Source organism: Centruroides vittatus, unplaced genomic scaffold (assembly GCF_030686945.1).
Source record: "Centruroides vittatus isolate TY-2023 unplaced genomic scaffold, ASM3068694v2 contig_754, whole genome shotgun sequence".
NCBI classification, from domain to species: domain Eukaryota; kingdom Metazoa; phylum Arthropoda; class Arachnida; order Scorpiones; family Buthidae; genus Centruroides; species Centruroides vittatus.
The window spans coordinates 4144404-4216492 of record NW_027122490.1 but is presented as its reverse complement, the minus strand read 5'-3'; the positions used below and the strand labels follow the sequence as shown (position 1 = coordinate 4216492).

Sequence of the window (72089 nt, the reverse complement as noted above, 5' to 3'; positions counted from 1 at the left end):
GCTGTTTTAGAATTATTCGTTATTTCGTATTAATAAACAGTTAATCTGAAAAAACGGAATGAACGTGGTGACTGTATAAACAGTAGAACATATGTCTGTCATAAGGCATGTTCTAATGAAAACGATTTTTTCTTTTTTTTCAGAACAGCGCTATGATTAATAAAGATTGAATACAACGAAATACTAAGGGTCCATTATGATAAACAATAACACCATGCATAAGTACTATGTTCTTAAAATACTCAAATTGTCTCAAACTATAATCATGAGATATATTTTTTAAATTAATATTTGCTTTCATCAATATATTTTGATTATACAGTTATAATTTTTTATTTGGGGTTTTATATAGAGATGCTTATAATTTGTTATAATGATGTAAAGCAGCCTTATCTGAATGCAGGCCTCAAGAGAAGTTTGTGGGCTCCGGGCAGGCCGCATACATTTTTCTTATTGGGTTTCAGGCTAAAGTCGGCTGAGTATCGACATACTGTACTGTATAACTTTCAGCAGGCTAGATACTAAAATAGTACAGTAGTTCCTCGATATATCGCGTTGTTTTTTGGACCCCAAATTTTAAAACCACTCGAGTCAATAAATTTTAAATTACCAATTGACATTGAATTTCTTTTTGCAACGAAATACGGTATTTTATTCCTCCCATTTTTTTTGAAACTACAACTGCAGGTGATACAATAAATTCGTCAAGATAGGTGGACATATCAATTATCATTTATGTTTCCTTTTTATATTAAAAGTTGTTTATTTATTGATTTTAAGTACAGTCTCTTCATTTACAAGTTTCTGTGACATCGGAATTTCATATCTTTATGTGAATTGGCAGTATTGCGTAGTATTGAGTATTGCATCTCAATTCACACAAAGACGTGAAAGATCGAATTCACCGGGTAGAGTATAAGGAGTAGATTTCTTTATTTCTGAACAGAAAGTTCTAAAATTTTTATACAGTAGTAACTTTATTTTGCTTTTTAGAGAATTTTTACTCTGAAATTTTATAAGTTTTGATGTTGTGTTATGTGTTCAATATTTATTTATTTTTTTTTTTAAATTTTCAATTACTGTATTTATAATTTTTATTAAGCGATTTATTATGAAATATAATACAGTATAATAAAATCGCTTTATATCGCTTAAAATATTTGTTTTTATATCGACAATATTTGTCTTTAAATGTCATTGTTAAAGAAACAATAACGCTAAATTGGCATTCATCGTATCGATGTGTACTTAAACGTCAATTATCAATAATATGATATAACCACGAATAAAATTCAATATTGCAAAACTAAGCTTATTTTATATCATAAATATTTGCTGATGAAAGAATAGAGGATGGAGATTCCATAGCATGTATAATTTGTTTAATATAAGCCTAGAAGTTTCAGTACTCTGTTAAATCACGCCGCTGGATATATCGCGCTTTTTATTTGTCTCTCGACAAGCTCGATACAGCAAGGGGCTATTGTATATGCTAATGATATACAACTACAGTAGTAATACATATTTTATTCTGTTCTTTTCACTAGTCGAGTTTAGTTTGAATATTCTTCGTCACGAATATAGACTTAGTTAGGATCGAATAATGGCACGAGACAGAAAACGATAAAATGAAATTACGTTTTCAAAGCCCAGGGGGTCACAGGTTTCTGGTAACTGGTGTAGAGCTTAAGGGTCTAGGACAAAGAAAAGAAGATAGTGAAAGGACGAGAAAAGGGTACGAAAGACGAAAGAAGGTCCCAATACGGTACTGAGCAGATAGGGTAGATGAGAAAATAATAAATATATCTTTTCGTTGAAAACATTTTTATGTTTCTTGTAATGAGTAACATTTAGGTGTATAACAATGATTCTTCTCTTATTGCCATATTTTGCTTTTTATCTACAAAATTAAAGAAAAATTAATGTATAAAATATACAATCATAATGGAATTCACAAAATATTGTTTAGTATAGATTTAAAGCCAACAATAAAGATGCACTGAATTTAAAATTATAGGCATAAGCTGTTTATAGATTTAAAAAAAGTTTTTAAACTTGTGCTATCTACATTACCGTATAGGCCTAGTAATGTTCAAAATAACCACTCAGTCGGTTTGACGAAAAACACAAATTTTATATTTACAGTAAATGTACAAAATAATCCAAATTAGAGTTACAATTAATTAGGCACAAACACTAGTCTGAACAACAACCGACTATTCCCGTACAAATTCGTCGAAAGAACTCCTTACGAACAAACAGACTTGTAATTAACAAAATCTCCGAGTCAGGAACAAGTTCGTACACAAACACGTAACTTCCAACGAGAGAGTTAGTTAGCACCTCGATAACGACGATCTCCCTTGATCCGATCCGATCCGATCACCTCCGATACGATCACACGATCCCGATACGAACTTCGATCCGAGCTTAAATAGTCGACGGCGTTCGAACCCTGCTCCAATCAAATTTGAATGTTCCCGCAACGGCCGCCAACGGTCACTTCCCGCCGGCCAATCGTCCGATGGTCGACGATTTGAAACCTAACGGTTCTTCCCACGGAAGTTCCCAACGGTCGTTTCTACCGGCCGATCCCAACGACTTTTCCGTTATGAAAGTTCGTTATAACAAACAGGTAGGAATCGCGCGTCTTGGCGATTCCATACCTTACAGGCCTATATTTTTCGAATATATATTGCTTTCTGCAGAATTCTTTCTTTTAATTAAAAATTTATTATTAAAAACATGAAAACAATGTGAAAATAAATGTTATTACATTAAAAAAATATATTGTTAGAAGAAAATAAAATGATTCTTATTGGTCGAGTGTAAGATGAATATCAATAAATTTTATATTATAATTATCAAATACTCATATATAATTTACTTCTTTACGTAAAAGAATTTAAGTGGATTATATAGACCAATGGCGCTCAACCTGTGATAATTTTTATACGTCATGCTGAGAAAGCAGATCGAAGCGACTTTTTTAAATTTTAAATTGAGCAAACAATTCTACTCTAAAACTTCTAGAAATAATTGGATTTACTAATTTACATACTTTGCGGAAAACATCTGAAAGTATTACATTACCCGTATTCATCTATGAAAGATTGAATAAGGAATGAAAATGTTCATCCGTAATTCAATATAACCACAAATAAACATTTTCATTTTTATATTAAAAATTGGAATTACAAATTTTTAACCAAATTTTGAACAAATATCTAAATATATCCATTATTGAAAATAACCACAAATGATTAAAAATCAACATGAAAAATTCGTTGAAAATATTCACAAATAAAAGACAATACACGAAAATAAATTCCACTGCGATGTTTACAATAAAATACATTCATATAAAAAGACGTGTGTAAATCAGGCAGTAGCAGTAGATTCGAGGCAATACGCAAATTTTTAAAAATAAGAACAAAATGAAAATTTAAAATGCAATTTTGATAAATCATGTGATTACACGCGATGCCGAAGTCTTTATATTGATAAAAGAGTTAGCACCAATTTGGTAATTGATAGAGTACTGCGACAAGGCCTTATACTCACGAACGTATCAGTAAAATTTTCGGTTAATGTTACTCTAGGTATACAGAAGACAGGGAACTGGGGACGCACGTTCTAACCTAACCTAACCTATTCTAATAATTTGGTTGCTAATAATTATGGTAATTTATTAGAATAGGTTAGGTTAGGTTAGAACGTGCGTCCCCACTGTTCCCTCTCTTCTGATTGCTGGGATCGGAGACGAGCCGCCATTTTGTATACCTAGGGTAACATTAACTAAATTTTCGTAGCGGTTTACTGTAAAATGATCATATATTATGTACGAGAAACAGCACATAAATTCCACGAACGCATTCCAGCTGCACTAAGACCTACACATACAACGATTCTGAACGTAATACGCCGCTTGTAGTTAAGGGTCGCGGTCCAGTTCACCCTCATCTTCATGATGTCGAAGTTTTAGCATAATTTCACGCATATCCGCATACAAGCATGAGTGAATCAGCCAAACGATGTGGGCTCGTCATAAATACTCGTATATTAGGATATATTTTACGTTGCCATGACGTGCATTCATTCAACTGCTAACTGCATTCGGCACAACATGTAGGGGATGACGTACTGCAATTTGAATGGTGCAACATGATGTTAAACTTATGCCAGGTCTAATCAGTTATTTGAGCATATTTTATTAACTGACGAGGCACTTTTTTCCGGAATGACGTTTTTAATTGCCATAATGTGCACTATTGGGTACAACGCGCTTCACAATGCACACGAAATATGCGACATCGGACACGTTTTACACTAATAGTATGAAGAATAAGCAAGTTTTTGGTCTCGTACTCATACGCGACACCCAGACTAGTGACCAGTATCTTAGTATCTTGCACACGGTGGTGGACGAATGGCTCGATGACTTGCCGTTAGAGCAAATACGGCAGATTTGGTATTAGCAGGATGACGCGCTGGCTCATATCCGGATTGACGTGACTTACAGGGCGGTTCGACAATCGATGGATAGGACAACGCTATCCTGTTTTGTAGTCACCACGCTCTCCGGACTTGACCCCGCTGGATGTTTTTCCTGTGGGAAATCTAAAGTATCAATTTACGATGCGTAATCTTGACAAGCTTGAGAACGTAATACAAGAGGCTTTTAGGACGGATATGCCAGGTATGTTACATGTGTTACATGCCAACCAAAACGCCATTCTGAACTGTCTACATTTTTACAGTGCCTCTGAATATGACTGCTTTGAACATGCACTGTACAGTACAGTACATTACTATAGCAAAATAAAGTTAACTATTGTGTATTGATTTATGCAATGTTGGTCGTCGTCCTTTAAGATCAGGTATTGCTTGTATGTTATGCTAAATGTTCTTAAAACCATTCCATTCCGCCACCCTTGCGCTCGGAAGAGAAGGAAAAATGTATGTATTGTCTTCGAAGTACCGAGCAGTTTCCACGTGTTCTTTTTTTGAATGACTAAACGTCACAGTGAAATTAATGCATTACATGCGTACTAGCAGGCGCGCAGCGCAATCACATTGATAATACAGTGTATATACATGATACAGTCTGTATTAAATTCATTTTGTGTTTCAATGTGAATTGTTCTAGTAATCATTACAGTTAGATAATTATAAGGATCTTCTAGAATTAGTATAAGGGATAGTTTCATAAATTATGTGACAATATTTTTGTAATATTTTTGTACTTTCCAACTATCATCCCCGTAACGCTCTATAACGCGTTGCACACATTTACGCAAAATTACGTTACGCATAACGCATATCTTAGATTAATCTTATAACTTTACTAAGGAATAATGTACAGCACAATTACAGAACGTTCGTTAATTACCTGGAAAAACGTAAAAAAGCAGTGATATAAACAGTACGGTTCAGAAACAAAGATGAATCACAAAAATAAAACTTCAAGGGTTAGGATCCTAACATTACCTAACGTTTATATAAACATTGCATTCACTCCCTTGTAACTCGTAACAGTTATCCGCATACTCACCCACCCATATCTGCGTGACGTAACTTATGGACTATGTATATAAAATAAAGAATAATTTAAAATTAATTGTGTTGCTAGCGAGACGGATACTTGGAATAAAAAATTCAATTATAAAATGTAAAAATTTTACTTAAAAAATGACTAAAAAAATTAAGAAAGTAAATTTTAAAAGATAAAATAGAAACATTACGACGAAATCGGATGTCGCCAATTTATCGTCCTGGATAAAAATGATTTTCGTCTCAAACAACTATAAACAAGAAAATAATTTAAACGGAAGTGAAAATATTTAATTAATAAATATATAACTAGTCTCAAAATATATGCAGATTATGACCAAGTTTGAACTCAAAATGTGCTGTTAGTACTTAAATCTTCGTTAAGTTTTGAAAGCAAGAGAGAAATAATGGCGACACTTCCGGTTTGCTGGAGTGCTATGTTAAATTTCTATGATTGGCAGACCACGTTTCATAAATGAAATTCTGATTCTGATTAAATATATATAACATTTTTCGATGTTTATTCTTTTATACACACACACACACACACACACACACACACATATATATATATATATATATATATATATATATATATACAAATATATATACAAATAATAAAATCTCGTTAAGTCGAATTTGAAGGGATAAAAGTTCCGATTTCGAGTTAAGGAGTTTCAAATTAACTAGTTTAATATCCGATTTTCTCAAATTTTTCTGTAGCTGTAAATTACCCGTTATCAAGCCATTTCTAAAGAATCTCTTCACAGGATGATTACAAAATTATATATAGTTTATCGCGTTTTTGAGTATGTTGTCATGGTACCCTCTTGTATCCCAATCAGAACGTCGGTAACACTGTTATTAGTAAAAGGATATCTACGCCAGATTGTAGTGGCATGGTGTTATGTTCGGCATGGAGCCAAAGCGTTTGTTTATCGTAATCGTCTGTATTCACACACAATATGAGAAGAAATGGATCTAACAAAGAGTGGAGGGTACATGGTAAAATAAGCTCGAGTTAAAAGTACCGTCAATTTCGACTTAAAGAGACTATATTATATAGAAAATGTTATGTACTGTGCCCGAGACCTGCAGACAACTTCGAGTTAACGCAGTCGACTTAACCAGGTTTTACTATTGCTGGAAAGATCTTTTAACACCAGGAAAAAGGTTAAAATAATTATCTTGTATTTTTGTAAATGGGCATTTAAAAACTAGATTATCATATTTAAATAATTTTGATAAAATATGAAAAATGAATAATAATAGTGGCTACAAAAAATGTAAATTTTCATGTTTTTGTACAGTACATAACCTAAAAACAGTAATATTTCTCTTTTTGAATACAGGAAGAATGTGGAGATGGACACTACTGATGTAAATTATGATAAAGATAATAAATAAAATTTTAATTCTGTAATTATTCCTTAAAAATCACTAATTAAAAATTTCAATAAAAATAAAAGAATTGAAAGAAGGTAATTAATAGAAGTTCTAGTAATTCGTATCTATTTAGATAATTAGAATATTGAAAGATTATTTGACATTTTAGAGAGGTAATTTTCTATTTATTATACTTAAAAGTAGAGTATGAGTATGATATAAATTTCGAATCAGGAAAATAATAATAATAATAATAAATAAATAAATATACAGTAAATGAGAAAAGTATGTATAAGCCTTTACTATAAAAAATTTTAAAGTTTTAAATGAAATTTAATATAAATATTTTAATTTTTTAACGCAAAATAAATTAATTGCTATATTAAATAACTGTGATGTAATTGAAAATGCTATTTAATGAAAACTAGACTTATAAACAGGCCTATTTTTAAATTATCAACTCAACACGTTATTTGTATATTAAAAAATTCTACGTTTTAGTATATTATTTAAAAAATTGCGATTTATATTTTATGATAATTAATTTGTAAGGAACTTGTAATAGAATATAAATTAAACGTTTAATTTCCTTTGTAAACTAACATTTGATAGAAAAGTAAAACGGTAATCTCTACTAATTAGAGATTACCGTTTTACCGCTCAACCGAAAATTTAACAACTGTTTAATTAAATAATGAACATTATCAATTAGCAATTTCATTAGATCATTGATATAAATTTATATATATATATTTTTTGTTTTTTAAGAGTAAGAAATAGGATGATCTCTTTGTGTGTGCTCTTTCAGCGATAAGAGATATGTAGCATAAATAGCATAAAAATGCCTAAATTGGCTCAACGAAATGACTAATGCATCAGTTTATAATTATTAAATTAAGTTAATTGTTAAGAATTAAATAAAGTAAATAATCCTATCTTTATTTGACTTTTTAAAGAGTTTTTCTAATATTAGAAGTAAGAGAAATACTACGACAGTTACTATATATTTTTTACATATTATTCAGATGAAAATAATTTTCGAAGATTTGTAGATTATAAAATGTTGTAAAGCGGTGTTCACAATAATAAGCATTTTATTAATTACAAACTTCTAAGAAGTAATTACAAGGGCGTATTATGCGGACCACATGCCACTTCATGTTTTAATTTCGAAATAACTAAGCACAACTCAGCTTCGCTCCGTACTATAGAAGGATTCAACAAAAGATCTTAAGAAGATAGGAGTTTATATTTATGAAGAAATTCATCATTAATGAAATAATCAATGAAACAAAATTATTTAAATAATTTTCCATGGCGATAGTTCGAATGAGAGATGATTTATGTTTAAAAATCTTTTTGAATTTATTTATTAAATTCTAAACATTTTTTTTAAATCATTAAAAAATAAAAGAGAAATTTGTGGTTTTTAAAATAATAAGTTTTTTCATCTTTGCAAGTATTATGATAAGATCTTCAGAATTTTAAGTAGAGTAACAAAGCGCTTTGATTATTTATTCAAAGAAAATAAATTTTTTACTTAATTAATTTTTATAAGTTTATATTAATTGTTGAATCAAAATTGCGCACGAAGTATGATTATTAGAAATAGAAAATATGTGAAAATATTATGAATTAATTCTAATTTACTTCCGTATTTTGGGAATGATCGTCGATGAAACTAAACACAGGAGACAAATTAATATTCCGATGATCAACAAATTTCTCAAGAGAACGGGGTGATTAAATCGAGGAAAATTGGGTTGTTTACGAGAGAAAATTGGACGATTTTATGATAAGATCAAGGGTGAGACAAATATGAATTAAATTAAAATTAGAACAATTGTCAGTTAGGATAGAAGAGACAACGGTTAAGTTAAACTGCTGACAATTCAGTTCTTAAAATTTAAAGTAAAATCAAAAAAAAAAAAAAAAACTTTTATGAATATGATTATTGACAAAAATAAATTAAATTAGAATACAAATCAAAATATTTTAGCACTTCTTTTATTAATTTTATTATATTTAGTTTTATAAGTATTTTAAAAAAATGGCTTTGGTTATAAATATTGTGAATCGGTCGTAGGTTTATTTCTAGAAATTAAATCGTCATTTTGAGAAAAATCTAAATGAAAAGACCAGTGGCTGAATGAATTATATAAAATATCGAAGCATGTATTGTTTCGATATTGTATAAAGAAATATGTATTGTTTCTCTTTATAAACAATGTATTGTTGATACAGAGAAAGAAAGAGAAATTATTTATAAGAATTACTTATAAAATGAGAGAGTTAAATTTGTAACTCTCTCATTTTATAAGTAGGAGAGAGTTTGTAGGAACAAATGAGTACAGAGGAAAAAAAAACAATGATATTAATAGAGCCAATTGTTATTGTTGCTGTACTTTTGATAGTAATGATAATAAATAGATAATTAACTTCTTCTAGAAAATATAATAATAGTTTCCAAGTTTTCAGTAAAAAGTATAGAAATATATATTTTCTTATTTGTTTCAATTTATCATATTCTAGGAACAAAGCTGCGTTGTTTTATTATTAAAAGAGGAAGTGGATTCTGTTATTTTTTAAAACATAAAATAGAAGGAATTTCATTATATATATATATATAGAACTCTTCAAATCTCAAAATGCATCTTCAACCATCAAAAAAATAAAAAAATAAAAAAAATTGAAACATTTCCAACAAATTCTTCCATTATTAATTTTATATATATATATATAATATAATATATTTTATATAATGTATATATAATATATTTTATATATTATATATAAAATTAATAATGGAAGAATTTGTTGGAAATGTTTCAATTTTTTTTATTTTTTTATTTTTTTGATGGTTGAAGATGCATTTTGAGATTTGAAGAGTTCTATTGACGTTATATAAGTTGAGATCAGATGTGGAAAAACTTTAAGAAATTTTAGCTATATTTATTTGTTTTTATCTTGCTCCTGTCTCTTTTATGTCGTTAAGTTCTACGCCATTACGAACAGAGGAACCATAAAATCAATCAAAAGAAGATAATCTAATGAACAGACTAAAGGAATAATAGTTATCTCTATTTACTTTTATATTTATATATGTAGCTTAAATATAAATCCATAGTTATCTAAAGTTATCCAATTAAATTTTAAGAAAAAAATTTAATCTTTTAAGGAAAACGAAAAATTCTATGTGATTTTTTTTCTAATATTGAATTAAAGATCACTTAGTTTATAGCTCTTTGTATTATTTAATAGAAAGATTGAGAAAAGCAATGAAACTATTTCATACAATAATGCAAGCTTCCAAAATTTTGCGGAAACGTTTATTGAATCACACAAATTACAAAATTTGAAGATAATATTTCAAGAAATTGGAGAAGACAAATATTACAGAAAACAGCATAGAATGAAAATGAAACATTAGAAGAATTGCGGGTAAAGTATTTATTGAGGTTCATATATTGTCGTCGCTACGTGGTGTTGAATATTCTATATAGCCTCTTTGTTCACCCCTTGTAGGGTGACCTTCTGTACTGGCACGTGTGCGCTCTTTCCTCTTTGTTACACTTCGTCTAGTGACCACGTGCTATGTACTGTACAGTACTGTACATATTACTCTGGATGTATTTTAGAAGTTAATAAACAACAATATCAGTAAGTAAACTGCTGATATATTAAGGATATTACTATCAAGAAAAAAAAATAAACAACACAAATATCTTATGTACTCTATTAATAAAAAATAAACATTTTAAAAAGCATATTATTAAAATTTATAATAATAATCATATTAAAGTTTCCTTAAAATTTGACAAATTAACTCAAAGGTCTACATTGATTCAAATTAATTTTGTTAATTCGTTTTGCTTCGAAATATGCGACTTCTTCGAAAAATAAATAAATGAAAATTCATATCGTGTATCTTCTACAGAAAATATAATAATAACATTTCTGTATGAATTTAAGCTTAATCTAATTTGCTAAATAAAAGAATATTATAGCGTGCTTTTTATTACAATATCGTTAATAATTAGTTTTCTACGTCATAATATATGTAAGGATATATAGGTAGTCCATAGTTACGACCGGGTTTTACTCCTGGTCGCCTTCCTAAATCTAATTTGTCGTAAGTCGAACATAAAAAACAATAGCAGGAAGGTCATAGTTTCAAAAGCAGCGCGTGTATATAGCCTATATATTGAATAATACCGTTTATGTATACAGTCAAATCTCGGTACAGCGATTATCGATATAACGATAAATTCCTCCACAACGATAAGAATCCTACTCAATTCGTATTGACTGATATCCTCTACTGAGATAAATTTTTGTTTATGGAGAGAATTTTTACTGTAGTTGTAAAATACGCAGTATTCTCTACAACAATAATAATGCAGTAAATTAAATTTTAATTTAGCTTTTGTTTTTTTTTAATTAAAAATATGGTACTTTCTTAATACAGCGATTCTGTCACGAACGAGACCTGCAATCAGTAGGCGTCAGTATAGATTAGAGCAGAGTCGCTAGATTTAGTGTGTTTTTGGTGTTTTAAAGTCTAAACTTTTTGTTTGGCGTTTAACGTTAGTAGTTTTTTCACTTCTAATATTTTTCAAGAAATTATAAATTTTAGTAAACCTGTACATTACAGTCAAAATCCGAAATCCGCCAGAATCTGATCTTACTGGGTAAGAATAATTGTAACAAAGCTTCTTTTACTTTTAGAATTAATGTAATTTGCAACTCTAAGACATCCCTATACAATTTCTGGCGGAACTTTGTCACGTTAAACTCATTTAACATGATAACATTCTCTTAGAAAGTGTACAGAAATGTTTTAGACCAAGAGATTATTTTCAAAGCAATTTCTTTTTGTAAAATAATTACAGAAAGGAACTGCTTTGTGTAATTATTTTATTAAGTGCATTCTTCTTAAGAAATTATATTTTAGAATTAGTTTATTTTTTACTTAGTTAATTTTTGCCTAAGAAGATTCATGTGCTGCCTGATTTTGGATTTTGATATTTAACATGTATTATAGAAATATAATGCACTAAAATTACTTAAATCTTGTACTACAGGAAAGTAATAATACTATGTTTTCTGCTCTAACGTTTGTCTTTGTGTAAACAATACTATTTTAGATCTACAGTGCCAAATGAAGAAGGGGCTACTTTATAAAAAAAAACTCGTTATAACAAGAATAATTTTTTTCTGTTCCACTAAATATCTCTATACAGGAATTTAACTGCAGTACGTATATTATAACTTTGAAGAGCGCTCATTTTTACTTATTTAAGGATAAATATTTAAAGATACGTGCTGAAAGAAACAAATGTTTAAAGCCACAGAATCATACCGAGGAATTTCGCAATCACCTTCTGAAATTTATTTATTTTTATTACTATAAATAACTTTAACATACAATTGAGATTAAAATGATAATTCCGGACCGAGCAGTTCCACAAAAGATTAGTTTCATTTTTGTTTCATTAGCGCAATGACGTTTTCAGTACAGTTAAACTCATGAGCGTACGTTTATTGTTGCTGTAGTATAGTACTACCGTACTTTTAACATTTGATAGTTGTACCGTTAACCAATGCAATAGATTATTGGGCTCGAAAATAACTATTTAATGAACTAGTTTTGGCTGTTATAAACCGGAAAATGACTGTACAACATTACATACCCTTATATTCTCCTATTGTTTTAATCCAAAAAGTTTCATTATGGTGATTTACTGTAGTTGAATAGTTACGCGTTTTCAATGTAATAAGGCTTTAAATATAACGATATTTTAAAGTGTATAAAGTAGTATAAAATACGAATGACTTTTAGCTTTTGCATCGTAATGTTCGAAATCATAAGAAAACTTTGCTCGAATTTACGCAATAAAGCTATCATTTTATTTATAGAGTTAATTATTATTATTATTTTTTTAAATTTTCAGTTAATATTGAGAAAGATGTACAGTACAGTACGTTATACCTTAAAATCTCGTTTATTTTTGTGTAATATTTTCGTAAATAACGAAACCCATGGCTTGTTTATTCAAAATGTATTTTTAAAATCTACAATACTTTACAATATCCGCCATTTTTATTTATTTACCAAGTATCTATCTTTTAATTTGGCAACTTTTTAAAGCTTAATAAATCTTTAATTAGTATTTGAAACGCTTGCACTATTGTGTGAAATGTTTTATTGAATTTTTCTCAATATTTTTCAATTTATTTTCTCAAAATTCACATTGACTTGAACTAAAGACTACAAAATTTAAGCTGTAGGAAAGAGAGCAACTCTTAAGAGGAACAATTACTTTCCTGAGATTTGGTTTTTTTGAATGACAATTTTATAAAGCAAAGGAGTTGATAAAGTAAATTTACTTTAATAGTCGTTACACTAAAGTAACTTAAATCCGCGCGCGACTGACTCTTCTTCTAGTTTTCATTAGAGCCATATTCAGGTGTTACGCTACACATAAAGTCTTCTAAACAGTATCCTAAAAATGTAGAAGTTTTTTAGAGTGGTTAGTGTTTTTACTTGTTTATTACAGATAGATGAAGATAGGATAAACCTAAATAAACCTGTTTAAGAACATTACTTTAGTAAATCAACTGGTTGATTTATCTAAATTGCATACGTTTTGATCGTAAGAGAAAATCCTGAGGCATTCTTGCTCAATATTAATAAATGAATACAAAAATAATGAAATCAGAAACATTCTGTAAAAGCATTTTTTATTTACGATTAAATTTGATTTGTATGAATATATTATACACTGCTGATTTTTAAAGTTTGAGCTATTTAAAAGAGGCTTAAATTTAATTGAGAAATTTTTATTCAATTTTTAAAATATATTCATTAATATTTTAATAAAAATTATCAAATAATTTGTTAAGTTTAATTACAGTACACGTAGATAATATTCTTTTGTTTCGGTTAATTGTATAGGCTACTTCCTTCCGGTTAATTGTTATTTTTATCTATCAAGGTTTTCTAATACATTTTTATAAACTTATTTTTTGTTCACGCTTTATATTTCCACTTGTTACTTGTTATCCTTAATTATTTTATACTATAAGTTTCTTCCTGCTCTTTAATTAATCCTGTAAAATTTTTTAAGGTAGCAGCATTTTTCACTCCCCTTGTACAGAAATTGTAAAAATCAGTAAGTTTAAAAGTTTAAGTTTAAGTTTAAAGTTCAGTAAGTTTAAAATGTAATTTCTGTGTTAAAAGTTTAAGAAAATATTCTTTCATATATTCGAAATATTTCATGCAGTTTCTATTCTTTGGGTACTAAGAAGACTTTTTCTATACTCATTATGGATCCAGCCAGGCCCAGCAAGTAGTAAGGGAGAAGCCCATCACATATACTTACTACCTATGAAAATTTCATGAAAATGATTTCCCACATTCGATCCCGGATCCCCACAGCGGTAGGCTGACGTTTTAATTTTAATTATTTTATTAAGTAATTAAAATAAATTAATTAAGTGTTTAAATTTTAATCATTTCATTCTTTTTCATTCATCATTTTATCATTCACTCTTATTGGGTTAAAGCAATTAAGATGTTGAAAGAATTTATTTTTCTTTAGGTATTTGGATAGATTTAAAATGTTCATTTTAAGCTACATTTTATCCAGAATGGATAGCATTTAATAAATTAATTTTATTACTTTATAATGTGTAATCAGAATGGAAGAAAATAAACAACGAGTATATTCAATTTAGCAAAAAGAACTTTTTTATTACTTTATTCTATTAAATAATTTCTTATTGTTTAGCGTATCGTAACTATTGCATAAATATTTTTTTTCTAATCGTATGTTTTCTTTTTATCTCATTACTTATAAACTTCAATTTGAAATGGTTTTTGAAAATCAATTTTTCTAAAGATTTTTCGATAATATTGATTTTCAATATATTTTTTAAAAAAACGAAACAGTTTATATAAAAAACCAAACTTTCGATATAAAATAAAATAATTTGATTTTCGTAAGCGAAATTATCTCAGAAAATTTTAATTAATTTATTACATATTTTACATAATAGATATTCAGTTCGACGATTTTGACAATGTGATTCTATCTTATAAATACGGACAGACAAACAAACGGGCGACAGTTGAAATTTGCCCAATATAATATTATTATTATTACAATGTATGAAAGTAAATTACGCAAAAATTAAACGAGATACATGAAAATTTTGTAATAAGTTATCATATGGCTATTGCAAAATATTGCTTTATATGTGTGACAATTGTATTAGTTAATACATGAAAACAAGACATTTTATTTATTAAATGAGATGAGTAGTCTTAATTAATTAAACTATACGTAAAAATTCACGCACTCTAATCCTACTTAAAGAGAGAAAATGAATGTGATTAATGTTCTAAAAACCAAAAGATATTTATTCTGCTTTCTAATAAACTTCTAACTTTATTTTTCGAATAGTTAATTACTTCATATATTATGTGCTTTGATGGTTAAATTTATTAATAAACAAAAAAACACTGTAAGTTTAGTATACAAATCATTTATCTATAAGAAAAAGTCTCGAGACAAACTTATTTTTCTTACATTTCATGGTTTTATTTTTTGGGCAGACATATGGTTTAGACATCGAAGTTTATACTTTAGAATTTAAAAATATCGAAAAATAATTTTTTTAATCAATAAATAACATTTGTTTATTAAAAAACGTTTTATTTTCTATTGACGTGATGGCGAATTCGATGAGAACATCGATGAATAAACTATCTCAAAACAATGAGAAACAAATAGAATTTTTATCTGGAATGTTTCGACAAAAATTCTATATTTTTTCCGATATTGTATTGAAAAAATGTCTAGAATTTTGGCGTATTTATTTTTTCTATCGAATTACATGTATTTATATAGATTTCACAGAAACATATTTGAATTTGCTTGAAAAACAAAAGGAAAAAAAAAATTGAATATTGATTTTAAATATAGTTAAAATTCTAAATTATATGTAATCACTATAATTAAACACTTTGCTTTCTTATTTAAAAAAAAATGTAAAATAAATCTATAAAAGGTTTAAAATAAATACAATACATTGAAAAACTTTCAAAGAATTCACACATTAATTTAAAAAAATACCTTTCTATGGATAAAAAATATAAAATGTATTAATGTTAATATGAAACTATAACACATTAATTCAACACGAATTCATAAAACGTAAAAATACATTATACTTTAGGAAGTGTTTTAAAAAAATAGGTTATGTACTCTTATTTATTTATTAGTTTCATAGTTTTTATATAAATTTTCTTTATAAGTTTCAGAGAAAAGTTAGTTGTATAAAAGAAGAATCTGTAGTTTAATACGTTGTTTCCTGTAACTTATAAAGGAGTAATTTTGAAATAAGAACATTGTGAAAACTTTCTAGGAAAATCAATTAGAATTATTAAATGATTAAAAATTAAATTATGGCACAATGTTTAACGGATAGTTTCATCCCTTGTCTTATTTTGCAAAAGTTTTCATTTTATTCACAATAAATCATAGCATTATCAAGACAAATTATAATTAAAACTGAGCTAATTCACCGTGAAAACAGAGTAGAGATATTTTTGAAACAAAATGAATTTATAAAACAGAAAGAGTAATTTATTCGCCTTTTTGAAACATTCTACTAAGATCATTTATTATTTTATATTTATTTTTTCGCATTAATTTTAAAAAAACTGATCAAAAACTAATTTTATGTTAAAAAAACATAAAATTCTTAAAACAATTTTTATCGTGTAAATTTCTTTTTAAAAAAACGTTATTTATAATTTAAAGATGGTAAAATTTTAAATTGATGATAAAAATGTAGGAATACATTAATTAAATTACAATGTTATAAATTCTAATATTTAAATTTGATTAATGAAATCGTTTTTTCTTTAGTTAAAAAATTATTTTTTTAATCAACACTTTTAATCAACACAGAAATAGTTCATTAAAAATTGCTTCATAATGGAATACGTAATTAATAATGTAACGTAATATCGTACAGATCATGTAACGTTGGCTTGAAAAGTTACAGAGCTTGAGTCAATAACATTTAAATGATCTTTTATGGCAAAATTACCACACGTTTCTTTTGGTGACGTCTATAACTTTCTCGGGAATGACCTGAAAGCGAACAGCGAATAATAAAAATATTTAAATACAGTACCTATGAAGTAACTTCCAAGCAAACGATAATTACAGTAAAAACTCGATTTAGCGGATCGCGATTTGAGTTTGTTTAATTACACAAACGTATCTAAATAAGTAATAACGGATAAACTAACTAATTTGTCAATTTTTTAACATACGCATTGGAAAACCTACTTTATATATAACGGACTTTCGACTTTAACGGAAACCCCGTCGACTAGTCCGTTAAATCGAGGTTTTACTGTATCTTCTCTGTAGGAATCAAGCAAGGGTGAAGCATTGTTTTTAGGCTTGTAAATTCTTTCGACAATCTTTTTAGTAACATTATTTCTATTTTTAACTTAAAACATGTTTTAAAAATAATGTTATAAACACGAGACTGGTCCCGGAAACATTTCAAATAAATATTTTGTGACTTGTTGAAGGTTTATAAGATTTTAAAATTGTGTAATTGTTGTATTGTTGTACATACACTACAATGAAGGTCTTTAATATAAAAATACATGCAATAATATCAGTAAACTTAATATTATAATATACTGTATTTTAAAACATTTAATCTATCTATCTATCTATCTATGTACTGTACTGTACGTACTACTAAAAGTATGAGAATGTTTGGTTTGTTATAATTAAAAATACAGAAAAACGGCAGAAAATACCATCACATTTTTAAGAATTCCATACCCCAAGTGAGAATAGAAGACAAATAAAAAATAAAACAAGTTTCGTTAAAATCGGGACGACGGATTACCGAGTTATCGCCATGTTTTCTGCCACCCGTTAACGTCATTTTGTACGACATCACTTTTTAAAGTTGCCGATTACTGTATCATAACTATACATAAATCGGCCGACGGCTTAATTTCGGTGCAATATTCAAATTATCTCGTATTCTCTACAACTTCAGAGTATTACGCGACCCAACGGATCGTGGGTATAGTAGTACAAAACCATAGATTTGGTTATAACTTGGATAAATTATATAAGTTTTAATTATTTAAAATTTATCATTTATATACATAAAATAAAATGGCCGTCTGTTCTCTATACCCTTTGACCGATACGCATCCATTTTTATCCACCTTGCTCGCGAAAAAATACAAATCGAATGTCAGTTGCATTCGTATAGAACAAAGATTTTTCAACATTCTAGAATAAATATTTCAAAGGTTGCTAGCTGAAATTACGAATGAATGAAAATATAAAGATAAGTGTGTGTGTAAAACATATATAAAAGTAATAATAAAAATATAAGAACAAATAATGATAGCTGAATAAGTGCGTTACCCCAAATGCACATTCTAAGAGTTAACGTAGTGTTACTTAGTGTATATTTCAAAAAACGTTCTCGCCTTCTCCCGCGAGTCCCAGATGATCCGAGGTTTATTTTTAGGGGAAATCTATAAAACGAGAATCCCGGAGACGTTACACGCCTATAAAACGCTACTATTACCTATTACGGTATCTTTTATTCTTTATAAATTTTAAATAGTTTGTGTAATGGGTCACGGGTGGTCTAGTAATAAATAATAATAATTTTATTAATAGAATTCCAATATTTATGGATATCCCATTCTTCGGACATTCATCTATAAAGCTAAAAATATGAAAATAAATATAAGTATATCTATATATTCAGTTAATATTCAACATTATTACTAAGTTCTATGTTATTTATATAAGATATTAAATTTTAACAAGGAATATCCTTAATAAAATTTATTAATTAATCACAACTAAACGACATTTATGAAACGACAGTTCTAATTTTGTGTGGTTCGATATATTGCAATGACATAATTCTTTTCTAATTCACAGATTATGTGAAAGTAAATAGTTGACAATGTAATGAAGGTCATCAGATACGGCATTATTAATTATTACAGCGCAAGAACTATGGTTTATATTAAGATGTAACATACAAAAAAGAAGGAATAGGAATAGGCAATATAATGCAGATCTACTGAAATTTTCGTAACAGATGCCGAATGTAACTGAAATATATGAGATAATGGTTATAAGATTTTCAAAAATTTATTTTTTACATGTATACTTTACAATAAACTCATTTTCCATTATCTTTGTGAATAATTTAACAATTTTAAACAGTATATATGGCTTATGTTGTGCATAAAATCATTAATATGAATACATTACCAATAAAAAGAAATAATGAAAATTTACATATACTGATAATTTTATTAATTTTTCAAAGCCAAGTATAATAAAAAGATGAAAAATAATAATGTATGTTATAAAATATAGATTTTGAACCATTTATTAAAGTATAGTTTAAGTAAATACGTTATATTTGGTTTTTAAATGTGATAAAATTAATAAAATATAAATTTTTAAAACGCTTTTAAAACAAAAAATACAAAAAAAAGGAAAAAGTTTACTTTTAATGTTTTACTCTCTCCCTTCTTTATTAATTGATAGTAAGCAGCTTAAAGACTTCTAACGTTTAAAGAAAATTCTGTTTTCTTTCAAGTAAACTTTATATGTTTTATCAACTTTAATTTATTTTTATATTTTTAAAAATTTACTTTGATTATTTTTAATTTTTTAAAGATACTGTAAGTTTATTTTAGTAATGGAATCTGTCGTTTATAAATATGAAAAATACATTTAATATTTTAACTGAAATGTTTTATTTTTTAATACATTAATTTCATTTTTAATTCTTTTATATCTTAAAAATAGTCTTATAATCCTCAAACAGAAAACATCTATTTTAATAAAATTTTAAAAATAATAATTCTCATATTGATATTGATATAAACGAGAAAAGTTTTTCAATTTTCTAGACTAGTATTATCTTATAGATTATAATAATTATTTTCTTTATTTTCAATATATTTATATTCTACATTAAATTAAATTTTGGGATTTTATTTTATTCTTTATTCTTTAACATATCGATATATCAGTAGCAACTTCTATCAACTAATCTAATAATATAATCGAGATGAGTCGATATAATAATAATAATAATAATAATCGCAAAGTTTAAATTTGGTACACGGTTAGGATACGCCATGAGAATGCACACTAAGAAGAGATTTTTGGAAATTCTTCCCTCGTGGGGGAGAGGAAGAGGGTTAAAGGTTACCCTGAAGAACTCGGCTTCTACTGTACTATTTTAGATGGGTTTTTTGCGTTTTTGCGGGAAATCGAACATATTTTCCATCTAAAAGTTCTCTAATTAGCCTCGAAGAGGGGGTCTAATTCTTGCGCCCGGTGAAAACGGTTAAAATAACCTTTGTAGTTATACAAACCAAATTCTATATAATACAACAGAAGGGTTAGAAGTACGAAATTACCTAATCTTATTTTTTGCCCGAGTAACGCCGGGCTTACATGATAGTATTATGATAAAATGGTAATCTCTAGTGGATGTTAAAACTTTTAAAAAAGGAATAAAATATATAAAAATATTATAAACAATCCAAAAATCTTTAGAAATTTTGCATAAAATTGAAATGTAGGAATAACAAAAGTAATCAGACTGTAAACATCAATAGCTACTATTCTTTTTTGATAAAGTACAAGATCCAGAAGAAGAATATGGAACAAATCCCAAATATCTTATACAAACTTTATTTAATCTAACTTTTGTAGCATTGATATTGATTATGATAATAAGTTATTGCATTCAAATTCTATTCTCTATCTATTCTTTTGAAAATAATAAATCTATATTAATTTTTCTTTCCAATACGTAATATACGAATAGAAAGAAAAAAAATGTGAAAACTCATATAATAGCATTCTTAGAAATGAAATTTTAATAATATTTATATAAATATTTTCTAAAACAAAAACTGAACCGAAAAATATATATATTAAAGTTTAATACGCGTGTTTTTAATATTTAAAAATTTTTAACGCAAATTTTCTTTTAGTAAAAGCAGAGTTTAGCTCTCTTAATATTAATATTGAAGCGCTTTACGCTATTCGAATCAAAATTCATTTATTAGTTATAAAAACAGGAAATTTCTAATATAAAAAATGATTATCAAGTAATTTTCGTCTATTTTAAAGCAATCTTTTGCATAAATTGTATTGAATTTACATTCGATAATATAGAACATCTAATGTATATTTTCACTAAATTTTATCAATAAAGAAATTGCTTTATAAGATGACGATAAGAGGAAGATATGAAAATTCAAAAATAATAATTTAATTATCCGTAAACACGTAAAAGTACTTATACTTTATTAAATCAAATCAATTTAACTTATTTAAACTTTGAAATTTCATCATTTGATTTATCATTTATTCGAAATATTGAAGAGTGATCATTAAGATATATGTAACTTATCAATAATAATAGCAATATCAATACTTTTAGCTTAAGGATTATTCTAGAGAATTTAGTAAGTGGATCTCAAAGAACGACGGATTTATTAATCGTTAAATCTTACATTCTTTAAAACTGAATTAAATTTATTATCTCCAAATGTTTTCTAATATTTTATAGTGTATTATTTTAAAAGATATTACTATAAAATTTGCTAATGCTTAGAACTTTCCAATTGTTTAATTTATTTAAAGATCGATAAATCTAAGTTGTAGAAAAGAAAATAAGTTTTTTTATTTTATTTTATTATTTTTTTTTAATTTTTACGTGACAACATTCATATGGATGATTCATAAAGCGTACACAAAAATGGCGTGATGTATAAGACAAAGCATCAGGTGATATTAATCAAATGTTATTTGACGTTATGTTGCAAAGAAAATCTTTTTATAAAGAAATATAAATAAAAAATAAACTTTGCACTTTATTTACAAAAATCTCATATTTTGGATATAATATTAGAAATCCCTTAATTATACAGTTTGTGTGTATATGTTCATGTTATAGTATTATACGCATAAATATAAATTTAAAAATGTTAATTAGAAAATATTTATCATTATTTTTTTGACATATTTAATAATATTAGAATAATTTTTAATTTATATTTCAAATATATACATTACAATTTATTTTGCGAACAGACGTTTATGTTATTATCAAAAATATTATTTTTTGAATTATGTATAGAATATTGAACAATAAAGAAAATATAAGTAATTTTATCTTATCTTAAATAGTATTGTCGGGTATAATGTCATTTATTTTATTTTTAAAAAAAGGTTTTTACACAATTGTTGTAGAATGTTGTAAGCCTGCTGAAGAGGAGCCTTCATATCCGAAACACACAAAAAGAGTGTACAGGTGAAAATAAAGATATTTTATTCTGACTTTTGACTAAGACCTCCTCTCTTTGCTAATCAGAAACTACACCAGTATAATAAGTCCTATTAATAAACAAGGTCCAAGTAGACAATATATACACAATATAGAAATGTAAAACAGTAAGAACATATAGGTAGAAAGAATTAATATAAATAAAATACTTTTAAAATGTCAAACCCTCATTTTAAGTATATATTTAGCATGTTTACAACTAGAAAACATGCTAAAAATGATTAAAAAATATGATAAAAAACTCAAATTGAGTTTGCTACAACGGTTTCTATGTGAAAAGTATTGAACACTATCCAAAAATCAAAGATGTCTTACTACAATACCTTCAAAAATAATAAATCTATTTAAATTTGATATCTAAAATACGAATTCCAATAATGTCATTACAAACATCAAACACAATCAAAATAATTGAATAAATTAAAAAAAGTAATAATAATAAATTGTCATAAAGGAAAAGAAAACTAAGTTACTATATAACACACCTGAGTTATTTTTAGTCGAAATTTAAATTAAAGAAAAAAGAGAAGAAACGAAACTGTCAATCACTCAAATAACTAAAAGAAGAATGACATATAATCCGAAAGAGAACTCTTCAAAGATAAATAAATAAAAATTCTAGAAATGAAATTGAAGTGTCAAACGTAAAATAGTCTATATTTAAAATAAAATAAAAAACCACTAGTCAGGTCACATCGCCAAATTACATGGTATATTTGTCGAAATAAAAAGCTCACTGGCCTATCATTCGAAAAGAAAAAAAGTTAAAAGATAAAAATAAATAAACTTTCAACAAAACTGAAAGATTCCTTTTAAAGTTATTTTTGAAAGACGAAAAAACAGCCAAGTTAAACTCCCAAAAATTCTATAAGTGATTCTGTTTTTTACTTTACTCTTAGTTTTATCAATTTAGAATAATTTTATCACTCAGACTTGAAATTCGTAAGTAAAAAAATAATTTATTTTTTATTTTATATTTATTATTATATTTATTACTGTTATATTTAAATAATAAAAATATCTCCCATCGAAACTATAAGGTAAATTGACACAATATGTTATTAAATCAAAATAGCAAAGAAAGTAATCATTAGTTTTGTTTGCTGAATAAATGTTACTGCATATAAATTATAAGTTACTTTATAATAATCCAAAAGTATTAATAATATAATTTCCGAGTCATAGAGATTTTTTTTTTCTAAAAGGAAAACAGAATAGCTATCTTCAATTAAGTCACAATAAAAAAAAAACAAATATTATTTAAAAAAGAAACAATAGATTTTAATACAATAAAATAAGTTTATTGAAACCTTGAAAACTACTGAAGTGATATTTTTCTTTTTAAATAATACACTTATCTCAATACATTCCAGGAAGTGGCATTCAGATCACACCTACTGCCAAATATAATAATTACCGCACTTAATTATTTAAATTACGTTTCGTAATTCAAACGCCAATAATTTTTATTAAAAATTAGGTGGTTCCAAGACTTTTTTAATATAATTAAACTAATTGTTTTTTGTAATAACCTTTTCATCTTAAAGGTTGTTTCGATATCTTTCACCAGAATATTTACAAATATTTTAATGATAATTTATGTATTAGTAATATTTAATTTAAAATTCACATTCATAATTCTTGAATTATAAATATGATTTTTAAATTAGATTATATTTAATAATTTATCAAACGAATTAACAAATAAAATAAAATTGCCACTAATTATTCACTAATTATTATTTAAATAATTTAGATATTAAATTATTTTTAAAATGATATTTATCATATTATATTTTTTTTAAATTTATAATTTTAGAACAAAAAACTATTAAATCCATAACAACGTAAAGCGATAAAACATGAAAAGACCTTATTAAGATATAAAAAATTGGTACACAAGACGTTATTAAATACAAAATAAGCATTTAAACTATGTTAAAATATTTTTAGTTTTATTTCTAATATAAACAAAATCTCATAATTTTTATGTAAAAAGTATTGTTTATACGGTATACGAACAATTTTTTGCTATTATATTTACAAATTTAAGGCGTTTATTTGTATACTAAACGTGACAGAGATGGACCTTGATGTGAATAAGCAAAATAGATCCCGGTTAATTCCCTCCCTTATCCAACCTAATCTGAATTCAGAAGTACCAAAATTAATTCTTTTACATATGATATAATATATAAAAGATATAAATTACGATTTATTATGATTGTTTGACTGATTTTATTCATATATTTTTATAGCAGAATGGAGTAAAGTGACACATTTGTGTCTTTTCCGGCTCTCACTTTCCTCAAACTCTGTTCGAAAAAAATAATTAATAATCAACATTTAGGTAAGACGTTGTCAAAATCTTGGCGTAAAATATTAAAATCTAATAGTATATCAACGAATAACACATTATACACGGTTTTTTTTTTTAGAAAATAAAGACTTAAAATTAAAGCCCCGTGTTATAATATAAATTGAAATAGATATTTTTCTATTCTTATATAAATGCATTATTTTATTTCTATTTAATTTAATAAATGAAGCATATTTGATAAGATTTTTTAATAAAATTTAAAGAATTTTTAAAGTGTAAATTTAGGAATTTATTTTTTTAATAAAAATATTTTGTTTATTTAAAAAAAAAATTGCCTTAAAGCTATTTCTTTTGGTGAAATATCAAAGTTTATTTTAGCAATATAGTAAAACTTTTCCGTAATGATTTTGCCTGTACTATATTTATTCCATTCATTTTAAATAAATATTGAATTAACAATATTTGATTTTATAATAATATGATTAAAAAAAATTTATTTTGATAGATTTAAATGATAATTTTGCGATTTTTTCCCATGCACCCCACGGGAAAAAATAAGTTTTAGATACGCTATCATGTGAAAAATAGCATATGCAAAGAGTAAATAACAAGTAAAACGTATTTTAAATTTTATTAGGAGGCGATTAGAAAAAACATTTAGGAAAAAGTTCCTTTAGGAAATGATTTGTGATGCATGCTTGAGAAATCTGATTTAAAGTGATAACACCACGTTTGCTAACGTCAGGGATGTAGTAAACATACAATTTGTAATCAAGGATTATTTTTATGAAGGCAATTAAGATAATCTTGTCGCTGTTCATTGGGTTAGAATTTGTAATATTTTTAAAATTAAAAAAAAAAGTCGATATGATTGTAATTTAAAATAATTTTTTCTCTTCAGACAGATTTTAATTACTCGAAAGAAAATAAACTCAGATTTTTAAATGTAGAAATTTACTTTTTTAATACTGCATAATAGAAAGTCGAAAGAATAAATAAGTTTGTTAATAAATAAATAATTTTCCGTTTTTGTTGACACATTTTCACTTCAATGATTTTTAACTCAGACTGGTTAAAAGACGTCTTTTATTGTTTCTTTTTCTACATTGCCATTTTCGTATGATAAATACCGAAATATATAAATAAAGAATAAAAAGAATATCACTAAATAAACATTAAAGTCAAAATTTATCTAATTAATTATATTCAAATTTAAATAAGAAAAAATATATTTAACAAAAATATTCTTAGGATAGAACTTTTTGAAATTATAACAATTATTGTTTAGAATATTCTTAATATAATAATTTCATCACCATCATTAGTATACTGAATGTAATAAGCTGACCTGTAGATAGAAATGTCGATACATAAATTTCTTTTTATTTTATGAGTTATTAATTCTTTTTAAATGTATTAAGTCAACGTTAGTGTATGAAAGAAATGGTCAAGGCTAAAGGTAGGGAAATTTTCAATTTAAATATTTTGTTGAGTCAACAAGGTTGATGTTAAAAGATCTTATAGGAAATTTTATTCATCTTATTTTATTCAAATAATATATTTATATTAATAGACAGTTTTAAAAATGATCATTCTAAAAAACTAATTTTATTCGAACAGATTCATTAGCATAAATAAAATTAATAAGATGATGAATCTGTGAATCAAGATGAGGAAATTTAATATTTTCCACGAATTTTGAATAGAATAATGACGTGTATTTATGTTAAATGATTAGTTTTATCTACTAACAATAAATATTATAACTTATTTTTATTTAGAAAGATGAAATTAATAACGTTATCTCATTCGATTTTATATATTTTTGTTTCTAAAAATCATCTTTGTTTGTAAATTGATCTGGTCAGAAACAATGAAAATTGATTAGATTTTATAATGAAAGTATTTTTAAAATAATTTTATTACAGTCAAGTAGATTATTTATGTATACACTATTTATAAAAGTTCAAGAAATACGCTGATAACTTGAATAAAGAAGTTTTTAAAGACTTCTGTTTATAATATTGAATACTATTCAGATATGATAATTATTCTTTTAAAGATTTATAGAACTCGATAATGGATTCTTCGAAATCATTTCAAACTTTGTTGAATAATTTAAAATTAAAAGAAAAATTCTATTCGAAATTTTTATTTATCATGAAGAATCACATCTCGTTAAATGATATTTTTTTGAAATTGGATTGATTATTTGCATAATAAAAATCCATAAAAATTGCCTGAAGTTATTTAGAAAAAAAATCAGATATCAATTGCTTCTAAATAAAATATCTAAATATTAAAACAGTCTCATCTTCGTTAATATGATGCCTCCGGATTTGGACATTATGATTAATAATGCTATTTACTGTAAAATATTAAGTTCCACATACTTTCTTATACAGTTGCAATTATTTATGATCAATTATTTTATACAAATTTGTATCAGATTTCAACTAAAATTAATTTTCTTTTAATATAAATCTTTATGAAAACAAATAATCTATTTTGTTCCATAGAAAAAAAGATTATTTTATACCTAATTCACGATCAGAATATTTTTTTTATAAATTAATTAATGAAATGTTTACTCGTAATTAAACTTAATCATTTTTATAATGATTGCTTGAAGTAAGTTTTAAAAAATACAAGTACGACGATTTATAATTTTATATTTTGCAAAAAAGTACAGTAAAGTATACAAATTATTTAATTAAAATGTATATTTTTCCGCGTTTTAGATTTTATTAAAATTAAGTTTTAGTTTAGATACTTTCTGAAGGCAGTAGTAAGTATATCCAAATGTGATACTTGTTAAAAAGTTGCGTATGTTTTCTACTTCCAAAACTCATGTCCATCATACCATTTTTGATGAGGTTATTACAGTTATAACGATAAAATTTATAGTATAGATTCTACGTATGAAATAAAGTATAAGAGAATCTAACAATTTTTTCCCGTTGGGAGCGAAAAGGAAAGGAAATGGATACAACATAGCAGTTTGCATGTACTAGATGTTTACGGGAGAATATTAGTATTACAGATATGAAATTCCCTAGATATATATGATGGAAGAACTACAAAAAAATCTAAAAAACTGATCAAACATTTTTAAAACGTTGAAAATATTGTGATAAAAGTAGGTAAGCAGAAAAATTCCAACTTGTATTTCTTCTTTTCTTATGCACATATATTTTGGTTTGAAGAAAAGAAGATCTATACTTTATTCATTCTAAAAACTATTTAAAAAAAAGAAATTTATCGTTAATATATTTAGTTAAATATTAATAATTTGTAATAAAATTAAAATATAAATTAACGATACATTTAAATATTTAAATGAAGGCCGTGTACGACTATTTATCAAATATTTATTTGATAAAGGAAAGCATATATTTTATAGCTCACAGCATATGCTCGCTTTAATAGCCTATAATTTAATCATATAAAAGATGCTATTCTTATCTTTAACATCGTTTATTATGAAGGTTGTCGTTAATGATTGTTGAGTCAACTGGGTTCCATTTTAATCTGGCTTTGTAATTTACTTCCTATTCGTTGAGCCAGATTAATGATCTTTAGTTAAATAGAAATTTAAAATGGGGAGGAAATTAACAATTGTTAATCTATTCCTGATGAAATGTAAACATTTAATTTGCAGTATTTGTAAAACAAGTCGTTACTTTTTATTACCATGCACCAATTAGAAAATGTAGTTTAACACATTATAACAAGTAAAATCCTATCATTAAATTAAATGTGTTTAGTATTATTTTCTTTAATTTATTTTTTTATGATAATAAAAATTTTATAAGCAAAATTTACAGAGTAAAATTAAATTTTAAAGATTGTAAATGAATTCTGTTCTAGAATAAAACAAAATAATGAAGTTTCTTAAAAGATAAATCGATATAACTTTTTTTAGTTACTCTCCATCTACTGTATCTTGACTATATAAAGTTGTTTGAGTAGTTAAATTTACTTCAACTGCATAAAAAATTCATCAAATAAATATCAAAGTTAAAAAAGTTTTACAAAGAGCTTCATCACTTGTTTTTTTTATTGGTAAAACTTCCCAAATTTTTTCACACACTAAAGTATTCTATTAATGATTGGAGATGCTCTTCAAGATTTAAAGATATAATGAAATACATAATCTACTTAGGGGCATAATTTCTTATGTTATATTAAAAAAAAAATTTCTGGACTCTAAAAATGAAAAAAATATATATATTTTTTATTCGTCGTTATAAAGTTAATATTTTCATAATTACTTAAAATAATAAATATATTATTTTACAATTTAATTCATGTTATGTAAAAATTAAAGATGTATAAACTTGTATTCACTACATTTGAATGTGTAACCTCGTTACTTTTTACTGAATAAGGTATTTTTTTTCGGAAATTGTATACGCACTAGAACTATTTATATAATCTTCCATCTAAAAATAATACAAAAAAATATATAAAAAACAAAAATATATATAAACATGTCTTATATCACGTTTGGGATTTTTATATAATTTTGTGAACAATGATTAGTTTTTTGTTTTATATACGAGTAAATAAAAACAAGAACGCTTAAAAAATTCTTTTTTTTACTTACAGTAAATATGCCACAAGAGAAATATTTGTAACTATATTTAATTTAATTATTTTTTATATTAAAACTTAAGTAAATATGAAAATTTTTTGCTCATTAAATAATTTTAATAAAAGTTAAAAATTTTTCTATATAAAAAATTGAATAAACAATCCACAATTTTCTTCTATAAAAAATCATTAAAAGTGAAATTAATACACTATAATTATAAAAGCAGGTAATTAGTAAATTTGTCATCATTAGAAATTATTAATAAATTAAACTTTTTAAACAATGATATTTTTTAAATTTTTCTCTCAACTTATTCGTATTCTGTCCTTTTAAAAGCAGTACATCATGCAGATATAATACTTTAAATGTCAAAGATAAAAGTTATTGATAAATAATGAACCAAATCACCATTTGAATAATAATTATTATATATATCAATATTAAATGTATATTTAATTTGGATATAACTTATGTCTCTTAATAACATTATTATCTCAGAAAATTAAATAATTTATGGTACAGTTTCTTATAGATATTACAATAACAATTATATAGTTTAATTTTTCTTTATATAAATAAAATCATTTGTTACATATGAATTCAACAATTATTCACTTAAATATCATAAGATAATTCATATGAATATTTTATTATATAATATTTTATTAATTGATTATCTTCTTCGTCGTATACTTTACATTAATCGAGGTTTAACACAGTAATTCTTAGAGAATAATAAAATATTTAATTCCACCAAAATAATAGTTATTTTATAATAAACAGACTTTTTATTATTTAAAAAAAATCTAATTAATAAACATTGTAAAACACGCAAAATGTTAATAATTGTTTTTAAAATGTTTTCTGACGTTTGAATTGATAATAAAATTAATCTTCTATACCTTTGTTTTTGTATTAAAACTAATAAAAACTCATTTATTAATTAAATAATGTACTTATTTTATTAAATATATTTCGTGATAAAATTATTTAACTTACAGAAAACTAATTTATATAATTAAAAAATTAAAATTATATCGATTTTTCGATACTTCTGTATAATTATAATTAATGCATATATACATATATATAATAAATAATGTTAAACTTAATTAATAAACACATCACACACACACACACACACACATTAAATAAACACGCAAACTGTTAATAACTTTTAATAGTATTTATTTAATCTATTATTTATTAAAAGTAAGCAGAAGGAGATAATTTTAAAAATATATTTTTTATGTACTATTTTATAAAAATACAAATTATAATTTATTAAATGAAAATTGATAAAATATTTGCAATTTTTTTTTCTTTTCAGAAAACGCAATATTGTAGAACATTAAGTATTTTATTAAAAAGAAATCATTCGTATAAACATAAATAGAATATTATGGAAAATTTAATTTTTCTGATCATAACTTTAAATTATTCTTTCAAATTGAGCAAAAAAAAAAAAAAAAAAACAGTTGAATAATCTATTAAACAACTTATAATCAATTGAAAATTCAATTTAAAAAAAATCGATTGTTTTCTGTATTTACAACTTTTTAATCTATAGTTTTCGGATGAAGATCTATAGATTGTCGTTCGTCTGTTCGTCTGTCCGTTATTCGTTAATTACGAGAACGAAGTTACATAACTGAAAATAGAGACCAGATAGGGAAAGCTTATTTTTTAAATTAAAACGTGATTAATTTAATTGCGGCAATGTCACAATAATTACTCGTTAATTTTAAACAATTATTATTATTTTTTTTTCCTAAATTTAAACGTAGCATAACATAATTTATGTAAAATGAAAAACAAAGCGAATGTGTTGCGCATTTTAATTAGTTTACAACAGAATAGTTAATTTATATGATTAGAATGTTTGACAGAAAACTCCTGAGGTTAATTTGTATTATTGACCTATTCGGTTCATCATTTATTAGACAAACAATTTAAAATTATATCTTTCATAAATTCAAGAACAATAGTTGTACCAGGTGTAACGGGTAATAGTAAAGTTTTAGAAGCGATAGCTTTAAATATTAAAATTAATTTAACTTAATGGAAAATTCAAAATGTAATTAATGTGGATTTATGAATATTTACAGTATAACATTTTATTCGCTTACTTTGGCTTTAACTAATTCATGAAACAATACTATAATTAATAAGCAATCGCTATTAAAATTCTCATTTAAGTCGATATCTTACGTTTTATAATTATTTATCGGTTGTGTTAATGATTATATAAGATTTATCGTTAATTTGAAAGTAAATAAATAGATAATTTAAATGCGAAAATGTTAAATATGAGTTTAGTGTCGCCATCTGATGCGGAAAAGATCGAACAAAAATGTTTTAAATTCTAAAAATCTTCATTAATTATCTTCCTAGCGCTAATTATTACTCATAAATGTAACTATTAACACCTCATACAAAGTGTATACATTATAAATAAAATATTCTTGAAGAAAATAAATAAGTGAAGCATCTAGTTAATGAATAATTACTTGTTGTAAAGGTAGATATTGATAATTTTTTCTCAGAATATATGGGACCAATTCATTATTCAGTTCTATATTTGTCTGGGTGATGAGTTACTGCCACAGCTGAGTGAATGTGTTTTAATAAGAATTATCGCAAAATGGGACAAATATCGTGTAAGATGTTTATTTTAATTGGTGATTAATTCTATGGATGGCTTTTGCAAACTTTACGTCATTGATTCCCTTGACAAATAATAAATCATTGCTACTAATATTATCATGGAAATGGTGTTAACATTATTGGAAAAAGAATCTTAGTAATTAATATTAAAGAACTAGAAGTAATATTCATAAATTATCAAATTTCTTCTAGTATTATTTATTTATAACTTCTCTTTGACAAATTTATAATCCCAAAAAATATTTGTTTCGATGGTTACAGTGAAAATCACTATATATATGTATATATATTTTTTTCTATTATTGATTTTAATGATTATAAAAAACAACTTCTATAGAAAATCCAACTAAAGACAATGTTACTGAATATAACAATAACGAGATTCGTTAAAAGAAAACTCTTAATGGATGTTATTTATGAAAAGATTGCATGTAAATAGCAATTGCATGTATAGTAATGTAATAATCAACTCAAATTTCGTAAGAAAAATAATCATTGTATATTAAAATATCTTCATATATTATTGATAAATCTCTTTAGGCAATTTGTAGCAAATCAATTTATTTTAAAAATATAATAATTCAAATAGAATATTTGATTTTTATATTTATTATTTAATAAAATTAACAACAGAAAAATTAAGCAATAAGCGAATTTACTTCTCACTAGAGAAAAGAGTTTTATTTAGTAGAATTTGTGACTAAACCACTTAGCATACAGCAAATAGGATTATACTTGTGGGAATTACCAGTGTTTATGTGAAGTTTATTATATGAATTTACAAACCCCGTAAAAATTTAATGCGTTTAAAGAGAACAAGATTTTTGAATTATTTATTATCTATGTAATTTCAATAGCATTAAATTTACAACAGGTAAATGTCAATAAACATATTATTAGAAGAAAAAATTACAAGGGATTTACATTTATTGGTTTAGAATTTAATTTTTTATGGCAAAATATGAATTTCAAAATAATTAACAAATAAAAAAAACTATATTTGATTTGAAATATAAGAATTTTAGATTTTGTTTGGTTACTTTTTACATTTATTTTTAAAAATATCAAAAAATAGTTTAAGGAGAAATTAAAAATTTACAATAAGATCCGTTCGCATGGACAATCTGTTCTAGTTGATATTGTTACTAGAAATATATTTTCTATTCCTTTAATAAATTATATTATTTTTTCAATTAAAAATCTACTTTGTTAAACTGATCCCTGTTCATATTTACTCCCGAACTACTACTGGTTATGGCAAGTACAGTAAGACCCCACTTAACGCGGGAGATGCGTTCCTAGACGACAAAGCGCTAAGCGAAACAGCGTTAAACGAGGTCATTTTAACATAGATTAAATAGGGATAGGTGAACACTCGACCAAAAAATAAACAGATTTTTAATTTTAGGTTATTTTTATATTAATTTGCATAATAATATATGTTAAATAACACATTAACATATGCACACAAAAATGTAAATTTCATTTTTTGTGATGAAGGTCTGGCTCTTCTGAAATTCTTAAGATCGCATCGAAAACGCCTCGTTTTGTTTTTGCATTCCTTTCAGAATCTGGATCATTCGCTACAATTTGATCAATGATTTCGGTTATCGTTACGAAAATTTTACTAAGGAAATCTGTAGAGAAATTCATTGGGTTCTTCGTTTTCAGAATCTCTATTTTCCAGTTCTACACGAATTCCTTGTTCTGCCAGTTCTTGAAGGTCGTCGTTGACAAGGCTCTCACCAGAAACCTGTGGCAACTCCTCAATATCCTCCTCGTCTGCATCTCTTAGTCCTGTTGTATATATTAGATTGACAGTTTGGTCAACCTAATGATACAGCGATAGACTCTTCTCGTTGAGAATTTTTGGATACCTTCAGCCATAACTCCTTCCACCCTCTGTTCACGCATTTATCAGTTAATTCTTGCCATGCCAAGCCGATATTGTCTACGGCATCCATGATGTTATATGTTTTCCAAAATTGCCCCAAACAAGCGGAGATTTAAAGAAAGGACACCTTTTTTAGGCTTCGAGCAGACCGCGTTATATCGAATCAGCGTTAAGCGAAGCAGCGTTAAGCGGGGTCTTACTGTATTTAATATATACATACTAAGTATCGCAACTAACTTGTTTTATGAATTTCGGAAGTGATAATGATTTATCTAAATCTGATTATTATTTTATCAATTAATCAAAGCTGTAACAATAACCACCCGTGATTATCAAAAGATCAAAAACTAGCACCGTCAATCAATCATCTACGTGTATCTCTTTCTATTACTATCAAGTTATCTTTAAAAATGCTTCTTTGTTCGTGAGTTCATTGACAATAACAAAGAATAAAAATTGGAATTTTATGAATGGGTAATCCAACAGCCCACAAAATTGAACAGAGAATAATCTTTTCGGATGAGGTCATTTTCCATCTTTCTGGAGTATAAGCCGATAAGGCGTGTATTTTTCATTTAGATATTGATCCGATGAAAATCCACATTGGATAGAGGAACACTTCCAACAAGACCCAAGGGTGATGATATGTATGGAATGCATTACAAGAATGTCTTGTTTTTGGCCAAAGCTGTTCCAAAGATTCTATTAGTGATTGCATTTATCTATAAAGACGGATTCAACCACTAATACATTCACTCACTTCCGGGAAACATTTCTTCATAAAAATATATAACTTTTGGTTTAAATAATCGTACGAAGATTAAAGTAAAATTATGCAACTAAGAAGTGCCATGTTTGATTTAGTTTATTCTTATTTTATAATTACTGAATACGCATTTATTTAATTGAGGCATTCACGAACAGAATAGAATTCTCCTTAAGATGAAAGCAGCAAAACTAAGCTCTCATTTAAATTTGAATTTCTAAAAAAAAAAAAAAATACTGAAAGTACATTCAGATTCTACATAAACTATACCAACAGCGTATGTAGTATATGTAATTTATTGTATTATAGTTCAAAGTTTGGTGTGATAGGAAATTCAGATAAGTCTAGTGATTTCAATACGTTACATCAAGATATCCTTATTGCTGTTTCTGAACATTTGATATGCCAAACAACAGACTATATTAATGCAAATATTAATTTTAATAAGTGATTTCTATAGAGATATTGTCCATATCTGTAATTAGACTGTTTTCATAGTTCATTTGCTAAAATTTATATTTTTAAAAATTATAAACAGTCTCTAATACATTAAACAAACTTTTTATTAATTTTTAATTGTATATGATTACATATTTTTATATTTAATTAATTGTTATAATTACGAAATTTGAATTGATTTAAATCTAAACGTAATAATTAAAAATATTTAGATTTAATGATAGTTAAAAATTAATAAAGAAAAGAGAAAACTCTAAGAAATATTAATTCATTAGTTCCAAACGTAAATTTAAAAAAAATTATTTTTATGTTATAAACTTTCTTCAAAGTTGAATTTAAACAATCCTTAAGAGCATCATTATAATTGGAAATATACGCATAACAAATCCAATTAAGTGTTTGATTGATAGATAAGTAGAAAAAATTGTATCAAATTTAACAGACATTTTTCTAGTAATACGCAAATCGTAAACGTGTTTAACCGAAGGCGAAATTTTCATAAAGTTGAGAAAGAAGAGAAAGTGATGACAAAAAACGCTCTCGGTATTGTTCATCCACAATTGGATGCTTGAGGCAAATTCCAAGAGAAATGGATTAGGAATCAAGTCATGAGTTGTTTTGGACATCATATTGACAGCTTTTTTTGAACAGAAGCAAAACGTTCTTTTATTCTGAAGATATTTCAAATGAAAGAAGCAGAAAAGGCATTCACTCTTCCATAAATTTGACTAGAAATTTTGTATCTTCCAGTAACAACGTCTGATTGCTCTTTAAGGAAGAATAAAATATGTTACAAGTTTATTTTTTATTTAATTTGATGATTCGTATGTATTTTGCTGATTCTGACGAGATTTAAAAGACTACCTTTTTTAGATAATTTAACGTTATAATGTAGCTATACTATATAAAAATTTAACCAATAATCAAATTTTTAGATAGTTTTATGATGTTACAGCGTCATTAATTTTATTTTTCTCTACATCTGGGAAAGAAAATTACCACATGACCGGCTATAAAGAATTATTTTTACAGTGATAATGTCTGAACAATCGTTAGTGAATAACATCGTTACTAGATAACGTAATTTATGGAAAAAAATATAAAACAGCAGTACACAACTCATAAATTACAAACACGTTGGGTTTAAAGTTTGTTATGTATTATTAAGCAAGTGATCCATTAAATAAGTTATAATAAAACCGGTCTAGAGAGAAGAGACTATTAAATATTCAAAAATTCAATTTAAATGATATCGTCGATCACGTGTGTTGCCTGTCAATAAAAGCAGTACTTCAAAATTATATTATTTCCAATTTTTTAAATATTAATATCGATCGTTAAACTGAATTATCCTGCAGAAATATGTATACAGAATATACTGTATACGACGCGTGTAGCATCTTCAATAACATAACCCAATACCGTGTTTCAGTAAATTTACTTATTCAATGAGATAATGATAATTTTCATCAACAGATGGCGAAACTGTAGATTAAAATTTATTTTTGTATCTTTTATATGACACAAGATGAGAAAAATATTCTAAAAATAATTTATTGTAATGATAAATTTAAATATGTAAATTTTTATAGAAAATAATATTAAAAATATAATTTTTAATGTAATAAATTATATAATTGTTTAAGCAAATGTTTTTCTAATAGAGAAACTTAAGGGGTGAAAAGAGGGGAGGAAAAGCATTTAATTAGAAAGCATTTGGCACAAGGAAACAATAATATTGATTACAATTTTGTTTTTTTTTCTTTTCCTGTGTTCGATGCTGTTTTATTATTTAACGATATAAAGTGCAGCCAACATAAATATCTAAAAACAATTAAGAATATTGATGTCTAAAGAGAACAAATGAATTAAAATTTATGTATATATTCTGTATATTTATCTAAGTATAATGCTATATAGTATTATACTTTATTCCACTTTTTAGATATATATATATTTTTTTCTATTTTAAAATATATTAAAATTAAAAGGTTCTGTTATCTTATATAATAGCTATGTATAATAAAATATTTTTAAAATATCGGTTTTTGCATAAAATTTTATTTCTAATTAGCTAAAGTTAAATTTTATTACAAAGCATTTTATGAAATATTGTTTTTTTAGAAAATTTTCAAGTGAATTAAATTTTTCGAATGTATTAAATACATTAATGTTCGAAAAGAACGATTGTAAAATCTCCTTGTTATCATATAATACATAAGATTTTATTCAAATAACATTTAATGAATAAAATTGGTTTTATTTTCCTTCAGAAATTGAAGGTTTGATGTCTTATAAAGTTTGATACTTATTAATAATACCATAAAACAATTACATATTTTGAGTTTTTTTAAAAAATGCAAAAACTTAAAAATCTCCCCACTTTTTTTCCGGTGTTTGCAGATATTAAACATTGTTTTTCTTTTTTTGTAATGAAAATTGCAATAAGTCTATTAACAGTTTTACTGTATATAACACTTCTTTTTTTTTGTTGTTGTTTTCTGTCATAAGCTATTTTATATCTTTCTATATTTTTATATATTTATATAGATATATTTTTCTTTTTTTTAATTTTTTTTGTGAATGAATTTTTACAAAATGCCAAAAAATGTTGAGCTCAACTGACACAATATGATTTATTTTTTTTATTATTATGTTTTTTGTATAGCTTGAGTCAGTCCATTGTCGAAAATTTCACTTGTCACAAGGCATTCGAGGAGATCCGACTCCATTTGTGTTGGAACTGAAGTGGGCACAAGTTTCCTGAGTGTGCAGGAAGCATTACACTTCATTTCAGAAATTCTTTCGAACTTCTGAATTTCTCATCTCTGAGCCTATTATTATTATTTTTTTCATAATTTTTAATCTGAAAAGTTATATAAAATGAAGTTAAAATTCTCATTAAATAAATTTAATAGTTTTTTTTAAAGTTAAAAAAATGCATCGTTTTACATAAATGAATATAAATTTGATATTGAAAAGTTAAATTTAAATATTTTCGAAATTCTTTTTAATAGAAACTTACTTTCATACGTCTGTTTGTCTGCTATTAACGAATGGTAAGTATACTGATGTACAATGGCCAGATTCGAATTCTTTTAACGAAAGAGGTAGGACTTTCGTTTTTCTATGGTCAGGTGTGTTACTTACAGCATTCTGGAACGCGATTACTTCCGATGTATAATTGTCATACACTCTGTTTTGATTAGATGTGCATTCGCTCTGAAAAAGAAAAAAAAATAAAGAAAGAAAGAAATGAATTTCAAAACTCTTTTCCATTTTTAGATTTTATTATAGTTTTTAAATTGAAACGGCAGCTTACTTCTTTTTCAATCAAACTATCTGCAATTCTCTCCTTCCCCGATAAACAACTAATCTTAGTTTCAACAACTAGTTTATTATCTTTAGCTTCTCTTTCATACATATCTGCTTTTATATCTGAAAAGAATATTTTATGTTTTAAAAATAATAATTTTTTAACCCCGAGGTTTATAGATTGAAAATAATTACGATCCGTTAACGGTCGTGTATTTTTGTAGGCTAGTAAATATTTTTCTCTTTAAAGTTGTTCGAAATATTTTAAAATTATTTTCGAAACTCTCTCTTACTTGTTTAAAGTTAAGGGATTCAATTTAAGGGATTCCCGAAAAGAGGGAATTCAATTTAAATTTTGTACATGGAAGAATAGTAGAAATTCGAATTCAGGATGATAGTTGTTGCTACTGAAATGTTTGCAAATCATTAGGACAATGGTTGAACAAGTGCAAAGCTGGACGAAACAGTATGTTCTCTGATAAGGACAGGTAGATAATGATACCACAAACATACAAAACAACTCTTTACAATGTAGAGCAAATCAAACACTAGATTCCATTTCCCGTAAAATCATTGAATAAAATTGCAAACTTTAAAGTGGCAATTTGAAAGATACTACTTCTGATCAAGTTTTTGATATACAGAACATGATTTTCAATACATTTTGAAACTGCAGATGCAATATTTTACTAGCATGTAATATATTTTCCACCGCTGTAACTCTATAATGTGGTTATATATTTTATTGATTTATTTTTTTAAAGTAGGCCTTCAATATCCGAATAAAATAACAGTAAAATTCGAATTGGACTACATTTTAATTTTATTAAATTTATAAGTTATATCAAGTTTTTAAATAAATTATACAAGTTATACAAGTAAAAAAAACTAAATATATTCTGTAATATTTTACTCAAACTGTTTAAAATAAAATATTAATTATAATTAATAGTAAAAAGCAATTACTTTTAGCTTTTAAATTTACTGTTTATTTTTTTCTATTTTATAGCATAATAAATTAAATTAATATATTATTTGTATTTATTTTACCTGGTATGATATCAGGACATTTTTCTTCTCCAGTTTCTTTGTAAACATCTTCTTCTTTAGAAAAGAGATTTTGAAACCTACAACAGAAACATTTCAGAAATATTTTATTCAAAAATTAATTATTTTTACATAAAATATTCATTTGTGATTTATGTAATCTACATTAATACTAACTAAAAACTATCAATATAACTCATCTCTTTTCTAATATTATCATTTCTGTTTGCTTTCATAAGTAATTTAAGAAGAAAGATAAATTATATATTATTATTTTTCTAACTAATAAATAAATTTAATCGAAAAATAATAAAAAAAACAAGTTTAAATTACATTTAAGGAAGTAGTTTTATTGAATTGTATAAAAGAAACCATTGACAAGAGATATTTAACAAAAAAGGAAAAAAATTCTTGTTATCTTTTATGATTTAAGATATAGCTTTACTTAAATTCTTTTTTCTTTTTGTAAATTCTACAAAAGAGACTTCAAGAAAAGATTTACTTTTATTGAGGAATTGAAAAAAAATTACTAGTAAATCGCTAAAAACTTGTATTATAGAGATTTATTTTCTATATATTTTTTTAGAATTATATATATAAAGATTAAGTTTTAAAAAAATCTACTTACTTATAATTTTTTCTTCTAAGATTCATGGCTAAAATTAAAGTACATATAATTAATGAGATTAATATTTTAAAATAAAAGTTAATATATAAAAGGTAAGTAACATAAAACTAATAACTCTATAGATAACTTACAAATTTGTAATAAAAATTTTTATTATAAATTTAAAACAACAAGGAAGAGAATTACGAACAGGAACATATATATATATATATATATATAAACTAGGACTTTCATAAAATAAAATACAAAAATGAATTAATCAAAAATTATAAAAATTTATTATTTGGTAGTTCTCATGTACATGAATGAGAGGCGAGAAATTTTTCCATGTTGTGTGTGATGGAAAAGGCAGAATGATTGATTGAGAGAAGCTAACTGTGATGCATTTGCTGGAAGACGAAAGGTAACCAGGTGTTCTAAACATTCCAGAACTGCTTAACCATCAACCTGCTATTCGTTAGTTCGTGAACTTATCCGCAGAATGTTGATTGGAATATAAATGAGTAATGTAATACTAAAGTGGGATGGAAATGTATTATGGAAATAAGTTTCGAAACATAGGTTAATGACTAATGTTGTGCGGGGAAATAATATTTTAGAGATCTTTCTAAAGCATTGCTGCAGAATAAATTATTTACCGATACATTTACATAATTGATTTTAATTACTTACCTTCTTCCGTGTACGATTTCCTCCTCAGTTTTTTAGCAGTGTAAATTACGATAACGACCAGAAATATTCCTACAACAACCGCTATTAGAACTATCAGAATGGGGCTCAATGCTAACGTCCAAATATCATCTAAAACGTTAAAAAAAGTAAGTTTTTAAAAATTGTTAAAGTTTATATGATTTTTTATTGTGTTTAAACTATAGTTTAAAACTAAATTGATTAGAACAGTGTCTAGGACAGAGTTCTGATAAGATTAATGATCTTCAAAAACTTTCTGAATTAAAACTAAATAATAATTAGTTAAAAATGAATAGAATTTTTTTTTAATAACTTGCCAAATTCAGTAAATTATGACTTTTATTAATTTATTATAAACCATGATATAATAATACCAATAATTAGTGTATTGAAAAATAATTCTACGAAGAAAATTCAAGATTATTATATACATATTTCTACATTATTTCAATATAAATCTGATTTTAAAATTTATTTATTATGATTTTTATGTATTTTTTAACTAATTCTTTAGAATTTGCTATAAATTTTACCTGCTAGACTGTTATTTATGTATTAGTTGTATCGAAAGAAGAAACTTGATAAACAATACTTTACATTCATTCCTTTCTATACATTTTATTTTATATTTGAGCATAGGAAGGAAATTACCAATTCTTCTATTCTTTGACTCTAAACAGTCGTTATGGGTTCAAGAAAACAGTTTTACAATACAAAATGTGACAAAGCTACTGATCTGAATTCAGATTATTCAGCAACAGCTAAAATTTAGATAGAATATATTTGATTGTAAAGGAAATCTCCTGTTTATTTTTATATAACTCCGACTTATTTTCGATTCTAAGAAGCATATCCATTTCCCGAAACTATTTTATCTACAATAATAAATTGATAGAGGATTTTATAATTAATATATAAAATCTCTTAAATCAAATTATCAGAACTCTGCCGGTTTTAGAATTATTGATTACTTAAATGTGTTACAAAAATCGAGACTTATCTAATTTTTAAAGTTAGGATTACAAACGATAGGTTTTTTTTCCCCTTCACTTCCCCAATTTCTTGCGATCGGCTTTCTTTATGATATTCCCTAATTCAATAAAAAAAGTAGTGTCGAAAATCGTATCAATTTTATAGAAGTTTCAAGAACTACGAGGTATTGTTTCTGAAGCCTTTGTAACAATTTTTCGGCAATTTCTTTTAAGGGAAGTTTCAGAAATATTTTATTAAAGTTACTTCAAATTTAAGTGAATTTAAGTTTCCGTTACCACAGAGAGGCAGTTTCTTATTTTTGTATGTAATTACTAAAGTTAATTAAATTGAGACATTGTAAGCGTCTAGATCTGATTAATGCAAATTACAAACTAAGTAAATCACGGAACTGGATTCAAAAATACAAAACTTTCTTAAAGTTTTAAAAATATTTCCTTTTAAAAATTATAAATTTTATAAATTCTAAAAGTATGATATTGGTATATATAACATAAATTTCATAGAAATAGCTGTTTTAAAACGTTTTGTATCGTATGCAATTGCAAAACATTTAAATATATTTATTTTGCCAGAATTCTTTTTTATATAGACATTGGTATTTAACATAGAACAAAATTTCTCAAATGGAAGAAAATCATTCGTTGGAAAAGAATACATTAATGGAAAGTGACAATATTCACTTGATGAACATTTAAGAAAAATCAATCAAACTTAAGTCAACGTTTCGCTTCTCTAAATATTGATGCCAGATGTATTTTTAAAAAGAATATCAGCACTCAAAAATTCAAAAATTTTGAAATGTGCATCGCTAAAATGACACAGACAGATTTTTACCGATTTTATCGCATTAACGAGATAACCTTTTCACGAAATTTATGAAAACGAATGCTTGATAGTAAATTCATGTTTCGGAGAACCGCACTGATAAATAATTAATTTCTAAATTTCTTTTTATTAATAATGCATTTAATTGAATTAATTATTTAATTACTGATATAATTTCTACTATATTTTGTATATTATAAAATGAGATAGTAAAAAAATTTACCTCGCCTTTCATTAGATGCCGGTGGCGTTAATGTTACTGTATGCAAACGGACTGGAAGGCTCATTCCTTTGTCGTTAACGGAATGGATAATGAGTAAAAGATTCGCTCCCGGTAATAATCCGTGGGCAAAGAATATAGGAAAATCAGAATTAACACTGGTTTGAACAACTTCTGAATCTGCATCTAATACATCCATGAAGAATCGCTGTTTAAGACCCCCATCGTATCCTTCAATGCATTCTACATGAAGGGATTCTTCAGTTTTATTTATAACTGTACAATTTTGCACAGATTCTGGAGGACCTATAATTTTGAAAATAAATTATGAATTTAATTATCAGTAGAAGATATATAGTATCGTGTGGATCTATATTTCATTATGTTTAATATATTATTAAGATAAACCTTATCTAAATTTCATTAGTACAAGATAATTAGGATTGAAACAATTAATAACATTTTCTCTTCATGTGATTTAATATTGTTAAAATTAATAGTGTAAAATTTTATTAAAATAGTTGTAATAAATAGGCCGATAGTTATTTTTAACCGTTTCGCGAGTGAAATAAAGCATAATAAACATAATTATAATTTCATTATGAAGTAATAATTATATGTAATGTTTAATAATTATTTGATTCCATCTTCAATTACTTTACATCAATATTATCGAAGGGAGAACTGAGTTAAAGCTAATTGTTCGAAATTGCCTTTAATTGAACATTTGGAATATATAAATTCTATAATAAATTGAGAAACTATATAACCGTAAACCTCTAAATAGAATATAACAGTGCATTATTAAAATACAGAATAGACAATTAATACAGTATGGTGTATCCTATATAACTTTGTTTTGGAAACTGCTACCATTATTAAAAGGTCAGCTATAAGGCCCATAACATTAACTATCGGCTATTAAACTCATTACGATAGTATAAGAATGTAAAGAATTTTTAGTCAAAGTATAAAGTATTAATTATTTATTTTAAAATATCATTAATTGTAAAAATTTTATTTTCTACTTTATTATGTAATAGAAAGAAGAATATAGAATGATTTCTACAAAAATAAAAGAGAAAAAAATACTTGAAAATATATACCTGCAGGGAAAATAGTAAAGACACAAGGTTCTTTCTGACTTCCAACTCCATTTTTACCCCAACACAACAAGGAACCATAATCGTATTGGGAATGAGGAGTATAAAAAGCAACACTTCTTGTACCTTCCACCGAAAATGCCAAAATTTCTTCCAATTCCAATGAGGTATTAAACTCCCAACGGAATTTAACTTCGGGCGGATCTGCTTCTAATTCGCAAGAAACTTTTACGATTTCATCTCTAGCTGCTCCATAGAACTGTTTTTGATCTGGTACACATATAGGAGCATCTATAATTCAAATAATTGATTATCGAAAACTTTAAACGTAAAAACTGTTAAATGCTTAACAAAATTTCTATGAACTTATTCATCATGTTGTCATTAATCATTTTCGACATTACTTGGAACGGAGCCTATTATTATTTAAACCATTTAATTTTATTAAATGGTATTATCAATTTGAATGATTAATATGTTATAAAGTTAAATTTGAAATCCGTACATAAAAACAAGTTGACTGGTTAAAGTATTTTTTTTAAATAAAAAATAAATATAACTATTTCTTACATTGTACTCTAAGATGGATGGGGTTACTTTCGCCTTCTCCTTCGGTATTTGTTGCCATACACGTATACCTTCCTGTACTGATACGTCGAACCTTTTGTAAAACTAAGGATTGATTACTAACGATTATTCCAGCAGATATGTTGGTCTGAATCTGTTGCCCTTCCAATCGCCAAGTTATTTCCGAAACCCACGGATTGGCTCTGATATTACATTCAAAATAAACATCATTTCCTTCTTGTATATGAGTATGCCTTAATTTACTTCCCAATTTCATTGTGATTTGTGGAACGTCTGAAACGAAATGGTTAATAATCCTGTACACTATATAGGTCAATTAATTATTTTGAGGTTAGTGAAGATCATTTTTAATTTACGTGAATAGCTTCATAATGTAGTCATTAACATATCTTACTCTTATTATGGACATGCAAGCAAGATTAATATTACTATCTTTCTACCCATTTATAATATTTCTTTTAAGATTCGATTAAAATAGTTAAATTACTAATGCTATATTTAAATTCGTCTAAACATTTATGTAGTTCGTTAAAATACCAATTATATAAAATTGTAGCTGTTATCGATGAAAAAGTACATAATCAAAATAAAGTACCTGCAGGAAAAAAACGTTAGAAAAAGATTGAAATTACTTTTATTATACATTTATGTTTGCAGATTACTTTCGACGTTTTATCATACATAATATATTCTATAATAATGGGATGGTACATCGCCAATTACATGTTTGAAGTCCATATGATGAGTTAATATCACAAGCGTGAATTATAGATACGAAATATTTTTACTTTATTTTATTTTTCTTTTATAACAACTGAAATTTCTACACTTTTTTTTAACTTTCTAAATAATGTAATGAAACTAATATAAATGGAAATTGTTATAATGATTAATAATTAAACTTTCTGCTAATCTTTAGTTTAGGAATTTGAAATAATGAAATTATCAATGTGAGCGAATTCAGAAATATCAGCCATCTTCCTTCGTTCATCACGAACTAAAGGCATAGCTATGGGGTGTTGTGAGAACATTGACTTTATTACGTTGCTTCCAGTAAAACATTTATAACTCTTCGCACACAGCTTGAACTGATGTGGCCGGTAGCAATCAGCAATGAGAACAATGCTATATTAGTAACTGGGAATGCAGCTGTAGTTATAATTACTTTTCTCCCGTGATTATGGTTCAGAACCGGTCACAAACCAATCACAAACTCACTTCTAATCTGAAATGACCTTGTTGGGAATTACAGAAATTGAAGTTTTGTAATCGAAGCTTGACGAAGAAAAAATTGTCGAAAGATAGATAAACAATGTAACCATAGAAACCATTTATAAAAATTTTTATAAATTATTAAAGTATTTTTTGAATGATTTACCTATTTTACAAAGCATTTATTGATTATAGTTATAAAAGGGAATTTGATTTATATATATTTATACAATGCACATAGCATTTTGAATTTTTAAATATTTATAGACATTTCTGACCAAATGTACATCTGTAGACTTATATAAAAGTTTTTGTCGTTTGATATACATTTACTTATGAATTTATACATATTATTGATGTGAAAACATAAATACTTAAATCTCTTTAACATTTTACAGAGCGCTTAACCTAAATTTTTTTAAGTTAGAAGAATTATATTGAATATTTTATTGTTAATAATAAACAATGTTGAATATATTAATAATTTTTAAAAATAAAATCAAAGTAAATGTTTAAAAATTATAAATTCTATTCGCTACTTCAGCCGATTAAAACATATTTCCTTAAGCTTCTAAATTTATAATTTATTAATAAACTGCATAGAACATTAAACGTTTAATAAAGATGTAGATATATTAAAAATAAATTAAAATATTTATGATTAGATTTTACTCTAAATATTAATTTTAAAATATTTAAGATAAGTCATCTGTCTAGAAAAGTAAACAGCTTAATTTAAGAAAAATGCTATAAATAATTTTGCAAAGTTACTTTATGAATTATAAAATTAGGATATTTAATATTCTTTGTTATATTATTAATAAAGATAATACAATAAAGATTTATAAATATAATAATTTTTGTTAAGTAAAATATACTTTAAATTTTATTTATTTATTTATTTATTCAAAGTTTATTCGAAAGCCAAATGCAGCTTTTAAAATGTTAATTATTTTCTCTTCTTTTTTAGTCTTTTTAAAAATTTAAAATTAGAATTTAGTTAAATTTTGATATTAAATGTAATTACAAAAGATTTTTAATAAACTTAAAAGAGGAATAATTTCGCAGTTACCTACAGTGGACCTCCAACGTCCACCCATCTTCTGTAGCACTTCCAGGAATGTGCGGATTTTCAGCTCGGCAAGACAAATACTTGCCATTATCTTCTAACGTTGGTGTAAATGTTAATATACTTGTTGATTTAGAACCGTCTAGCGAGAATCTATCTCTAGTACTTGTCATTCTCGTACTACCCTTCCACCAAGTGATAGTAGCGGCGGGTCGAGAACCTTTACTATTGCATTCAATTTCGACTGGTTTACGTGCTGACACAGATCGAAATTCACCTTTGATTTTTACTTCTACAGGTTTAACTAAATCGAAACAAAATTTTACTTTCAGATTTAATGTATAATTGTAAGTAATGCAAATACAAAAATCGATTTAACTGTGTTTAAAATCAATGAATAAGTTCATTTGATAATTTAATCATAACAAACATCAATTAAATATATTTTCTGGAATGCGAATAATTTATTAATTAATTTACAGTTTTAAAAAGTAAAAATTAATCGAATAATTCAGAAATATTTGTTCTGGTTCTTTATTATTATTATTGTTATTATTAGTGTTTTGTTAAATTTATTTTTATCTGTAATTAAATTTTATATATTTTCTAACTGCAAAAGTCAATCGATATTTACACGTCATATGACAAATTAAGAAAATAATAGAAAGAAACAACTCTTTGTTATACAAAAGCTTATAACTATCCACTTACAGTTCATGTCAATAGTTACTGCAGTTGACAGAGGGGGCGTAAAGTTACTGTTGGCAGCTTGACATGTGAACATGGCCATCAAATCGTTCCTCTGGAGTACAGGTATCTTCAGTTCGTTTCTTACAACACCGTCACTCGTCAGTTCGAAAGTGTCGTCTAATAGAACAGACTCTCTCCACCAAGTAACCGATGGCCTAGGCTTTCCTACACAAAGAGTACTTGTAAAGTAATCCTCTTTTCTACTTTTCACAAAGTATAACAAAACACTGACTCACCTCCGTCTGCTTCACAGATTAATTCTAGTTCACTACCTTCATTATATGGCCCAATTAGACTCTGTAACAATTCACCTTTCTTATTTGTTATTATCGGTTTTTTTGGTGGAACTAAAAAAATAAAAGTAAACAACATGGTAAATGCTTTAAACTTAATTAAACGCGTAAAAAATAAAATGTACTAAAAGCAATATATCTAAATAGCTGAAGACGAATTACCGCCGATACCATTTTGTGAAATTGCCTGTTTACAAAGACATTTAGGATACTTTTGTATCACAGTGGCTCGTCCTTAATGTCTTTCTTTGTCTCCTTAAAGCTATTTGTTGTCTGTCGATATCGTCGATATCGTCGATATAAACGTTTCCAGAAAATTTCATGAATGTCATGAAAAATTTTGTTTTTTTACCATATTATTCTATGAAAGGTAAACGAATATCGCATCTCATTTTAAATTAATTTGTGAAAAATATAAATAATCTAGCAACAATAACGGGGTATTTGCTCTGCAAACATCTAGGAAAAAAAAGGCGGAAACACACATTTGCATTTTTTGAATAAACTCTGTAATAAATACACAATGTTTATCTATTACAATATGTAAATTATTGCGTGCCTCGAATGAAATAAAAAAAATTATTTAAAATGATGAAGTATGAAAATAATTTACAGATGCTTTTAGAAGATTTTAATTAACTTTCTTTTAAAAGGTTACTAAAGTAATTTAGTTTTGAATATACTGTTTAAAGGAATGTATTTGCCATTAATTCCTCATTGTTTTGATATTAATTACTGTAATGTTCGAGAGAAAAATGTTTGAATATGCTAGAATAATTGAAATGATAGCCTAGTGTTAATTTATTTTTAGTTTAAAAAATTTATTTTCTTAACGTATAACTTAAGAAGCGATTCTTTACTTCACTATTAACTTATGTAAGCTAAATTAAAACATTGAAAGTACTTAAGTTTCAAATATCTTGAATAAAATTACATCATGATAAAACTGCATGGCAGTAATTATATTCACAAATCATTAATTTTCATTAAGACTTCGCTTTTTAATGGTAATAATTTTATAAATTTCAGAAGTATCATAAATTTAATTACATTATAATAGTTCGAAAGAGATGTTTAATTTTCTTGCAAGAATTATATAATTATGGTGATTTATGCATTTTCGCCTATTTCAAATTGATTTATGCATATTTTTCATTAAACTTTACAGCAAAATATGTATATATGAGGTGATTACAACAGCAATTTTTGTCTATAAAAATTTTAAATTTAAATGATAATAAAATAGAAATTTTCAACTTTTAAAATTAATATACAGAAATTTCAAAATTTAAATTCTTTCACTCTCATTATTATTAATTTATTTTACAAATATTTTTCGTGGTGACAGAATAAACTAATTATTTATATAATTTCTGCAGAAAATTGCTTTCTTTAAATAGTCCTGAATTTATAATAAATAAATATGTATACATCTACAGATAAAATATATGCATACATTTTACCAAACTATACTTGATATTTAAATATTAAAATTTAGGAGTACCAAAATTTTCCTGTTTTTAAATGAAACATTGTATACATAGAGTTTTGAATAATTAAATTCCTTTAAAAAAATCTAAAAATTTTACGAAAATATAAGAATATACTTTTACAAACACGCTTCTCTATCTTTAATAGATGCATTAAAATAATGACAAGTTAGAGAATAAAAAATTACTAGGTTAGTTCTCTGTATAATTGATTAAATTAACAAAACTAGTTTTTGAAATATGAGATAAAAATGGTTGAAATGCCACCGAAGTTAGAGATAAATGAATAAAGATGTAATATGTCTCTATAAAAGGATCCACCTAGTTTTTAGCAATAAAAAATCCTTTCAGTTGTAGTAAAAAGATGAAAATAGTTTCGTCAAATAAAATACTTACAACATAGAAATATTAAAACTTTTTATTATATGTACCCATTATTTGGTGAATATCCAAAACAGAAACGTTAAAAATGTAGTTAAAATATTCTCTCACTCAAGATTTTTTCCATATGATTAAGGAAATCTTAAATATTCTTACCTATTACTCTGAGTATTAAATCGGCATTTCTCGTTTGTGCTTTCTTAAAGTCTACTCGGCATCTGTAATGACCGTCATCCTCTAGAGTCACTGGATTTAGTTCCAACATTGCTGGTTTGTGTCCGATCGACAGGTAAGATCTGCTAGCAATAGCATCATTGACAGCATGTCTAGCTTGACTCAGCCTCCTTCGACGCCCGTCTAGACTGTAAATTGGAGCCACAAAATCGTCTTTATACCAAAGAATAAGCGAAACGTCATCATCTGGCGTCGGGGGGGTTATATCACACGGGAGTTTGACTTTTTCTCCAGCTACTCCAATGATGGTTAACAGATTCCCTAAAAAATATGCAAACAAACTTTATTAGAATTATAGATCTTTACGCATATAAACACGAATATATATATATCTTAAAAGTTTTGAATAATGATAGTTTCGAGAGTTTTGAAGATATAATGCTTTCGCCTATTAACTTTCATTGTGAAAAGATCCGATCTTGCAAGATATTCTAAAGCACTCTCGAAAATGACTCTGTGGAAGGATGTTTCGGAATGACCATCTGGACTTTAATCGAATTTATTGCAATTTAGTGTCTTTTGAAAGTTCGGTCGTTCACTTCAGTCTGTGGTTTTATTCTTAAGAATTTCTTTTATTTACATTTTTAGCTTTCAACGAAAATAAATTTCATCGACTTACTACTAAATCCATTTCGATCATCCGAAGGATTATGGTAGTTAGCCTTTGACAGTTTGGAATATATTTCGTTTCGATCTATACCAATTTAGCTAAAATCCTTTTTAATTAAACAGACTAAAAGTATTTAGTAGCAAAACTTTTTAAATAATAAATTTTTTTCTGTTAGAAATTAAAATATTTCACAATCTAATAACTTATAATGTATTTTTTATCGATTACTTGCAACTACTTAATGTTTTCGGTGCCATAAAACAAAAAAATACTATAATATATAAATTAAATTGCCATGGAGATTTTTACTTAATAATTACAATCTGTATGCCATTTTCTTTTTCCAGAAAACACGGTATTAATTTTAAAAAAAATTAGAAAGACATTAACAAACTGTAGAAAGAGCATATTTGAAACCGGTTTTTATTCCACAAAACACAGAAAATGCATCTATATTAAACTACAGAGAAGAATATTGTAAACAAACTTATGTGGAGAAATAGGTATATCGTTTCGAAAACCTATATAAAAGAGAAGATTTTCAATTTTTACATATCTTTTTTCTCACATTTATACGAGTAAAGGACTAATATAACAAATGCCTATACAGAAGAGGGTTTTATGTTTAACTGAGCATTTCTTGAATAAATAAATAATAAAATTGGTAATAACAGCGTGCAATATTCTATATGCATTACGCTATTAAAGTTTTAATAAAATCACCCATATAATTTAACATAGTAAATTTTTATTATCGCATATTGGCCAATGTAATTTTCTCGCAACGACCAACCTATTCTGCATTTAACCTTATTATCTTTAGAGTACCGATAACTGTTTGATAACGCGAACTTTATAATGGAGTAAAGATAATTATCAATTTCTATAATGTTATTATATAATAAATTCAACATATAAATGTTATATATTGTAATAAGCGAAATCGATAAAATAAAATTAAATTTTTACAATTCATTAATTCGTAATAACTTGCTTCGTTATTGTAAAATATTTATTTACATTGAAGTTTTAAAATTTCAAATATTTATGTTTAAAATTCTTATTTAATAATTTACAGGAACGTCTTAAGTATTAAAATAATTACTGATAATATTTCATAAACAAATCAAATCTTAGTTGCACTTTATAAAATATTAAAACACCTTTTAAATTTTTATTTTAAAGTATTATTTGAAGACATAATTATATTTTACAGCGTAAAATGTTAAATAAATATGCATTTTTGTATTCAATTTTGTTTAAATAAATTATTTATAAATGACGATTTTTATTTAATCATTTTTTAAAAGTAATTACTTTGATGTCAAACTGCATTTGAAAAAAATTAAATATATATATAAATACTTAAATAATTTTTATTTTAATTTAATACATTTTATTTTTTCGTAATTAAATAAAATTTGCATTAACAAGATAATGAAAACTTAAAAATAATCATTGAAACAACGCCTTGATATGGAAGGCAATTCTTACTTTTGGAACAATTTACAAATAAAAATAAAAAATGTTAAAGATTGTATTGAGACCAGTAGAAACGCAAAGTAAATCTTCATAGAATGACTGTTATCTAGCCTGTCAAAGGAACAAGATTTCCGCCAACTTGCTTTGGACTTTCTGCTACTACAAAGAATTATTGAGGCAAATTGTTTCCAGAAAGTTTGCCTTAGAGAGAGGATTGTGTGCCAGATGTCCATTGGTTTACGTCTTGATAAATTTTTTTGATTCAGGCTCATGTTTTCTATATTCAACAATGCATCTATTTTTATTTTGTAAAGTTAAAAACAAAAGTTTAAAGTAACACAAATTTTATCGATAACGATATTTAATAGTATTATATTAACAACAGTTGCCAAGATCGATTGGAATAAAAAAAATATCAATTCTCAAATTTAATTGAGTATAGTAAATTTAAACAAAAAATTTCTTATCAGTAGATTTTAAGGAGAAGAAAAAAAAATTCAATACCAAAGTAATGAAACAAAAATCAAATAAAATTTAAAATAGAGAGAACAAAGAAAATAAATTAATTCACACTAACAAAACAGAAAATTTATATAGTCCTACAAAAAATAGAAACTTCCAAGTTACTTATGGTTTAGGTAATTGAAAAAAATAAATGCATAGCAATAAACTAAAACAAGGTTTTTTATAGTCCATCTTAAACAATAAAGTCAGCCTGCTTTTTACAATGAAGAAATGCAAATCGTGGTTATACAAATTTCACTGATTTTTTTATAAATATTAAATCAGCTATGAAATTTTAAAAAATCAAATCTATCTAAACATTAAATAAGTTAGCGTTTATTGAAAATTTCTTATCATTTAATTTTATTTATATAATCTAACATCTCTTTAAAATAAAAGCATTCGAAAAATGTTATCAGTTAATACACTTTTGTATATGTTTTATTTTTTATCTATTAACTAGAATAAATAACTATTTTCGAGTGGTTAATTTTATCAGATGTACTGTACGATGATATAGAGGAAATCGATATATATATTATAATTTTTTTATGGTTTTTTAAAAATTCTATACAATAAACTTTAAAAAAGTAGAAATCAATCATTTAATTTAATTTTGGTAAAGAATTTATAATAATATACAAGCTGCTTTTTAATTCATTAAAACACAATATTCTCCAACTGAAACAAATTTCGGTTTCTGACCAAATCAGGTAAGTAAACTTGATAGAATGCTGCAGCAGTAAATGAGCTTATGAAACAAGTGCAGCTGTTCAATTCGCATGCACAGGATTCCTCCTGGCGCTGGAGCAAAGGAAGAATTTCTCCAAAAATCTTAGACTGTATGTACGAATGACTAAATTTTATATTTCAATTGTAACTTCCGTATTTCTAGTTTTATCAATAAAATATGCTTGAGTTTTTTTCTTTTCATATTAGAAATTTGGATTTTTACTTTTGTATTTTAAATTAAAATAATTAACATAATCAATATACACGACCTTTCTTACATTCGAGTTCATTGTTTCTGATTACAAATTCCTACTTACACAAAATCACTCGTTATAAATTTAACGTCAATACTAAATTTTTAATTTTTAATTTTTACTTTTTCTTAAATTCATACATGCGAGGAAATAGCAGAAATCCGTGTAATGCAATTACTGATATTTCTGCAGTTAAAATAAACATTTGATTAAAATTTTATAAAAACTAATGAATTTTATATGCTAATTTCTAAGAATTTTCGCAAAAATACTGAGTAATTTATAACTTTATATAAATTTTTAAAGTATTAACACGCCTCTTAGAATTCCAGATTGAATGATCTATATACAATATTTATGTTTTTTTTAAATTCTACGATAAGATAAATGATCTTGTTTTACCATATTTTAATATTAAACTCTGTATTAAAAACCATAAGTAATGAGTAAATAGTGGATAAATATTGAGGCAACGGCTCTCTATCGTTTAGATAGATATTTTTTGTGTTATTTTCAGAGATAGATGAAAGTCTTTGATATGCCAAGAAATGTATGTGTAGTCTACATAGGAATGAAAATCATGGTTCCCCAAGGAAGCATATCTTTTGAGCATAGAATCCATGATGCTCTAGGAAAAAAACTTGTTATCTTAACAAAAAAAAATAACTAAAAGTCAGTAGAACGAAAACATACATAAAATAGCAATAATATTAAATATTTTTTTTTATTTTATACTAAAAATTACTCACTCGAGTGATATGTAAGACTTTAAAAACAGATACGAGAGTAATTTTTGGGACTGTTGTGAACCTTAACAGTGTCTATCTTTGAAGATATAAACTGGCTTATATTCTTAGTCACGTTTGGCAGATGTTGCATCAGAAACAGTTGTGACAGGTCATGGAAACTGCTGCTCTATACTTTGTCCATAATCTGATTTAGAAGGAGTTGTTTGCAAAAGGTTCCATTGCTGCTAATATTTCTCTCTCTGTTAATATAACGATTTCTGCCTCAAAGTAGATTCGATTGATCAATAAGTAGCAAGAGACATTGGAATTATAAGCAGCGACATCGAAAAATAATAAGATTATCGTCTTAAATTATGTAAATCGTAAAATATATTAAGACAATTTACTTTACACGTATATACGATTTCTTTCTTGTTAACTAAATTAATCTTAAAATGACTAAATGGAAAATTATTACAGTTTAAAAAAGTACTTTTTCTTTGTTTGAAATGATCGATGATGCGAAATCATCCTATTTACGTAGTCAGATAGAATTTTAAATAGAATTTCAAGTTTCTGTACACGTTCTTAAAATAGATGATTGGCTTTTATCCGTAATCAAAATCCAATACGTGATATCATGTTATATTGTGCTTGAAGAGAACTTTTCTGCCAAAGCAGACTTACATCAATGCACAAATTTAGTTTAGAAGAAAATTTGATAATAAAAATTCTATATGACTCAAATCGTTTATCTTTTATCTAAGCATTTCTGTTGAGAAAATTGAAAGTTAGTACTATGTTTTTGAACTGAAAAGTTTATAACGCAGCAAAATTGTTAGAAATCTTCAATAATAATCTTTCGTAACCATAACATTGTTCAGCAGTTTAATAAATATGTAAATTTATTTATTTTTTACATTTAAAATAAAAAACACTATTATTTTTGGATTATAATACATTTTTTGCAAAGCCCGTTACTATTTATAGGAAAAACTTTGCAGTAGCTAGCAAAGAATCTAGATTTATGCACCTGTATCTGTAGAGAACTCAAATGATAAATATCACCATTATTCACTTGCGTCTAAGTTGTCATTTTGTTTCAATGCTTGGGCTATTTGATAGTAGAATATATCTTCTTTTACAAGCAGTTTATAAATTATCTTTAACCAACTAAAATACGTCTTTATTTGTATTAGTTATTTTTTAATTAAATTTAGCTTTAATTTAACGGAAAAAGAAGTCTCGAAGATAATAATAATAATGATGTGTGAAGTAGATGTCAAGAGTGTGATGACTTGGATAATAAATTGTTCTTATAAAAAGTGTTTCTGAAGAAAGTTAAAATGAGAATTTTTTGAATCTCAACCTTACATGAATTATGCAATAGGTCCTACGTATTTTCTACGAATTAATTTCTTACAAAAAAATCAAAGGATTTTCACATAAAAATGAAAGAATAAAATGTAAGATAATAAAGAACATCTCGATGCTGGTACAATAAATGATAAGAAAAGTCTATCTAGATAAAAATGTAGTAATGGTAGAAAAGGTAAGCATATCTGAAGAAAATTTATTATAGTTTCTGTAGTAATTTTAAGTAATTTAAATAATAATTAGAATATTTTAATTCCTTTAAAGTAAATGATAATTTCTAAGAAAACAAACATATCTATTATGAATGAATCCATAAATTAAAATCTGAATAAAATGAAATTTTTAAACTAATATAAACAGAACATACTGTACACATCCAAATAAACATATATAAACGTATATATATACATACATACGTTGCATATACATGCGGAAACATTCGATTTGTAATAATTTGAAACGTTATAAATCAATTCAAATTTTAATTATATACAGCTAAATCCATATATATATATAATAGTCCTATTCTATAGCAGTATAATATACATTATAATATAGACAGCAAATATTTAGGAACAATAGTCCTATTCTATAGCAGTATAATGATACATAATGATAAATAGGTAACGTATTTGTAAATTTCTTGCAGAAAGAAACTAAAAATACTCAAATTTATATCAGCAAATAGAATATAAATAATTTTTTCTAAAAGATTCAATAAAAATTTTAATAAATCCTTCAGATATCGAATTTTGACAATTTAAAATTGAATATCTACATATCTTTATATATATATCTGAATCAACTGTATATACTGTATATATAAAAGTATATAACCTATATATATATATATTGAAGTGAAATATCTTCAAAGAAGACTTGTATAAATTCATAAAGTTTATTTATTTATTAATTTAAGCGTATGAAATTTTGAAAATCAAACACAAAGTGATCCCTTGCTGGGAATTTTAAGATTCCAAATGCTCAAATAACATTTTAATTGATATTTTAATATTTACAAAACTACCAAGAGATGTTATAATAATATAAAAATAGTTTATATACGTTGACAAGAAAAGAAATGCGCAAAACATCACAATGTATATAGCATTAGAAATTATTGGAGGAATTGTGAAATGGTCTTGCAGTTTTGCCATTGTAATATTTTCAGTCATATAAGAGCACATAAGAATTCCATTCCATCATCAGTAAAAATCTTCGATCTAGAAGCGGAATAGATAAAACGTAGTTTGTCTTTTATATCATTTCATCCCGAAGAAAGCAGCGAAGAATATATGTGATTGAAAGAACTCTAGAATAACAAGTATTTGAGTATGTTCTCTATAATTTTTTTTGTTTTAAAAGCAATTACATTTTTCATTTAATCTTATTTTAACATTTTGAATTATTAAATTCCGAAGAACAATTTCCAAATTTACCGCAAAAGACACATTTGTCAGGACAATCAAATAAATATACAATTATTAATGTAGTTAATTCTTTTTAATCTAATTTTCTTTTAAAGTAATGGTGATAATTAGACTCCTATTCAATATTGAAAATTAGCATGAATTTTAAATTAATTTAGCCGGAATCATTCTAGATCAAAGCAACTTTAGTATTACAGTATAAGTAAATTAGAATGTAAATTACTCTCATTCTGTACATTCGCTTATATAAGATAGGCGAAATAGAACGATAGTAATTTCTTTGATCCAGATATCTGAAAAATGTTATTAAATGTTTGAAAAATTGTAAATTAAAAATAAATAGATTTTTACAGAATATAAATGATCTTTTATGAATATAATAGAAGTAAAGTTTAAATTATAATTTAAAAAATAAAATAAAATATAAAAACATTGAAGAAAAAAGAATCTTATTATAACTTTCGTTCATTTACTATCATGATCAGTGTGTTAGAAAATGATTAGTATTGTTATATTTACATAATGTTTTTTGAGTAATAAATTTAACTTGTAAGATTGTATAAAACAATGAATGACTAAAATACAAAAGTAATATCAAATTAAATAAATTATAAAAATAATTAATGATAAGCATGTCTATTAATAAACATTAGAATTTTTCATTTAAATGCTTTTATAAATTTTTTGTTGATACGTCTCTCATGAGCATTGAAAGTCCAAGACGTCTCTTCATAAAAAAATAATACATTTAACTTATAAATTTTATATTTTTATAACTTTTTTAATAAATAATTTATTTACTTATTTTATAAATAAATTACTAATTAAAAATGAAAAAATATATAAAATTTGTTTATTTTTTTACCTATTTTTTCATGTTAAAGATAATATCTTGCAGGTTCAAAATTAACCTTTATATATATATATATATATATATATTAATTCTAATAATTTAGAATTTATTTAAATGTAGTAGTTTATAACTAAAGATTAATAATATTTTTTATAATTGTTGAAATACATCCATTTATTTCGTAGAAGTGTACTTAAAAATATTAAATGAAAATACATTTTTCTATTTAAAAAATTGCTTATGACATAAATTAATAAAATAATATTTTTATAAGATTTAAACATTATCTAAAAAGATTATAAAAGTGCATTATGTATTAATAAATTTAATTTTAAAAAATTGATTTATATTTATAAGCTGACTTCAAAAATGGAAATGATTTATAATATATATAATGTAAGCGGATAAATGATAGTAATATTCATTGCATCGTTCTTTTTACAAGCTTATTTCTTAGCGGAACGAATTTATTTAACATTTTCTAATGATTAATGCATTAATATTTAGCAAATTGCATTTAAAAGCTAAAGTTATTCCTTATGAATGAGATAATAGAAGAAGTCAGCAATGAGCAGTGAATAATTTTGAAATGTGGCCATTTGACACTATACAATTTTCATTTTTTCTCGCTAAAACAAGAAAAAAGAAACTAACAGTAAAAAGTAAAATTACTTTAAAGGTCTATTTCTAACTCGTGCATTATATAACTTCGAATAACGTACATTTATGAAAGAAGATAGTGGAGGAAAATATTCAATTAAAACTGTTGTTTAATGTATTTTTATGTTTCAAATTTCTTTGTAAAATGTCTTCAGAAAGCTCGTTTAACTTAAGATGTTTCTTTTCTAATAAAATATGCATGAAATACGTCTTAGGAATAAAATTTCTCCCAAAACGTATAAACATAAATGGTTATGATATTTTAAATTTTACAAAAGGTCTGCAAACAATTTAAGATTGTGTTGATCTTTACCTTTGCACTAGTAACAAACTGAAATAAATTTATTAAAAGCTTAAACTTATCAATAATACTTTTACATTAATCATGAATTCATTCTCGACTATATACTTTACAAATTATAATATATTCAAAATGTTTAAATGACTTTCCTTCATAGTCGTTTCTCGCATGTACAATGTTGTATGAACATAATTTATCCAGTTTGATGTATTACATTTTTCTATTCGAATGAGGATATTTGTATTTAAATATACATTCTTCATTTCATATTCACTGAAAATTTAAAATAGAGTAAACATTTATAAATATTTTATTTATAACAAGAATTCTTTACAAATTCATTTATAACTTAATGAATTCGAATTCATTTTGATTCCATAAATAGAATTATGCTTTTCGAAAAATATTTTTAAAATATTTAATATAAAATATAATAACTATTTTTTTTGTAACCAAAAAAAGAAATTTTCTTTAAATATTTCTAAATATTACCGGGGTTATAGATTTCTTTAAACAAAAATTAAGGCGATAAATTCAAAAATATAAATGCAATTACGGAGATAATAAAAGACGACGATGAAAAAAATTTATACATTTTTTTTAATGTTTTCTCTTCGAACTTCGTCGCTAAGTAATTAGAATTTTTTGCAATTTTAATACAAAAGTTTAAAAATTTTATTTTGTTTTCACAGTGAGTGATTATTTGATTTATTTCAAAGCAATCTAAAATTTTCTTATTTGTTCCATCAGTGACACATCTTTTACATTCTAAAGCGCGTTTTTCTTAGTTTCCACTTGACCTATTACTTCATCACTCCGACATGCCTCATGATTCGCAAGACCAATCTTGTCTATCCAATATCTCCATAGTTGCTTTGCAGACGCAAGATTGCTACGGACATCATTTCTCAAACCCACTCTCTTTTCTTACAAATTACTACTCTTCCATTCAGTCTCTCGCATTTCCACTTCCATCAACGTCTTTTCCCTTTTTTTCTAATATTGACATAAACTGACACTTCTTTCTATTCAACTCTTAGCTTATCTTTTCTATAGACACTAAAACACTGATCAAACTAGTCTCAACGAATGTCTACTTATCTTCGAGTCAAACATATCTACAAACATTGATTGATAGCAAGCTACCTTGGTGATTTCTACTGTATATCTAAGAGAAAAAGAGAAAACGAACAGCTAAATTAAAAGAATTTTAACTAAATTATTTTTAAAAAGTTATGGTTTTTAAATCAATGAAATGTTTTTAATATATTAATTTCGCACTGTTCTATGAAGAATAATATATATATTTAATACGTTATTTTATATTTTATTTAGAAAATAAAACTATATTACATTAGTTAATATAAAAAATGTAAATGTTTATTGAATCAAATGTAGGTCCGTGTTTAATACAGACAAAAGGTTTTTTTTGCATGTTTAATACAAATTTTTACTGAACACTTACTCTATTTTAAAAAATCATTGTGCTTTCAGCCATTTCAATATATAAATAGCAAAAACGATTGCGAAAACTTAACACTTTGTACGTTGTTTTATTTATTTCTTTTTTTTTCCGGGAGTGCGAGGTTCAAGACACTATTTCTTTCGTGTTATCGGGCGTTGTTCTTTTCCCTTTATTTTCTTTATTGTACACATACATCGATACCTTCAAAAAACACAACACGTTTCTGATGCATCTTCTGCCAACCGAAATCACCAGAAAGATAAAGTTACTCTATTTGGGATAGATAGTCCCCTGTTACTCACTGTTGATTGCAACAAGTATTTCGATGTCATTTCGGAAAGTACATTGGAGGAAAAAATTCCTTGCCACAGCAGCAATTGTACGATGACTCTATTTAAGACAGTTTGAAAGATTATATAACCTTTAGGGAATTTTAGAAATCACAAAAGATAGATTATTAAAAAAAGTTGCAGCACATGTAATAAAGTGAATACAAGTAATAATTTCGAAAAAACCTCTAATATTTCTTTGATAAAATTAAGCCTATATACTTAAGAATTCGAAATTAAAATACATTTTTTAAATGAATTTTACAAAAAATTTATAAATATAAAAATAAATAATAAATTCGTTTAAAAAAATATATATTTTTATTTTATCAATATTCGCAGAAAGCCTTAAGTTTATTAGCAAAAATACATTTGTTTTCTAGAAGATTTTAATATAAAATACAATTTTAAAATTGGCATTAAATACAGGCTATTTTAAGAAATAAAATCATGTCTTAAAGTATTTTGTAGATATTAGAAATAAACTAAAAACAATATGGCAGACAGCCAACTTTTTACTAGAGACAACTTTTATTTAAGAAATAACTTTGCTACATGGTTTAATTCACGTTTTATGAGTGACCACTACTTCATTTTTGTTGGATATTTTGTTTCTTTTACATCACACTTTAAGTACTAAGAGCTTAAAGTAGATTCATATTTCTTTTTCTTTTTTTTCAAAAATTAAAAAGAGGAAAATAAAATATAACAAAGTTCTATCAGAAAAATACATAAAAGTACACTTAGTACAACAAATAAACACCAAATAACAATCAGTTATTAATAAACTGAAGTTATTTTATGTTATTCGAACTATTCCAAAGAAAGTTGCATCGTAAATATAAGTAGGTCTTGTGTTTTCGAATATACCCCATTATAACTTTATAAACTTATATGAAATATTTTAAAGTTTTAAAGTGAAATTTATGAAATTATTGATGTACAGACCGATTAGATGTATGTACTAGCTGGAACAGGGTTTCTTAGCAACGATTTTGTTACTGTCAACATAATGGCCTTTAATATTACATTCTGCAATAAGATTTATACTCAGGCTACTTTGTTTTTCTATAAACAACTATATAGCATTGTACAATAGTCATATCTCTTTTCTCTAATACCAAGTCTTAATAAAAGGAAATGGAATGCCCATATATTACAAAATCGAACTTCTTTTTTGGGTAATATAAATATTGAAAGCGTAATCATTTCGACATGAACACTAAATTAAGATTCTATATCTACATTATACAACTTGTTTGCACAAGCAAATCGAAACGAAAAATGCTGCAGGAAACTCCAGAAAATAAATATTATAAATGAAAGTTAAACAATTTGCTTTATAAACAGGAAAGAAAAACTATCTTAAAAAATAATAATTTAAAATAAGAAAAACATGTTTAATATAGCCTCGTGAACTTATCTGAATTTCAAATTCGGTTTTTGAATTAGTTTTTAAATATATTTATTAAAATTTAAATAATTAATTTATTTTCTGTACTTCATTTTCTAATATATAAAAATAAGATTTTATCTTTTTTTAAAGTAAAATATGAAATTGAATCTTAAATCTGTAATAATGTCTATGTCAGTGTTTTATAGTCAATAAATAAAAAAGGAAAAAGAAAAAGTAGAAGGAAAAAAAAAAGAAATCCTTAAAGAAAATTCAAACATCATTCTGGGAATTAAATTGAACAGAATTGAAAGAGAAAATAAATCCAGGGAAACTCCTCAATTGTTAGGTAAGATAAGGATAAAGGGAATAGTTTAAATTTAAAATTTAATTTAGAAAGAATAAATTAAAGTGTATTACTACAATATTATATATGCAAAGCTCACAATATCGTACATGTAGAATACGAATAAAATTTCAAATAAATTTCTCAAAGCCAGTTATCTCATCACATATCTCAAACTTCAGATATCAGACATAGTAATGGCACATGGCCAAAACTATTATCATCATTATAAGCGAGGTGAGAGACTAGTTGTGTAGCTTCAAAGTCAGATGGTAATCTTTGCACCACATACCTCTTCGCTGTGATTAAAGCAATTGAACATAAATTACCACACATAGCGTTCCTTGACTTAAAATGAAGTCAGCGACAAGTTAAAAGACATTTCGATTCGAGAAGAAAAAGATAAGAGATTTCCTGTCTATAAGTTCTTTTTCATTTTAATCTTTAAAAAGAATTTTTTTCTGAGTGTGTTACGAAGAATTTTCTTTGATTTGTGATTAGCGCAACAAATAAAAAGAAACGGATAAAGAATGAAAATAGATAATTTATCGAATGTTTTTAAATGTAAACTAATATTTAATCTTTTATTTCAATAACTTTTAATAAAATCGCATTATCTGTTTTTTTAAAGATATGAGTAAGAAAATGGTGTATTTTTTAAGTGGCAAAAACAAAATACGTGTTCCTATTTTATTTACTTTCTAACCCATAAGACGGTAAAGACTTTTCGATTAATAAAGAATTGAGTTTTTTTAATACTTATTATTTTTCTTCGTTAGTAACATTATTGGGACACAATGGTCTCTTTACCGAATCAGTTGAACTAGCAAAGTATTCTGGATCTGCAGCAATCATCCACTGCAATCATTTGGGAGAACACGCAGCTTTTAAATATTTTAAGATCAATCATTCATAGTAGGAGGTTGTCTCTTAGTAATGGCCGCTACAAGTCACGTGACTTTGCAGGAAGCAATCAAGCACAACATTGAAATTTCTACTTCCTACGAAGCAACGCTCGAGTGGTCTATTGAAATACTAACAACTGATGCGAAAAGAAGTGAAAGATATTCAAACAGGATATCACTTTATTATAATCTAATATTTACTAATACTAACCTGCTTATTTATTGATAAATTTATTTCTAATAAAGAGATAATCTCTTTAATCGTTTAATGTTCTGTTGAATGATTTACTAGATGCGATATCAGGAAAATTGGAAAATATAGAGCAAGTAATTATATTATTTAAACATTGATAAGCTCCAGTAATCTGGAATATAATAAAATATAAACGTTACAAATGAATTTTTTAACTAGTAAAATGGAAAAATGAAAAAGGATTCTCAATAATTGTTGCTAAAAATAAAGCTAATGGAGTAATTACTAAAGCACAATTTGCGAAACAAAATTGCAAATTATCTAAACAGAATAAAAAACAACAAAAATATAATTAGACTCTTACTTTAAATGAATAAGTTAAAAGATTTTAATAAATAATGTTATTATTCGAGATTTATTATAGCATAACCGTCTTTTATTCTATGAGGTAATCTAACGTTAAAGAGACTAAGGTGTTTTCAATCAATATTTGTTAATTAATTATTATTGACTACCTTATAGAATGCATTATCTTTGTATAATGTATTTTCGTGCAAACCGTACGATAGAAAACGAAAGGTTAATTGATTTTTTCGGGATAGAAGTTGTTTAGTAGCACGATATCCATATGAGAAAACTGCATAGTTTATTATATTCTAGGAATTACATTAAGAATGTACCTAAAAAACAAAGAAAGTCCCCGAGGTTAGAAAGAAAGACACGCTTGATGAATGAAATCGACTCGCTGCGCTATAATTCGTCAAGTGAAATGATATCATAAATGAGAATGTCAGTACAATAACTATTGCAAATGGACATTTGTCACTAAGAGAAGTAATGATAACATGAATGAAGCGGTAATGAGTCCTAAACTCGATGCAACTTTTTAATATAGAAATCCAATTAGGCTATGAACCATTTTACGTTTAGCGGTTTTAGCACGTTTCGTTAAGTCTGTTCTAGGGTCTACAGCCAAACACTTTCTCTTAACATTCACCTATACTTAAAATTAAAACTTATAACATGAAGTTTTTTAATTTTCTGCACAATATAAAAAAACAATTTAGGAACAAGTTTCTTAGTGACGAAGCTTATTATGTTTATAACACGAGATGAATTAAGTTGGGTTCTTAATGAAAGCATTCTGTTCTTACTTTATATTTAAATAATTAAACGTGGTTTTTTAAATGATTAAAAAAATAACTTAAAAAACAATAAAAGTTTTGATTTTAATTTAATATTTATTGTTATTTTTTTCTACAAATAAAAAATTCATTTTATTCACGAAACAATTTCTTTGGTTAAAAAAAAAACAATTACCAATAACGATATGAGAGAAAAAATGAAAATATTAGAATATTTTGTTAACATTTAGTTTTGTATATTGACATGAAATATAATAGAGACATGGTAAAAGTTCTCATCGTTTTTGCATAAAAAGTCTACGTTTTGTTAAAACCAAAAATTTTTGTTAAATTTTGATTTGAGCTTTTTTTAATACAGTACTCACTCACGATCAATACCAGTCTTTTAATAGAGAACTAACTATTATATGGATAGATATAAGTTATCAAGGATGTTTAATGATATAGAAAAGAGTCATCAAGCTTCTATAGGGCAATAAACCATATTCGGCTATATATTTATAGACATCAGCAAAATAAACATCAGACACTAACGGTAATCAAGGTAACCGTTAACCAGCTAAACAAATACTATCAGCAATATTTTCATCTCTACATGATAGTAATTATCACTTAAATAGTGAAAACGATAAACGATGTCCTCTTATCTAAATAAGCATTCAATACGAAACACAAAGTGTCGGTACAATGCAATTTAAAATGTTAGCGATGCTCGCACACATGTAAAATAGCTGAAAAAAATACACCTAGAAATGATCTAGATGTGCTTTTACACATAAGAAAACTTTATAAAACAATCGAGTCGAAATATTTTACCAGTTTATAAATCTTTTTCTCGAAAATGTCCAGTAGATTTAGTAAAAATAAAGAAAAAAAATTGAATTTAGAAGTAAAGTAAAAACGATGATAAAGTTCCGATTAAAAGAAAGGTCTGTAATCAGAGATTACTTACCTGTAATGTTTGCGGTACAATTTCCAAGATTTGCAAACAAAGTCAATAATATATATAAAGTAAGTGATAAGGAAAGAATGAAATATATGCACTTTTCCATAATTTTTTTTCTTTGTAGTATTCGTTTGTCTTAAATCAGTATCGTTTCTCAAGCTCTAAACTCTCATATTGATCAAAAGGAAAAACATGCTGGATATCTCACCACTGTCTCACCTCCTACTGACGCTACTGCTGGATGATCTTATGGAGCGTTTAACACAGCTCTGACTAGGGCGACCTCTGCAGTACATGCTTTAAACAATTCTACGACCGCAGCCTTTCGATTTCGATTCTCTTTAAATCACTACCTAAGGCTAACATTTATATCATATAAAATATGTACTATAAATTGTATAAAACGTTACTTGCATTTTCTACCTAATTATTAAAATTGCCTATTTGAAATATAAACGACGGAAACTATTTAGATAAAATATAAATTGTGTACGGATCTGCATTATTCGGTTACTGGCGAATAATGCTGAAAAGTGGACATGTCTAAATGAAATAAAATTCCGAACATATAACAAAAATGAAAAATCGCAATATTGCACGTCATGTCAGAACATAGAATCATTAAAACTAAAATATTTGTTAGGAATTCGACTGTTGATGACATGGATACATCATGCAATACATTCATTTTGATGCATGACAAATGATATCTATAGATAACGTATTCCTCATGTTTAATCTATGTAAAGATATCCATAAGGGCATAATAATAAGCAATTATTTAAAAAAAATTGTTAAGAAAATGTGATAATTATGTAAATGTTTATTATTAGTAGTAGTATACGGATACATAAATGTACGCTAATAAATAATTGATTTGTCTGCTTAGTGTTTTGCTTTCAATTATTTAGACTAATATTCAAATAAATCAGTTAACGTTATGAATAAATTAGTTGTATTTTTTTTTTGTAATGAAAATGTTAAATCATTACAAAACAAGAGAAATCGAAAACGAAAATAGACAGAGTAGAACGGAATATAATAATTCAACTGAATGTAACAAGACATATGCAAACATCATTTTGTATAATATCTTCATTATCGCATGATATCCATCTTTGTTTGTATTGAATTTTAAATAACGAAAGAAGAGAAACGAATAAAAAATTTCCATATTTCTTTTTTTTAATAATACAAAACCGAACGGATTAATTTTCCATATTCTGTACATAAAGCCTATAGTAAAAATTTGGTTATGAGAGAAATTAATTACTTTTATGACAAGATACTTTTTATTTTATGAATTCATCTAATATTGATTTAAATATATTAATTACTTTGAATAGAATTAAATATTTCTTTTATTAGGAAATAAGTAAAATAGATATTGAAATTAAATTAGATTTATTTCATGAATTTATTTAAATATCATCTTGTTCTAATAAATTAATATGTCTTATTTTATTATTATTTTTCTATTGAGAGACAGAAATTTGTTTTTATGGAATGAATTAATTTGTTAATATTCACTAAAAAGAAAAATAATTTTTCTAAATCATTAAAATATTCATTTCAGCTCTAAAATTGCGATTTTTCATTTTCAAATATTTCTACTGTTTTTTTTTTTTTTTTTGTACTTTTTAAAATTTAATCAAGACTAATTGAACATGTCTTTGCATATTTTAAACGTCTCATAAGTTTATATGTATATATAAATTTTCAAATGTGATTAAATTTGAATATATACCTTTCTTTCAAATTCATATAAATATATAAATTTTAAAGATATAAAACACATATAAATATGTAAAAGCTTAGTATAAAATAAGTATCAGCATCACGTTTCGACCTACAAAAGTAAGCTTTATTTATTTATTTTTTATTGTCTATTGCCAAACAATTTTGTCAATAACATTTAATTTTAAACAGTGTAACTTCATTAATTTTAAAAATTTGATGAAATTTTCTAACCAAATTATTAAATGATTTTAAAATTTATATCGATGAGATATCATCTACTAAGAGATATTAATAAACATCTCTTTCCATCATGTGACTAAAAGATTATCTTTTGATGATATATTATTAGCGTTCAAAGGATGATTATAACATATTTATGAATAATTCTAAGCATGTAATTTTATCGATAATTTACTAATATTTTAAATATTAATATATATAATTACAAAATATTAAAACTAAACGATATTTAAGATTAATTTTTTTAAAAATTATGTTCAAAATTTATAAATAAAGTAATTATTCTGATTTTTTATTTATTAATTTCCTTAAATGTCTCTAAATAATTTTATAAATAAATTATTTATTTTAATATTTAAACTTATAAAAAATTAAAAAGCAAAAATATTAAATGAATTTTTAAGAAATGGATTTTTAAAAATTTATAAAATCAAATTTACTCTGAAAAATGAAACAGCTTTGATTTTGTTTCGGAAGAGCTAACTGAATTTGAAACAGTTGATCGTTTATAAATCATTTTAATGCTAATTCATTAATAACTTTTTAAATATTTTAAATTTAAAAAAAAAATTAAGAAGTGAAAAACTTAAAATGAATATAAGAGTTAAATTTTCGAAAATTTATAAAGTTTAAATATTGCAAAGAAATGAAACGAATTCGATTTTTGTTTCAAAGAACTTTTGTGTCTAAGATACTTTAAGATATTATTCAAATTATTGGAATCTATAGTTAGCTTCTCTCGTTTTTTCGGTCCATAATATAAGGCCTACGTATCAATACTAGACCTTTGTTATAAATAATGCATATTATTTGTATGTTTGAATATTTGTTTTTAAATATTCTTGAAAATATGACGTTAGGGTTTTTTTTACATTTGATTCGTTTTCGAGTTAAATAAAAATATCATTCGTATAATTTAAAGATAACAAGAATGATATATTCACAAATATTATATATCAAGAAAGATAATAACTATGAATAAATTCCGTTCAAAAACAAAAATATATTGTAAAGATCGATGTTTTAATCAACGACTCCTTGTAATTTATTTCTATTTTGAAGTATTTTCTATTAGTAATTATAAACTTTTATAATTTAAAAAAAATTAATGTTTATATACGCTTTCATAGCGTTGAAAGTCATTAAAGAAACAATAATTTATTTTAAAAAAGTGGGTTTTTTTTTGCATAAAATATAACGTTCTTTTATATATTTCAAAATTTTTAAATTATTTTATTAATATTAATAAAAAGAACGTTTCTTTTAAAAATTTTTCTTTCTTTTATTTAATATTATTAAGAAAAAGAAAGAAAAAATAGATTGAAAGAGAAAAAATTATTTCAAAGTTTATTCAGAGTGTACAGAAAGGTCGTTGAATATTATATTATTCTGAGAAATTAAAAATAAACATTTAATTATATAGTAGCCGTCTATATCTAGGTAAATGTTTGATATATAGTTTTCTAATATTCGGATGAAAACTCAGTACATTATATCGACATTTAAATTTCTTTCTTTGAATGCAGATCTGAAACTACCAAAACTTTTCTTTTCGATGCAAAACATTGAAAACAGCCGATAAAGTATTCTAATACATACAGAATGCATTCTTGAGTTGGTGATTTGATTATATTATGCAGTTTGAAGGGGGAATTTGCATTCCCTCGAGATTCATTCCTTTTAAACCTATGTCAAAAATATTAGAAAATTCAGAAATTATGATAAAGTCAATCGAAATTAAAAATGTTGTGCTTTTAAAAAAAGAACTGTATTGCCGAATAATAGAATTGTTTATACAAAAACCGTTTTAGATTTAACCAATAATTCAGATTTATTTTGCAGCTTACGTATGTAAAAATTCAAAGTTTAATAATTTCGTTGCATTCTATAAAACAGGCAAATTTCGAAAATTTCGTAATTTAATATCGCGGACTGTAATACTCTTTAAATGTAAATGTAAGATTGTTGCAGATTCAAGTACTTTATTGATTCCTGAAATGTATATTATACATCTAAACGGAGCTGTTAAGTTTTATAATAAGCTCGGTATTATAGATCTATTAATCTAGTATGTTTACACTTAGAATTTTCTAACTTAAACTAACTTTAAATTGTAAAGTTTTTTACTAATAATTTTTCTATAAATCCAATTTTATTCATGCTTCTAAAATAGAAATTACAGCTGTTTGTTTAAATCTTTTCGTCTATGATACTTCAACTATTGGATATATATATATATATATATATATTTATAAACAGTATATTACAGACTTATTTTATTTTATTTTTTATAAAGAATAAATATTCGAGAATTTAGGCCAGAAAGATACTTAACTATAAGATATAACTTTTGCATACATTTTATCAATAAAAAAATAAAATATTTATGTGTAGAAGACACTTTTTTACTATATTCATTAAATAAAGTATTCGAGATTGTTCGAAAAACATAAATTGTAATTTTTTTTAGATTATAATGTGACAAATATCTTAAAACTAGAAAAATCGAGATTTCAATTTTTATTATTTATTTTTAATAAATGTTTACATTTTTCCTAGTTTTGTTAATAAAATATAAAAATTGAAGTTGTTTAAAATGGATAATTTAATTAATTCTATCAGAAAATAACAAATATGTCATTATTCCATTATTTCTTTAAGTTGTTAATTATAGAAATAATACAGTGTTACATCTTAATCACATAATTCAAGTTTTTATTTAATATATATTAAAGATTTTATACAAAACTTTAATTTAATTTAAAAGGAAAAGTGTTTTTGAAAGTTATAATATAATAAAAGTGGAGAAGTGTCGAATTAAAACTACACAAACATCATAATCATTGTATGATTATTATAATTAATAAACTTTATAAATAATGTACTTTTCATAATAGTAAATATTAATAATTGTTATAAAAAGCAACAATATAGATGTATACAATTTTAGTAATCTAGAATATTTTAATATTATTGCTCATCCCAGAAATTTAATTTTATAAATTCATATATTATGAATAATCATAGTTTAAATATTTTTTATTCGTTCGACAATTGTAAACCTATACTTTATATAAATATAAAATATTTGTGTTTATTTAATTCATATCCAATTTCTTCGATATAACTCAAAATATAATATTTGTTATAAAATATTATAATGATATCATATATAAAATAAATATTCATCTATATAGCCCAGGCATTTTAAACAGCATAAAATTTATTGAGATAGTTAATATGTAGATAAATAATTTTTATAGTGTATCTTTTCAAACTTTTTTCAAGACTATTTCTAACTCATACAATTTATTGTGTTAAATATATAATAAATAAATTCTGAAACAAAACAAATGAATTTATTTTTTGGAAATCTATACTTTTCTCTTTGTTACATAGAACTCGATAAATTAATCTTTACTGGATCTAGATACACAATGGAGACATGGTATCATATTACATACATTTTTCACACGCTATTTTTCACAATATTGTGCATGCCACTTTGTAATTTATCATAAAGAAAGTCAATTTTTGTTCAATGTTATATTCATTTCTATTCGACTTATGTAGTTCGATATTAATGTTTTTTTTTCTTTTATCTTCCATTGAACTTGAAAATTTATTATTAAAGTTTCTTAGACGTGAGATAACAATATAATATAATTTTTAGAAGTATTTTATTTTAGATTGATTCACTAGATACATCTGTAGGGATTTTTTATTTGTTTCTATTTCATTGCAATATGAAAATTAAAAGATAATTAGTATATATGATATAAAACATATCATAAATTTAATAATGTATTAATTATTTTAACTGTTTAATTAATATCAAATATTAATATTGTATATAATAAAAACATTACAGAATGACGATTTACAACTATAAAATTATTTTTAAAATTATAATACAAGTTTTATATCTTTTTTAATTTATTAATAATTTCTTTCAATTGATAATAATATTTTTTTTTCAAAAAGTATAAAAATTTATGAGTAAATTATATGAAAAATCAACAAAGATTACCATCGACAGTTCTCGTTGAGCACTGTCAATAACGGATATTTAAAAAAAATTCTATTATAACAGATGATAAAATTGTTATTGATAAATGATTATAAATTCAAATGTCAGTTGTAAAATGTATAATAAATTTAAAAAATATCAATTCCCCAATAATCTTTACGTTTATATTTATTAACAAGGAAGATACCATAAAAAAGCGAAAATGTAATTTTTTTAAATAAAAGTTTAAGCAATGAAGTTCTCCGTAATAATATAATAAATCTCGCTGCTATCAAAATATAAATTCTTAAATTTCAAATGTGATCATTGAAGCAATCATTTCGAACATTCTTGTTGCATCCTACATATAACTTTATGAAATAGAAAATATGATCAAATGGGAAAGTGGATAGAACTTATAGGATTGAAGAGTATTCTAACAGAATAAAAAATGTATAAAAATAGGAAAAAAGCATTTTAATATTGAGTTGAAATAACATAATATCCT

General features: G+C 25.1%; 1 protein-coding gene across 2 annotated transcripts; it reads right to left on the bottom strand.

Annotated features, from left to right (window-relative positions):
* Positions 1-38126: 38126 nt before the first annotated feature.
* On the bottom strand, positions 38127-65932 carry LOC136981440 (synaptogenesis protein syg-2-like). 2 transcript variants are annotated; one of them, XM_067277766.1, is made up of 13 exons: positions 65599-65932; positions 49862-50200; positions 47778-47888; positions 47503-47706; positions 46799-47095; positions 44493-44783; positions 43926-44213; positions 42823-43125; positions 40764-40892; positions 40092-40119; positions 39467-39543; positions 38424-38539; positions 38127-38323 (listed from the first exon to the last, which is right to left on the bottom strand). In XM_067277766.1, exons 1-13 carry the CDS (start codon positions 65696-65698, stop codon positions 38129-38131), a joined length of 2478 nt encoding a protein of 825 aa, XP_067133867.1. In that variant the 5' UTR covers positions 65699-65932; the 3' UTR covers positions 38127-38128. The 2 variants fall into 2 exon arrangements, with proteins under 2 accessions (XP_067133867.1, XP_067133868.1); XM_067277767.1 differs by lacking the exons at positions 38127-38323; positions 38424-38539; positions 40092-40119 and having other exon boundaries at positions 39472-39543; positions 40736-40892.
* Positions 65933-72089: the final 6157 nt, after the last annotated feature.

Coding starts and splice junctions, on each gene's coding strand:
- LOC136981440 (XM_067277766.1), bottom strand. CDS start 65,698: ATGGAAAAGTGCATATATTTCATTCTTTCCTTATCACTTACTTTATAT. Junction 44,214..44,492: donor CATCCATCTTAGAGTACAAT/GTAAGAAATAGT, acceptor TTTGAATTATAG/ATGCTCCTATATGTGTACCA. Junction 39,544..40,091: donor CTTAGAAGAAAAAATTATAA/GTAAGTAGATTT, acceptor TTTCTGTTGTAG/GTTTCAAAATCTCTTTTCTA.